We start from the raw sequence: 72,089 nt of genomic DNA, 5'->3' as shown, positions 1-72,089 counted from the left end.
ATTACAGTTTAAATTAGGGCACTTTGGATGTTTGGAAGATACAGAAGTAGAGTGAATGCATACTTCTTTGTAGGAACCTCAGAAAAAAACCTCTGAGTTCTTCTATTCTTCTTGCTTGATTCACTGATTTTTGAAATGGAGACAGTGCTTTTTTGTTTCTTTGTTGTTTGTTTATTATTTATTTGATTTTTGAGACAGGGTTTCTCTGTAGCTTTGGAGCCTGTCCTGGAACTAGCTCTCATAGAACAGGCTGGCCTCAAACTCACAGAGACCACCTGGCTCTGCCTCCTGATTGCTGGGATTAAAGACATGCATCACCACTTCCTGGATGATAGAATCTTACTATGTACTTGCACCTGTCCTGGACCTGATTGCATGGATTTGTCTGACATTTAAATCAGAGAAAAATATACCTGTCTCTGCTTTTGAAGGTCTTAGCTTAAAGGCATGAGTCAATACACCTAGTTTGTCCAACTTATATTTCTGTTTGTAGTTAGTTAATCTTCATAAAAATTTCTCATTTGTACTATGAACTGTTGATCTGTTTCCTCGTTTCTCTCTGTTAATAGATATTTCTCTTGTAAGGTGATATCTCATTCAAAGAGTACAGAAATGACAGAGAAGACTCCCCTATTCAATTACCTTCTAAAATGACTGTCTATGTCTTGAACTATGATTAGGGAACACCAAAATTATGTGACTATACTATCAAAGAAATATACATTTACAATGTTGTCACTATCATGTCACTATCATATATGGCATATTTTAGAAGGCAGTGACCTATGATGATGTGCATATCAACTTCACTGAGGAAGAGTGGAATTTGCTGGATTCTTCCCAGAAGAATCTCTACAAAGATGTGATGCTGGAGACCTACAGGAACCTCACTACTATAGGTAAAAATGAATTTCCTTCATGTTTCAAAATAAAGGGACAACTTTTCCTTGGTTAATGATGTTTTTCAATAATTTGATTTAGAAAGGAAAAGAAGAAAGGTGAATAAAGCAGGCGTGGTTCTAAGGTTTACTTAAAATAGCTACTTAAATGTCACACAATATTCAATATTATAACATACATTTTCTGGTACTACATTTTAGGATACATTTGGGAAGAACATAATAGTAAAGAACATTGTCAACATTCTAGAAGACATGAAAGGTAATTTTCTTGTGCATGCTGAAAACAATGAGCCTCTGATGAAATGATAATGTGTCCTAGAAGATTTAAATAAAAGCAACAATGTGAATAAGCACAGCTTTAAGTGCATTTATAAATATTAACTTCTGAAAAATTCTTATAAAATTTCATGTAGGTGAATTGCATTTTCAGGCATTCTTTTAATTAAAAAGACAAGTGAGAAATAGCTAAACAGACATCACCATTTGAATCATAGCACCATTAGAGCTATGCTGTAGATCTGCCAATAGATTTATTTCTTGCTACCCATAATACAAAATGTGTACACATTGAAGTGATGATAATTATATTTCCAAGACTTTCTACTAAACCGAGAGCACATCGTAAATCTTGTATTACTCATACACTTCTTATTACTGTATTAAGATTGGTGAGAGAAGCAGTTAGAGTTAAGTGGCAGTTGTTGTGAAGAAACTTTAATACCTCTACCACACATCTACAAGGAACAGAAAGTCACACCGTGATAATTCAGTGTGGAAATTTTTTGTTTGTGATTCTTCCTTTACTGTGTATACCACATATTTTTCGATGCAAGCATATGAGCATAGGAATATGCGAAAATGCAGCACACCTCTTTGTAAAAACAATTAGAAGATAAACATTACTCCCCATGTTGAGTACCCTTGCTCAAATTGATTCAACTATATAAATAATTGGTTTTCACACATCACTGTTAATACATAAACAAACTCACAATGCAGAGAAGCCACATGAGTTCTATATTTGTGCAAATACTTCTGATTGTCCTAGTTCAGTTAGCAAATGTAGTATGATTCATAGTATATGACAGTTTATGAGTGTAATAAAGTTTTTCTGAGGTTATCCAGTTCTCTTCAAATAGGAGAAATATGTGAAATAGAAAAATGTTTCTGTAAACATGAAAAGGTAAACCACATAATAAAGGAATTTACCATGACAAGTGTCTTAAAAATGCAAAACAACCCTTAATTAAAGTAGAAAGCATGAGTTTAAACAGTTATAAAACCTTAATATCTGATTTCTATTTACAATTGGACTAAATTATACAAGTAATACATAGAGATATGTAGGTTCAAGAGTATATTGAATGTGGTAAAGCTTTTATATGTTCTAATTATGCTTGCAGGATTGAAAGAAATAATTCTGGAAAGAAACTTTCAGTGATTCCTCAATGTGTTAAAGCCTTGGCATATGACAGTCATCTTCAGAGGAATAAAAGAACACATGATATTGAGAAACCCTATGAATCTAATCAGTGTCATAAAGCCTTTGTTCATCACAATGCTCTTCAAATGCACAAAAGAACACATACTGAAGAGAAACCCTGTGAATGTAATCAGTGTGGTAAAGCCTTTGCACAGCCCTGTAATATTCGATTGCATAAAATAACACATACTGGAGAGAAACACTTTGTATGTAATCAGTGTGGTAAGGCCTTTGCTCACCACAGTGCTCTTCAAATACATGAAAGAACACATACTGGAGAGAAACCCTATGCATGTAATCAGTGTGGTAAGGCCTTTGCTGAAAACAAAATTCTTCGACAGCATAAAAGAATACATACTGGAGAGAAACCCTATGTATGTGGTCAGTGTGGTAAGGCCTTTGCTCAACATGGTACTCTTCAATTGCATAAAAGAACACATACTGGAGAGAAACCCTATGAATGTAATCAGTGTGGTAAGCCCTTTGCTTACCGCAGTGCTCTTCAAGTTCATGAAAGAACACATACTGGAGAGAAACCATATTCATGTGTTCAGTGTTGTAAGGCCTTTGCTCAACACAGTAAACTTCAGTTGCATAAAAGAACACATACTGGAGAGAAACCGTATGCATGTAATCAGTGTGGTAAGGCCTTTGCACGTCATGGGCATCTTCAATTGCATAAAAGAACACATACTGGAGAGAAACCTTATGCATGTAGTCAGTGTGGTAAGGCCTTTGCTGAACACAGTGCTCTTCAAATACATAAAAGAACACATACTGGAGAGAAACCCTATGAATGTAATCAGTGTGGTAAGGCCTTTGCTGAAAACAGTACTCTTCGACAGCATAAAAGAACACATACTGGAGAGAAACCCTATGCATGTAGTCAGTGTGGTAAGGCCTTTGCTCAACACCATAATCTTCAAAGGCATAAAAGATCACATACTGGATAGAAACCCTATGAATGTAATCATTGTGGTAAGGCCTTTGCATGTCATACTCAACTTCAAAGGCATAAAAGGACACATACTGGGGAGAAATCCTATTAATGTAATCAGTGTGGTAAGGTCTTTGCTTATCACAGTACCCTTAAAATACATGAAAAAAATGTACTGGAGTGAAACCCTATGAATGTAATAAGTGTGCTAAGGACTTTGCCTAAAACAGTACTTTTCAAAAGCTTAAAAGAATACATACTGGAGAGAAACCCTATGCATGTAGTCAGTGTGGTAAGGCCTTTGATCAACACAGTACTCTTCAGATACATCAAAGAACACATACTGGAGAGTGAAACCCTTTGAATGTAATAAGTGTGCTAAGGACTTTGCTCAACAATTGCATAAAAGAACACATTCTGGAGCGAAACCCTATGAATGTAATCAGTGTGGTACGGCCTTTGCTTGTCACAGTCATCTGCAGTTGCATAAAAGAACACACATGGCTGTAAAACAGTGTGCATAAAATGAGTTTGGAAAAAGCTTTTCATGTCTTATTTATCTTCAAATGCAGAAAAGAACACAGATTGGAGATAAAATTGTGAATGGAATTTGTTTGGCAATTCCTTTGTCACAATAATCTCCAAATACATGAAACAAACCATCCTGGAGAGAAACTGTAAACTTAAGGAGTATACTCTTCAAAAACATGAGAATAATCATACTGTAGTGAAAAAATAAACTTAGTGTGGTAAATGTTTGTATTTTTTACAGGAGTAAAACTTTTTGTGTGTAATCAATCTGATAGTTTTTAGGTACCTGAAGTCATCACACTTACAGTCTGTTAACCAACAGTATTTATTCTGTAAAAAAATGATAGTGTCAACAATCTGTTCAAGCATTATGATAGCAGCTTTTATTTTATTTGCACCAGGAAACTGATGGACAAAACCTAATTTGTGATTTTATGTAGTCTTATGGGAAGGAGATAGAGCCAGGATAAGAATCGCAACCTGGTACTGAAATGAGATACAAAGGAAAACACTTTACCCCTAAATCCAGAACTAGTGAAAGATACAACATCACCCTGAAAACACAGTCAAAAATCAAAAATGATCAGTGAAAGAAATCTGCTTTGGCTCTCAAACCAGTTCCAACGAAATACAATTTACCCTTGTCTCTCTGAGCTCAAAATCAATCCCAGAGCACAAAATTCAGCCCATCTCTGAGGTTGTTCAAATCCAGGTATTTAAATCTGACCAATTCCCACCTTCTAAATCTCCTTAGAAGTGCTCTGGCTCCAAGAAGCCCTTTATGAGTCATATGCTCCTTCAGTTGGCAGCTGCCCCTTTCCAGCCTTGCAGAAGAAGTCACACTCTGGATTCTTCCCTCCCAAATAAATCTCTTGACTGAGAATTATATGAACACCTTTTTTGACTGGAATGGATCAGGAAATCCCTAGTGGATTTGAACCGAGATGCAATTGACACCACTCTTTGGAAACTCACTTAGCCCAGAAGAGCACAGAAGCAATGGACATCTCTTAAGGGAGACTCCCTTAGGAGAGTGGAGCAGATCAGCAACAGACATTTCTGCTGAGAAGCTTTCATAGAAGAATGGAACAGAGACCAACTGTAATGACTGTCTCTCAGAGGGGAACATAATTGCTACATCTAGTGGGGCAAACTTTTTTTCACAGCTGTTGGTATTGCCTAATTTTTGGTAGTCAGTATATCCTTCCTTTCAGAGTTTGAAGACTAGCAGGATGAATTTGAACAATAATGTAACCCTTAGATATTATACTTCTCTTCAACTGCATGGAATATGTAATTCAGGTGTAAATATTTATGGATGTGTACTGCCTCCTTTTTGGTTGTGATATGATGTCTATTTCACATATAATAGCATCTTATTCAGGCCATGGTTCTAGAGGATAATAGGATCACCATGAAAAAGCCATGACAAAAAGTGTCAGACATGGCACTAAAGCTGGAACTTAAGAATTCACAGCTGTAATCTTCCATATGAAGCAGAGTGTTGGAACTGGAACTGGTTTATGGATGTAAATTCTCATAGCCTAAATCTTCCCAAATGATACCATCAACTTATAAGGCTTAATTTCTCTTACTTCAAGTTTACATTTGCTTTCTCTTTACATGAACCAATTCTTCATGAAGAAAAACTCTGTAAGTGAGCTGTAAGATGCCTTGTCTCCCTTTTTACATTAATAAATGCTTACAGGAGAAAAATTTTCATGAGTGAAAAATTGTTTAAAAATTTGCTTTTATTGTACAGATGTGATGTGTGTTGGTGGGGGGAATGTAAATGTGTATTCTGTATCCTGGAAAAGTTAAACAACTTAGATCTTCTTGTAGCAGAAATTACAGATAGCTGTTAAAAATCTGACCTGAGTCTTTGGAATGGAGATTTCTTAGTCACCTAGCCATGACTCTAGTGCTATAAATATTTTAATGTCTATTTATATCTCATTGAATTTTGGAAATAGGAACAAACTCATAAAGCATAAAGCCCTATTTATGAAAAAAAAATTAATGATTTTAGCCATCAAAGTTGTCTTCAGCTGAAGAAAAATTATTTTTCATCATAGTCTTGGAGGAAGTAAATTATGTAACACGTTCACTTAAGATTGATGCTGGAAATCATTGCATTTTGGTTTCTATTTTGAGACATTTGAGTTAGGTACTAAAGTGTTTTTTCATATTGTGGCAACTCCATTTACTAAAATTTATTTTGTAGTCATTTTATTCCTTTTATGGCTTTGTTCAACTTCTATTGTGCCTTTACCTATTCATAGGTATTTTTCTGATGTAATATATAGAATTGCCTTCCCATCATTGAAGTGTCCCCTTAGTTATTAAAATATTAGAACATGTCTGATCATACTTTTCAAGTAAGGGTGTCAGTGAAAGGGTAGTCAGTTGTTGTTCGTGGTTTTGATTTTCATCTTTTCACAAAATCCCTTGTTGTTGTTTTGTTGTTTGTTATTCATCCTGGCTTGGATGTCAGTAATGATTCAGAGATACATTTGAACTCATGAATCTCATATGTCTACCACCTGAGCACAAGTTCAAGGGTAGATGATGAACTCCCAATGTGTTCTGTTTTCCCAACATTTAACAATGTTAATGTTAAAATGACTGAAAAATGTAATTATAAGAAACATTAAATACCTCATGTGTGTATTCAAAAAATATTTCATTTATGTGATATTAATACAATAAAGTAAGATAATCAGCAATCAGTTGTGTATCTCATACCATAGCTTGATGTTCTACTGGGATTAAGGTTAGGTTTTTTGCCTAGTATACAAAAGTTTCTTCCCACAGAACTATATCAGTGATGATGAAATTTGATTTGAAGAAATAGTACATCAATAAATTATTGTCTTTTTTCAGATTGTAAATGTAAATTCATTCAAAGGTATAAGGACCCAGGACATCTTGAATAATAATAAGTCTTCTTTGCATAGAAAAATATTTACAGCATCATACATATCTAATTTGTTCATTCTCATGGCTAAATATTTATAACACTTTCTTAAAACATAAGAATTTAATTCTTCAGAGAATTACCACAGCATCATACATATCTAATTTGTTCATTCTCATGGCTAAATATTTATAACACTTTCTTAAAACATAAGAATTTAATTCTTCAGAGAATTACCTCATTTAGTAATGTTTATTGCTGCTAATTCTGAGAACCTGAGTTCTATCTCTGGGTTACCGATAAGACTTCTACAGTTGTTTCCCATATTTTCACTTGGGTGGTTCCATGTGCACACTTCTTTTTTTTTTTTTTTGGTTTTTCAAGACAGGGTTTCTCTGTAGCTTTGGAGCCTGTCCTGGAACTCCCTTTGTAGACCAGACTGGCCTCGAACTCACAGAGATCCGCCTGCCTCTGCCTCCCTAGTGCTGGGATTAAAGGCGTGTGCCACCAACGCCCGACTCATGTGCACACTTCTATATGAGCTTATTGGTGAATAATTTTGAAATACAAAGAAGTGCCATTGAGGTCACTTGCATCCAAATGGTTCCCTAGGTATCATCACTAGAACTCACAAAGTGGAAGTAGATCATAGACCCCTGTTAGTGTTCTTGTCAGTGCTACATACACATCATGGCACAGATGTATTCACACAAACACACTTCAACATTTTTAAATAGATGCAAATAACAATGCAAAGGAAAAGGACTGGAGAGATGGCTCAGAGGTTAAGAGCACTGGCTGCTCATCTGGAGGTCCCGAGTTCAATTACCAGCAACAACATGGTTGCTCACAACCATCTGTAATGAAACCTGATGCATTCCTTGCCAGCATTGTATGCTTAATAAATAAATATTTAAATAAATAAATAAATAAATAAATAAATAAATAAATAAACCTTTCTAGCCAGGTGGTGGTGGCACACGCCTTTAATCCCAGCACTTGGGAGGGAGAGGCAGGCAGATCTCTGTGAGTTTGAGTCCAGCCTGGTCTAGAAGAGCTAGTTCCAGGACAGGAACCAAAAAAAGCTATGGAGAAACCCTGTCTCGAAAAGTTAAAAAAAAAAAAAAAACAACGCAAAGAACATAACCCATTATTGCCGGGCAGTGGTGGTGCAGACCTTTAATCCCAGTACTCGGGAGGCAGAGACAGATGGATCTCTGTGAGTTTGAGACCAGCCTGGTCTACAACAGCTAGTTCCAGGACAGGCTCCAAAACCACAGAGAAACCCTGTCTCGAAAAACAAAAAACAAAAAAAAAAAAAAAAAAAAGAAGAAAATAACCCATTATTGAGAAAATATGAAATGATTTGGCTGTTCAAATTATAGAATTTCAAGCAATATTGCTATTCATGAAAACAATGATGCTGAAACTATAACACACATCCAACAGGAATGGTCCCAGCAGATTTTACTCACTTTTTTAAACCTACTATTTGCTAACACTTAGCAAGGAAAAAATTGAAAGAATTTGGAAAGGCATATAGATAGGACAAGAAAGGGGTAAAGTAATGGAACATATTTTACTTAAAATGTATAAGAATAATTTTTTAATAAAACCATGGCTTGAGATAGCTTAGAAATTATGAGCAATAGGTGTTATTTGAAGGAGACAGAGGTTGTAATTGTATACCTTTAGCTACTTTGTCAAAAATTCAGTGTCCATTCTCTTTGGATGGATGCCTTGCTCAGCCTTGATATAGTAGGGATGGCCTTGGACCTTCTACTAAGCAATGTGCCTACTCTCTCTGTGGAATGAATATGGGATTGGGTGGGAACCTAACTGGACAAAAAGAGAGGAGGGGAGGGAGTGGAAACTTGGATTGATATGTATAATGGATAAAGATAGTTTGTTTTCTTTTTAAAAAATAAAAATATGGCTGAAGAGATGGCTCAGTGGTTAAGAGCACTGGCTGTTCTTCCAGAGGTCCTGAGTTCAATTCCCAACAACCACATGGTGGCTCACAACCTCTTGTGGCCTGCAGGTGCACATGCAGACAGAACACTGCTTACATAATAAATTAATAAATAAATTCTTGAAAAAAAAATAAAAAAAATAAAAATAAAGAAATCATTATTCAAATAAAAAAGATGATTGTTTGGAGTGTGAATCTAATTAGCAGTATTAATAAAATCCCAGAGTCAGATTTTGGGGTAAACATGATAGAACAGATAAACAACACAGCAGCCACATTCACTTCTTACCTCCCCAAATCCAAACCAAATGGGGGGGGATTAGATTCTTTTTTCATCTCCCAATTTCTGGGATTTAAGTCATGATCCACTTCCTGCCAGATCCTATGGTCAACTAGTGGTTGTTAGCTCTGCCCTCTAATATCCAGGCAAGATTTATTTGTCTGAACAAGAACAAAATATCATATAAAAAATTGGTAAGCATAGTGAGTGAACATTTGTAGCGTCAACAGACTAGGGACTCAAGAACTGGGAAAAAAGAACTTATTATGGAACCAAAATAGGACTGTGGAGACCATGTTAGAGATATAGCCCTTTGTGTTCATGGGTTTCATGTACATGAACATGATGATGCTATAGAAAAATAGAACCAGAGCAAGGTGCTCCAAGCAGGTGGAAAAGCATTTGCAGGGCCTGCTGGCTGAGGGCACCTTTAGGAAGGTGACCAGGATTGGCATGTTGGAAAGGCAAATGAGGAACTTGAGTAGATGCACAAGAAGGATGGCACCCACAAGGACAAAGTCATTGCTGACTGATGTGTGACCACAGACCAGCTTCAGCACACCCAGGACCTTGCAGGTGAAGTATCTGAATACCTTTTGGCCATAAAATGCAGGTTCATGGCAATGACTGTTTCATGGCAAACTGAAGACGTAGAATATCCAGAAGGCTCTTGGAGGCATGAAGAAAAACCTGTGCCCTATGTGCACAGGTACCTGCATAGCTGACAAATAGCAAGGTAGTGATCACAGGTCATGATGACAAGCAGCAGGTACTCTGTGGAGCCTGTGGAATGTCTCAGATGTATCTGGATGTCACAGCCATTAGAGAAGATGGTCTTCGGGGATGAAAGTAGGTGGAACAGTATTAGAGGCACAAAAGTAGATGTGTAGCAGATTTTCTAAATGGAAATATTACTCACAAATTGTATATAGGTGTGTGTAGGCAGGGATTCAACATGCACACAGCCATGAAGGCAGTGTTCCAAGCAGGGTCGCCAGGTACATAACTGAGCACAGAAGAAAGAGTAGGTGCTCCAGGAATGAGTAGTCAGAAAATTCCTTCAACATAAATGCAGAGACTTTTGTCCTGTTTCTGAGCTACATAACACAGAGTTATGCTTGGATACACAGTAGAGTAAAAGGACAAAGGATGCAGGGTACTGAGAACAGAAAAATTGTTAAGGTCTTTTCCAACATGGAAACATGTTCTGTGACTTGGGGACAGTCTCGCCATCTTCAGTAGGTTACAGCGCATCCATGTGAACGGTTAGGATGATATCCCTAAGAGGGTATTTATGGAAGTATGAATAGGCAGACTGAAGAATCAGAGAGCCAATGCTGAATGACAAATAAAGGTCTTTACTGTAGGATTTCTTGAAACCTTTAAATGGCTAATGTTTATTGGTGGCTCTCCAAAAGAAATGTAGAGTACACACTTGCAAACATATCTGAACTTATGTCCACTTCACCTCTTGTTTTATCCCCAAGAAGAAACCTGTAAACAGCATTTGAGAGTTGATAGCCTGGATCAGAGGTCCTAAAACTTACACACATACTGGAATTATTTGGAAGACTGTCAAAACAGTGTGTTTTTCAGAGTTTCTGGCTTAGGACAGATGTGTGCTCTTGCTGCTCTACTGACACAGGGATGAATGTCTCTAAAGATCCTGCTGACTTTGCTGCAGCCTCTAAGCCATGGCTTGCATTGTTCTCACTATCTAGAATAGTAGCTGATCTGTCTCTTGGTTCTGGCTGTCACACTGCATGCTTTGCATCTCAGGAATGGGGCAGCTACTGACCTGTAAACCTATGAGTAGGCAAACCCCAAGAGACAATCTATTAGGTGCTTTGTATGGGCTACAGCTTTAGAAGATGTCTCCTTTGTGTTTACATCTCTACTTCAGAATCAGAAATGGGCCGGGCGATGATGGCGCACGCCTTTAATGCCAGCACTTGGGAGGCAGAGGCAGGCGGATCTCTGTGAGTTCGAGACCAGCCTGGTCTACAAGAGCTAGTTCCAGGACAGGCTCCAAAACCACAGAGAAACACTGTCTCAAAAAAACAAAAAAAAAATTACAGAATCAGAAATGGTTTTAGATTTAGAGTATGACAATCCTTCTCTAAATCCAAGCATGATGTTAAAAGAAAAATTTAGAATTTCTGTCTCACGTCAACAGCTTTCTGGTATGGGACAGAAAGAAGATAAATTTTAAAGGAATATTTTACTTTCCTTCATGCTCATTTTCTCTATATCTTATCTTTCAATGAATATATGTCTACATGAACAATGTTAACATTTTCAACAAAGAACAGCTTCCAAGAGGAATATATTGGGGTGCCACAATGTCTCTACCTGGTTGATATGACAGCATGATGCTGATAGCTCTGAGACTGATTTATGGGTACAAGCTGCAGATATGGTGCACCTTCTTACAACGTTCTGGCCATAATCCCAAATAAGAACTTCAGAACAACCCCATCGAATACTCAGAAACCATTTGCAATTATTCAAAACAGCAATCTTGAAATTTAACCATCATTTTACTTTTATAAAATCCTATAGAAAGGACATCGCCCCCATGACATCTGGAAGCAATTCTAGTAGATGCCATCCTCTCTCCCAACAAAGTTTGTCTTCACAGTCAGGGACAACATTTAAGAGTTGAGTATTACTCATATAGGGTTGGGGGTTGGGTGAAATTATGTATACCCACCCAGAGATCTCAAAAAAGAGGAAAAATTGAATGGGATAATAGGTAGATTACTTATTCACACTAATAGTAGTGAGTAAAAGAATAATTGTGAGCTATTATTTATGAATAATTTACATTGGTATAGATTTTGTATACTGATACAAATTCAAATTAAAATTATATAGAATATATTCCTATTTTTGTTTAGAATATTTGTAATACCTATGCAAATTTATTTTGTCAGACTTCACTACCCACCTACTCAAGTAATACTATTCTTCTCAGGCCTTTGATGGGGTTGAAGATCAGATAATCATAGTGACCATTCTCTTATGGTCTAATCAAGACATTCCTACTAGAAGTCTTAGACTCCTTAGGATAGAATGTTTATCAAAACATTAGAATGTATTCCTTGTTTAATATGGTTTATGCTGGTTGTCATTCTATCTTTATCCTTGATATCTGTTTCTTGTATACATAGTTTTGTATTGAGTTTGGAATTTCTTATTTAATCAAAAGGGGTAGGTGCTGTGAGAGATCCTTCAGGCAAAAACCTTAAGATACCAATTCATTTGGGCATAGTCTCTTACATTATAAATGAATCTGTAAAGTGTGTGGTCACCTTCTTGATTCCAACTCTTGATTCAGGCTGCTAGATTTATTGTATACATGATCCATTCACTTGTAGGTGTGCATTGGACCTCTAAATGCCCAAGATATTCTTACACTCTAACTTGGTATTTTCAAAAGTTAAAGATTCAATTAATACTCACATAGTTCAGGGTTTGTCACTCTGACTTGTACAGCCTTCAAAATACAACAAAAAAACATTACCTTAGTGTTTAATGCTGAGTTTAGAATGAATGCAGCTATATTAAGTAAAATCCAACACGTGTCTCTCATGTGTTTGTGTGTATGTATGATTATAGATTTAGGAACATGGGGAGATATGGTACAAATCTTTAATTTTCTTTTGGAAAATATGTGTGGATTGCTTTTAATTAAATATCATAAATCAGTTTGGCTTAGGAAGAGGAATTATTTTATTCAGGTACAAAATTAAGCAAAGTTCCAAATTTCAGCTATTCATTTCTTACTATCGCTTTGTTTATTTCACCCAATAACTACTGTGTACCAAGAGTTTAACTGTTTTTTTATTCAACTATACATTTATTCACTACTCTCCCTTTCTCTACCCTCTCCTTCTCCCATGATCCACATGCTCCAAATTTACTAGGAAATTGTCTTTCTCTATGTCCTATATAGAATAGATTTATTTATGTCTCTCTTTGTTTCCTCTTTGTTGTCTATGTTCTCTGGCATTGTGAATTGTAGGCTGGCTGTCCTCTGTTACATCTAAAAGTCACTTAGGAGTGAGTATATATTATATTTTTATTTCTGGGTCTTAGTTAACTCACTCTTTTATGATGTTTTCTAGATCCATATATTTGCACAAGAATTTCACGATGTAATTGTTTTTATCCACTGTGTAGTACTCCATTGTGTAAATATACCACCATTTCTTTGTCCATTCTTCACTGGAGGGGATGTTTTCAGGTCCTGGCTCTGAACAAATAATGTTGCTGTGAACACAGTTGAGCACCTGTCCTTGTGGTATGATTGAGCATCCATTGGGTACATATGCAAAGTGGTATTGCTGGGTTTTAAGATAAGTTGTTTCCTAATTTTCTTTCATTCTTTTTTTTTTTAATTTTTGGTTTTCCAAGACACAGTTTCTCTTTAGCTTTGGAGCCTGTCTTGAAACTAGCTGTTGTAGACCAGGCTGGCCTTGAAGTCACAGAGATCTGTCTCTGCCTCCCAAGCAGGGATTAAAGGCATGCCTCACCACCAGGCAGTTTGCTTTCTAATTTTCTGAGGAATAACCATACTGATATCCAATGTAGCTGACTCAGTTTGTAACCCCACCAACAACTTAGCAGCCATATCCACTCCAGCATAAGTTGTCATCAGTGTTTTGATCTTGCCTATTGTTATGGATGTAAGAGGGAATCTCAGAGTTGTTTTGATTTTCATTTCTCTGATGACTAAGGAGTTTGGAAATTTCCTTAAGTGTCTATCAGCCATTTTAGATTCATATGTTGAAAGTTTTTAATTTATGTCTGTACTCCATTTTTTATTGGATTATTTGTTCTTTGATGACCATTTTTTTAATTCTTTGTTTGTTTTGAAGATCAGTCCTCTGTCCAATGTGGGGTAGGTGAATATCTTTTCCGATACTATAGGCTGCCTGTTTTGTATTGTTGATCATGTCCTTTGGTTTACAGAAGGACCTTTTGCTTCAGGAGATCTCATGTATCATTTTTCTCAGTGTCTGTGCTTCTGCAATTATAATTTGAAAGTGGTCTTCTTTACCAATGTGTTCACATATACTTCCGATATTCTGTTTTATGTGGTTCAGTGTTTTTGTCTTTATGTTATGGTCTTTGATCCATTTGGGCTTGAGTTTTGTTCATGATGATACATGTGAATCTACTTTCATTCTTCCCCACTTTGATATTCAGTTATGCCAGCACCATTTGTTAAATATGCTTTCTTTCTCCATTTTATATTTTTGGTGCTTTGTCAAAAATCAGGTGTAGTAGGTGAGTGGATTGATATCTGGGTCTTAGCATCAGTTCCATTGGTCTTCCTATCTGTTTTTGTGCCAACACCAGGTTCTCGTCAGTACTGGAGCTCTATAGTAGACTGAAGTCAGGGAATGTGATGCCTTCAGAAATCACTTGTTATGTATGATTGTTTTGGCTATCCTGCATTTTTTTTGACTTTTTTATATGAAGTTGAGTGTTTTTTATTTTGAGGTCTGTGAAAAATTTTTCTGATATTTACATGGGGATGTTATTGAGCCTGTAGATGGTTTTTGGATATGTTTTCATTTTTACCATGTTGATTTCTACATAACAAGGGCAAGGGACATCTTCCCATGCTCTGGTGTCTTCTTCAAAGATTTAATGTTCTTTTCCTACAGTCCTTTTACTTCTTTAGTTAGTTATTGCATAATATTTTATATTATTTGTGGCTATTGCTAGGGGTGATGTTTCCATCATATTAATTCTAGCCATCTTTCTTTTTCCAAAAATATTCCTTATAACCACCTTCTATCTACCTTCCTGATGACCACTCCCAATCTCCTGATAACCATAATTATACCCCAACTTCTAAGGGCACTTTTATAAAAAAACATAAAAGTAAACGTATGAGAGATTTGACTCTTCATGCCTCTCATATTTCATTTCATGTTATCCTTGGAGCTTAAAAACATTGTTGAAACTGTTAGTAGTTTATGGTTTTGGTTTGAGAGCCAAACTGTGTTTCTTTCACTGGCCCTTTTTAATGTTTTGGCTGTTTTCAGGGAGATGTTGTTTCTTTATTTAGTTCTAGATTTAGAGACAATTTTCTTTTCCTTTGGCTCTGGTTTGAGAACCAAGGTTGGAATACCATTTGTGTAACCAATAAGGTTTTATCCATTACTTTGCTGGTTCAAACTAAAATAAAAAGAGGTATCCTGATGCTTAAACATCTTGTTGACACTATCAAACTTTTTTCTACACAAAAAAACTGATTTTGGTTAACTGACTGTAAGTGGCTTAACATATTAAAGAACAATTTAAAATAAGCTTCCAGTTTTTTCCTCAGGTCCAAAAGATTATGATAATATGCACAAACTTTCTCAGATGATTACACATAAAGCCTTACTCCTATATGAAGCACAAAACATTGTGACACTGAATTAATTTATAGAGTTTCACTACTGTTGAGGGAGCTGCGGGCTGCATTCCTACTGTCTGGCTCCTGGCCGTCTGACTAGCTTATGCTGCGAAATAACAACACACAAACTGTATTCATGGTTTTTTTTGGGGGGCGGGGTTTTCGAGACAGGGTTTCTCTGTGGCTTTGGAGCCTGTACTGGAACTAGCTCTGTAGACCAGGCTGGTCTCAAACTCACAGAGATCCGCCTGCCTCTGCCTCCCAAGTGCTGGGATTAAAGGCGTGCGCCACCACCGCCCAGCCACAAACTGTATTCATATAAACATTGCCTGGCCCATTATATCTAGCCTCTTCTGGCTAACTCTCAATTCTTGCCTTAACCCATATTTAGTAGTCTGTGTAGCCCCAGTCTTACCAGGAATGATTCAGCGTGTCTGACCTGGTGGTTTGCATCATCGTGTCTGCTGTGGAGAGCAGTGGCATGGCATCTGAGCTCACTTCCCTTCTTCCCAGCATTCTGTTCTGTCTACTCCGCCTACCTAATTTTCTGTCCTATCACGGCCAAGGCAGTTTCTTTATTTAACCAATGACCTTCCTCCATCACACTACAGTATGGTTTTTTTCTCATGTTCTTGAAGAATATACAAATTAACTTCAGAGTTTCTCTACAGGAGTACTCATATTATGTATTTGGAGATGATTGTAAAAAAGGATTTACCACAGATTCCACTCACAGGTATCTCTAAAGTATGTTTCCTTTTAAGCCTTTTAAGAGTACATGTGTCTGCAAAAGCCTTAGGGAACTGATTTCGTTCATATGGTTTCTTTCAAGTACATGTTCTTCTATGTATTTGAAGAGAATCATGTTATGCAAAGGCCTTACCACACCGATATCATTCATAGAGTTTCCTTCTCTCCAGTATGTTGTCTTTTATGCCAGAGAAAACTGTTTTGATATGCAAAGGCCTTACCACATTGATTACATTCATAGAGTTTCTCTACAGTATGTGTTCTTTTATGGCTTTGAAGATTACTGTGTTTTGCAAAGGCCTTACCACACTGATTACATTCATAGGGTTTCTCTCCAGTATGTTTTTTTTTATGGTTTTGAAGAGTACCTTGTAGAGCAAATGCTTTGCCACAATGATTACATTTGTAGGGTTTCTCCCCAGTATGTTTTCTTTTATGATTCTGAAGATTAGCCTTAGCTGCAAAGGCCTTACCACACTGATTACATTCACAGGGTTTCTCTCCATTGTGTGTTCTTTTATGCATTTCAAGATGATTGTGATAAGAAAGGACTTCATCACATTGCTTAATTTCACAACATTTTTCTCTGCTATGTGTTTCTTCATTCCTTTGAAGATGAATGTTATAAAACAAGGCTTTAGCACAATGAGAATATAGTGAAAAATTTTCTGCAGTTTTATTTCTTTCAATCCTGCAAGGATAATTTACACATGTAAAAGCTTTACCACATTCAATACACTGTTGAACTTCATATCTATATGAATTAATTTCAATTTTTTTCCAATTGTAAAAAGGAATCAAATATCAAGGTTTTATAACTTTGTTTAAAATCACGTTTTGTTCTCTCATTAGGAGTCATTTTGCATCAAGAAAAATATTTGTGATATAAATTCCATTGTGCCATGGTTTATCTTTTCATCTATAACTATACCTATATTTCTTCTAGGATATTTTTAACATTTTTGAAGAGAACTGCACACACTGATTTCTTTACCAACTTTACTGCTTCATAATTCTATACTATGAATCATACATATGGTAAGTGAACTAAGACATCTGGAAGTATTTGCACAGACCTAGAATTCATTTTTTTGTAATGTAAGTTTGTATTTATGTATTAGCCTGATGGTAGAAAATAAATTAACTTTGGATTTTTGGGTGAAATTCAATATGTATACTCTACATGAGAACTACAGTTTTTCTTCTTAATTGTTCTTAAGGAGAGGTATGCTAAATCTTTCCATAACCCTATGCTCATGCTCATACACTTGTGTCAGGAGTGACATACGATATGATATATATATATATATATATGTGTGTGTGTGTGTGTGTGTGTGTAAAAGGAAGAATAGTGAATAAAAGATTTCCACAATGAATCCTCAAGGTTTACTTTCACAGACTTGTGGTATAGATATTAAGGTTTCTCCACAACAACTTCCCCTTGACCCTTGACTCACCTGCTCTCATTAAACTTAGCATAGTCACCAAAATTATATGAGTAATAAAAGGCTTACCATGGGCTATTGAATTAGTAGAAAGTTTTGTGGCTATACGCATCATCACTGAAATATGTATACATTTTCTGTCATGAAACAAAAGAACCAGCAGTTCTACAACATAGCTCTCATGGTGCTATGAATCAAATGGTGATATCTGTTTAGGCATTGCTTCCTAGACTTTTTCTTAAATGAAGGCTTTGCAGATGCAATTCACATATATGAAATTGAGGTATATGGATTTGTGAGAATTTAATACCATCACTTCATTTAAAGCTGTGCTTATTTACACTGTTGCTTTTGTTTAAAAGTTCCAGAACACATTACAAACTATTCAAGGGAAATTGTTATGAACTTGCACAAGAAAATTACCTTGCATGTCTTCTAGAACATTGACAATGTTCTTCGGTGTTAAGGTCTTCCCAAATGCATCCTAAAATACAGTATCAGAACATATCTGTTATATTATTTAAAACTGTACAATAATTAGCTTATTATCTTAAGTGCACCTAAGAACTATGACTGTGTTATTCAGTTCATTCTTCTTTATCTAAAACAAATTACAGAACAAAATCATAAACCAAGGAACAGTTGTCTCCATATTTTGAAACATGAAGGAAATTCATTTTAACCTACAGTAGTGAGGTTCCTATAGGTCTCCAGCATCACATCTTTGTAGAGATTTTTCTGGGAAGCATTCAGCAAATCCCATTCTTCCTGAGTGAAGTTGATATGCACATCATCATAGGTCACTGCCTTCAAAAATATACCACACATGTATACAATGTAAGCATGATAGTAAAATGCATACTTCTTTGAAAGTATAGTTTTATGATTGTGGTGTTCCCCATTATTATTCCATAACATAGACAGCCACTATGGAGGGAAATTGAAAAGGAGAATCAATTCTGTTATTTCTTATACCCTTTATATAGGATACTACCTTATAAGAGCAATATCTATTCACAGGGAGAGAAAAAGAGAAAAGATCAACAGTACATTGTATGCATGAGAAACTTGTATAGAAAATTAATGACTACAGAAAAAAAACTAGATGGACAAACATGGTGCATTGATGTATTTTGCCTATAACCACAACACTCAGAAAACAGAGGTGGGTATATTTGTCTCTGAGATGAATGACAGTCAAGTCTACGCAATCAGGTCCAGAAGTGGTAGAAGCATACATTAAGACCCTTTCTCCATTGCAAACCTCAATGAAACAAACAATGCCATAGAAAAAATAAAAGGCTTTTATTGAAGTCCCTACAAACAATTGTTTTGACTCCTGGTCTGTATTCATCTTCCTGACACCTGAATTACCCTAACATAAACTGCAATTCCAATAACATTTTGTAGAAAAAGAACTGCCTGTATAAAACAGTTACAAGTGGACAAATGGAAGCACTAGAAATATAAATGTTGGACATAAATAATCAACACAGAGCTGGAGAGAAGGCAGAGTAATACAGCGCTCTTGCTGATCTTCAATGGAGGTGGACACATTTGTCAGTACTTGTGGGGATTACAACTTTCCATTTTTCCAGGGTCAAGATTTCTGATATCTTTTGATCACTCTCATGACCAGATATCCATATAGTACATATCCATGCAGACATATAAAACAATCATATTGATTTAAAAAAATCAAAGCAAGCATAACAAGCAAGAAGATGTTCATCCAGCTGAAATTTAATGACTCAAAATACTCAGGCAGTATTAATGTTATCAATCTACGGAACGGCATCCTAGCCATCTGAGTGATACTCTCTGTCAAATTTTAAAATTTAAGATAAGCATGAAGCTCAGCACAGCAGCATATACTTGACATAAAAAATACCTGCATTCCAGGGCCATCATCCAATAACATAAAAATAAATAGATCCAGGAATGATGCTTTCCTTTACTTTCAGGAATTTAGAGCCACACAATTACTCAGATAAGCAAACAAAACAATTAAAATAGTAGGTTACCAAACTTCTGAGCACTGAACAACAACTGTTTCTGCTATATCTTGTGTGATTTAGAGATTGAGCCTATAATGATGGTAAAAGCATTTCAGTATAAGTAGAAAGTTGGCTGATTAATGTCAAGCACAACATGGTAGACGTAAATGTCATGAAATTACTTGACGGTATTGAGACTCATAATATACAATTAAGAATTTCATCTAGAAAGTCTTCTCCTACTGAAGATCCACAGAAAATTGAAAGCAACCCACTAAGGAAAGAAATTTGTTCAAATACATGATTATTTCTGGCAGGTTGTTCATTCAGTCAAGAACACTCTGAACCCAGTCACTATTGGCTCATGATCAACAATGGAAAAAATGCATTTAGTCATTGCAATGATTCATATTTAATGATGCTTGAAGAAGGATGTTTAAAAGAAACCCAACACCTGCTCAGAATTGAGAAATAGATGTTTATTTATTTAGGGATAGACTCACAAAGCAGAATCCTACGCTTGAACAGAGATCAAAAGCCAAATCACACAGCCAGAAAAGAGGCCAGACTCATGCTCTACATTGGCATATATAGTCTTGAAGCCATGCACCAATGGGTGGGAAACCACTGATTGTAAGGCTTCCTACAGCACCCCTCCTTTTGTTTAAAGAAGAGTTCTAAGCCAAATACACAGTTATATACAATAAGAACAATATATATAAGAACAACAATATATAAGAACAATAATTATCCTATCCTAACTAGTTTAAGTCTTGTATAATAAATAACTTGGCCAAGTCATGAGAGGAAATTAACTGTAACTATCTAGTCTTCAACCCCATCAAAGATCTAAGAAAGGACATAATATTACTTGAGGAAGCAGAAAGTTCAATCAAGCAACTTTCAATATGTGCAACATGCAACAAATTACAGAGACAACTGGCTACCTGGGCAATCATCCAAATTCTCATTTGCAACATTGAAGCAACCAACTTTGGCTAAGACCTAGAATAACTGACAGACCATTTTCAGAGGTAGGAAAAATTTCAAAACCATCTATCCTGTCTTGTCAAGATTTCACAGATTTACTTATCCATTTTTGGATATCATGTATCTTTTTTTGGATTTTTGAGACAGTGTTTCTCCATAGCTTTTGGTTCCTGTCTTGGAACTAGCTGTTGTAGACCAGGCTGGCCTCAAACTCTCATAGATGCACCTGCCTCTGCCTCCTGAGTGCTGGGATTTAAGGCATGCGCCACCACGGCCCGGCCCTGGATACCATGTATCTTGTCAGTGGCTGAGACATGACCATGTCTTTGCCCAATTGTCAGTTTTGACAACAAGAAAACAAGCTCTGAGTGTCTTTGGTTCTTAACATTCTCGGGGAAATAGATCAATGCTACCAGTAGTAATTGTGTCTTACTTCAATAATACCCTAAGTTATTTAAATTCCATATTTTACAGCTCTTTGAAGTGGTTGAAGATTACCTATCTATGCAAAATATGTTCTTTATGTATCTAAAGGACCTGATTATTCTAATTATGACAAATATACATGACTATTGATCTATAATTCTTAATACCTATATAACTTAAACACTAAGACTTCATATTAGAATATTGTACAATAAACAACTGTGCAACAAATGAGGGCAATGGGCTCAAAATGTAACCAATGAATAAGTACCTTGATCAGTCGTAGAAATGTACATTGCAATTTGATAAATATATTTATCAATATATAAAATGTTTTAAGCAGACGTAGAAGCATGTATGCAACAACATTCAATATAATTTAACAGTCTATCAATGTATAAAAATCTATATCAATGCAATTGCCTATAAATTATAATGCACAAGTATTCACTCTGTTAGTCACTATTATTATTAGTGTATGTAAACTCACAATAATCTATTTTTTTTAGTTGAGCAGAGTGGAGAAGCAAGGGACACCTCTGCTTGGAAATAACATTATAGGTGCGGAGCCGAAGTAGCAGAATTTTTTAAAAATATTTATTCATTATGTATACAATATTCTGCTTGTGTGTCTGCCTGCAGGCCAGAAGAGGGCACCAGACCTCATTACAGATGGTTGTGAGCCACCATTTGGTTGCTGGGAATTGAACTCAGTACCTTTGGAAGAGCAGGCAATGCTCTTAACCACTGAGCCATCTTTTGCCACTCACACTAATCTATTATTCAATCCAATTTTTCCATTTTTTCTCAAAGAGATCCCTCAGCCTCTAAAATTTCACCTCAGACCCAAAACTCTATACTAATTATAATAAACCCCTAAATCATGTCCCTAACCCTGAGAACAAACTTTGTTGGGAGAGAGGATATAGTCTTTTAGAAATACTTTCAGCTGTCATGGGGGGCGATGTTCTTTCTATGGGATCCTGTGAAAATAAAATGATGGTTAATTTCCAAGATTGCTGTCTAGTATAATTGCAAATAGCCTCTGAGAATTTGGTAAGGTTTTTCTGAGCATCCTATTGGAAGGGCTGTCCAGAATGTTGTAAAAAAGTGGACCATTTCAGCTAAGCAAGGCAGAAACATCTTGAGCAGCTGGTAGGCAAAACAGATCTGGTAGTAGCACTATCACCATCATGCCATCATATCAACCAGGTTGAGTTGTTGTTGTGGGGCCCCAATTTCTTCCTGGAAATTTCAAAAATTACTTCAGGAAAATTCATTGTTCATTGTGCAAACCTTCAACATTATGTCTATAGACATACACAGACATATATATTCAATGGCATGTACAAGACAGACAAAAATAGATATGGAAAAATTGAAAATTTTTCTAAATTCTTTTTTCTTTCCATCCCATGCTCCTGACATGAGACAAAAACTCTGAATTTTTATTTTAACAACATGCTTCGATTTATAGAGGGACAGAGCCAATGTCCAACTCCAAAGCAATCTCTATGTATTCATAAATATACATCCACCTACAAAAGGCATCAAATGAAATGATAGGATAAAAGTGTAGATTACTGAATCTGCTCTAAAAAGAATAAAGGGGCATATATATGTATGATGAGATAAAAGGGTAGGTCATTAAAATTAATTTTAAAAAGAAACTACTTATTTATACATTTTACATTGATATAGATATGGACGCTTCTTTTTAATCCAAACTTGACAATATTTTTGGTAAAATACTGTCAATGATTTTCTATTCTTACTCAAGCTATTTTATCTAATGCAACTCACTTAAACATGTAAGGAAAATTTATTGTCCTTGAAACTTATTATTATAAAACAATTAGGATATAAAGTACTGCGTATTAGTAGTTTGTCATTTATTACAATTGAAATTATACTCAAGTTATGTTCTCAACATTATACAGAATTTTATTAGCTGATTCAAATGAACATACGTTAGAGAAAATGTTTGCCTAAGTAAAGCAAACTTTGTCTTCTTGGGGATTACAAATTTCTTGGGAAAATATAAAAAAGGTGATTATATTAATCATTCAGCATATAAAATACTTTTACAAGAATTTGAGCCCATAGCGTAAAAATTGGGAGAGATTATTTGTGGAATCTTAATAATTTTCAGAAATTGTTGCAAGACATTGACCATTTATATCCCACTATTGGAGTGAAAAACTGAAAACAGCAATTTGAACCAAACCATAAAAGGTGACAAAGATTTAAACAGTCAAAGAGAATTATTATCTAAAGCAGAGAAAAAAATTGGTTTAGTGGAAATAAAATTATAGGAGATACATATGGATTGTTTGGATCTGAAGTTTGGTTACGTTTAAGATATTTTTCTTGATACAGGGATTCTCTGTAGCTTTGGAATGTACTGGAAGTAGCTCGTGTAGACAAGGCTGGCCTCAAACTCCACCTGCCTCTGCCTCCCAAGTGCTGGGATTAGAGGCATGAGCCACCACCTCATGGTCTTCATTCTAGACGTTTTACACTCTATGCGTTCTCCATAGGAATTTTACTGCAGAGGAAAGATAGTATCTTAAAACAGATATTTTTACCATATAAACAGACTAAAAAAACTATAAAGTTATGTGAAAAAAATCTGAGTTGATTTTAAAAAGAAAATTGAAACTTTATCTATTAGTAAGAATTGACCACTGTTAAATTGTAGCATGTTTTACTATTGGGAGCTCTCCAAGGCCAGCTGGACTGGGACTGAATAAGCATGGGTTGAAACTGAACTCTCTGAACATGGCGGACAATGAAGGCTGATGAGAAGCCAAGGACAATGGCACTAGGTTTCGATCCTAATACAAGAACTGGCTTTGTGGGAGCTTAGCCTGTTTGGACGCTCACCTTCCTGGGCCTGGATGGAAGTGGGAGGACCTTGGTCTTCCTGTAGGGCAGGGAATTTGGACTGCTCTTCAGTATCGAGAGGGAGGGGGAATGGACTGGGGGGAGGAGAAGAGGAGTGGGGATGGGGGAGGGAGTGGGGGGAGGGGGCAATGTGTGGGAGGAGGGGGAGGGGAATGGGAAACGGGGAGCAGTTGGAAATTTTAATTAAAAAAGAATAAAAATAATTAAATAAAAAAAAAGAATGACCAAGGTTAAATTGTAGCATGTTTTACTAATGTTGAAATCAAATCATTATGGACAGGAAGTAAACATTGGCAAACACCTTGCAGTAATTTCTTGGGAGAGATTAACAACAAATATCCATTTTGCCATAATATTAATGATCATATAGAGAAGTAACTAATTCTAGGGAAAGATTTCATCTAGCTTCCTGTATTTAATTTTGGGTTTGAGTCTCTATCTGATATTTAGGCATACATAACAAATACTCATTCTTTAACCTCTTAGAGATCTGCTGCATATGACATTTAAAATGCTTAAGTTTTCTGCAATGAAATATGACCATCCATTACAGTGACCTTTGAAGTCTCCAAAAGAAGTGTGATTCATGCAAGAAAGATTTCAACCGCACTATGTTATTGCTTTTCCATCTAAACATCGGATTTGGACTACAAACTGCTTGGGACATTATTAAAGTGGTACATTGAGATGATTGAGACTGCTGGGAACATATGTTTTAATTAAGCAAACAGTTCATTTTGGAGGTTTGAGGAAGAGATGATGGGCAAAAACACGGACAGCTTAAATGGCGGAACTGAATCAAAGACCAGGATATTAATCCACACACCTATGAACACCTGATTTTTGACAAAGAAGCTAAAATTATACAATGAAAAAAGAAAGCATCTGCAACAAATGGTTATGGCATAACTGGGTATCGACATGTAAAGAAATGCAAATAGATCCATATCTATCACCATACACAATACTGAAGTCCAAAGGAGATAAAGACCCTAATATAAATATGACCACACTGAAACTGATAGGAGAAAAAGTGAAAAGTAGCCTTCCAAGCATGGAACAGGAGACCACTTAATAAACATGACACCTGTAACACAGAGTCTGAGAGGAACAATAAATAAATGGGACCTTCTGAAACTGAGAGCCTTCTGCAAAGCAAAGAACACAGTCAATAACACAATAAGGTAGGCTACTTATAAGATAGAGGACTAATCTCCAAAATATATGAAGAACAAGAAATTAAACATCAACATTTCAAATAATTAAAAATGGTGTACAGAACTAAACAGAGAATTTTCTATAGAATAATCTCAAATGGGGGCTCGCAGGTGTCCAGGGAGATGTCCACAGTTAGTTCCTTGGGCAACTGAGGAGAGGGAACCTGAAATGGCACTACCCTAGAGCCATACTGATAAATATCTTACATACCACCATAGAACCTTCATCTGGCGATGGATGGAGATAGAGACAGGGACCCACATTGAAGCACCGGACTGAGCTCCCAAGATCCAAATGAGGAGCAGAAGGAGGGATAAGCAAGAAAGTCAGGACCGTGAGGGGTGCACCCACCCACTGGGACAGTGGGGCTGATCTATTGGGAGCTCACCAAGGCCAGCTGGACTGGGACTGAATTAGAATGGAATAAAACCGGACTCTCTGAACAAGGCGGACAATAAGGGCTGATGAGAAGCCAAGGACAATGGCACTAGGTTTTGATTGTACTGCATGAACTGGCTTTGTGGGAGCCTAGCCTGTTTGGGAACTGGAACTGGATGAAGGTGGGAGGACCTTGGACTACCCACAGGCAGGGAATCCAGACTCCTCTTCAGACTGGAGAGGGAGGGGGAATGTAATGGGGGTGAGAGGGAGAGGAGGGCGGTAGGGGGAGGGAAATAGGAGTCAGGGAGGAGGCAGAATTTTTTCAATTAAAAAAAAATAAAATTAAAAAAAAAAGAATAGTCTCAAATGGCCAAAAGACACTTAAGGAAATATTCAACATCTTTAGCTATCAGGGAAATGCAAATCAAAATGGCTCTTCAATTCCACCTTACACCTGTCAGAATGGCTAAGATCAAAAACACCAGTGACTGCTTATGCTGATGAGGATGTGGGAGTAAGGGGAAGACTCCTCCATTGCTGGTGGAAACGCAAATTGTACAACCACTCTGGAAAACAGTATGGCACTTTCTCTGAAAATTAGGATTCAACCTATCTCAAGACCCAGCAATACAAATGGTGTGAACTCCCTTATACATTAATATTGGTTGTAAAGTAAAGGATATTCATGCTACAATCCACAAACACGGAGAGACTTAACCACAAAGGATCAAGGGAGGGATACATCGATCTCCCTGAAAGGGGCACTAGAATAGGTCTTCTAAATTGAATGGGGGTAGTTGGGGATGAGAAGAGGAGAAAGCAGGATCAGGGTACTTGGATGTAGATGGAATGGGGAAAACTACAGGAATTGGGGTACATTTGGAGTTGGTATTGTACCTAGTACAGTAAATATCCATTGGATTGTATGAAAATGTCCCTAGCAAGGACTTTTAGGAAAGGGGGATAAGAAGCCTTTGGAGTCTGCTCTAACCAGGCAAAGTATTCAATGTTGGGACAGAGACACCAGCCCAACAACAGTACCTTCACTCTACATCTAGTCCTGCTTGCAAGATATGTTGAGTCATTTGATCCCCAGAACTTGTAGGAGTAAACAACAAATAACTCATGAAACTTCAGGCCCATTCCATTAGAGGGAGACCATGCCCATCCTAATTGGATGACCAAGTACCTGAAGCTCACTACACTACATGTCTATGATAGAACCAAACAAGATAGAAAAGAAAGTCCATGAAAAGATTTCTCATAACATTCTGCTATTCTCAAAGAATGCTACCTCATCCACTTGTTATCAGACTGGCCTATTCCAGGAACTGAAAGCACTAGGAGCAGACACAGGCAGTCAAACAATAAGAGGAGCTAAGGAGACCCTACTGGCAATGGGGAGGAAGTATCATAGCAACCACCTCCCACCTTGGTTGAGGACACTAGGTTAACACAGCCCACTGAATCAACTAAGCAGGAGTTATTGGCACTCACAGAGACTCATGATCCTCTAGGGGCCTGTGCTAAATGCTTTGCATATATGTTATCAGTTCATACTATGGTGTTTTGTGGGACTCCTAAGACTGGGTGTGTTTATATGTGGGGTGTACTTTAACTCATTTGACAGCTTTTGAGACCCCTTTCCTCATACTGGGTTTCTATATCCAGGCTTTATATGGATTCGGCATAGTCTTAATTTAACTTGTTGTACCATGTATGTGGGCTGGTTTTCCATGTCTGCTTAACAATGACCTAGAGACATCAGAGATTAAGGAGCCTCAGGAAAAAAAAATGCCTCCATGGGATTCAAAAATGAGGCATTCTCTCAATGACCAATCAATGGCAGAGGGCTCAGCCCATTGAGAGTTGTGCCATCCCTGGGCTGGTTCTGGGTTCTATAAGAAGAGAGGATGAGTAAGTCATGTGAGGTAAGAAAGTAAGAAACACGCCCCCATCACATTTCCATCAAATTTTGACTCAAGGATCCTGCCCTCCTTGAGTTCCTTCCCTGGTATGCTTTAATAGTGAAGAACAATTTGGAAGTATAAGCCAACTAAGCCCTTTTCACCCCAGTTTGCTTTTTGGTCATGGTGTTTCATCCCAACAGCAGAATCCCTAATTAAAACAAGACACCATGTTTTGATGATATGTATGAGATTCTAAAGGTAAACAAAGAAGAGAGATTTGGGGGAAATGTGAGACTGAGAAGAATGGAGGAAAGAAGCACTGCAGTCAAGGTAAAAAAAAAAAAGAAGAAACAAAAGACTAATGAAAGAGAGGAATGAGGACAAATGAGGGAAGATTGGGTCAAGAAAAGATGAAAATTCAGCAGAGCGAATGCCAAATCCTGTGGTTCTCTCTCAGGTACATGGGGCTACATATTTTGTTTGTTTGGTTTTTTTGTTTTTGTTTTGTGTTTCTTGAGACAGGGTTTCTCTGTAGCTTTGGAGCCTTTCTTGGAACTAGCTCTTGTAGACCAGACTGGCCTTGAACTCACAGAAATGCACCACCAATGACTGGTGAGGCTTCACTTTCCAAGGCCTTACTTAATTAGCTCTATCCCTACTGAAGCATTAATCTAATTGATATTTAAAATAAAAACTCAGACCAGGCAGTTGTGGCACACACTTTTAATTCCAGCCCTTTAGGGAGGCAGAGGCAGGCAGATCTCTGTGAGTTCAAGGCTAGCATGGGCTAGAAAATGAGTTCGAGGACAGGATCCAAAGCCACCAAGAAACCCTGTCAAAGAAAAACTAAATTAAACTGAAATAAAATAAAATAAAAACTCAGGCATCAGACGGCAGGGTAAGAATTTGAAAGATCAGAAAACCAATTGATCAGCCACTGGTGACTACTATCTCTTCAATTTCTCCATGCAAGAAAAGAGCCCATATCTTCTCTCAAGTCTGCCTTAATAATCCTGACTCCTACCTGACGAAAGTCATTCAAACCTCTAGGGTAATTCTCAGTCAGGTTGTTGTTAGCTCTGTTCTGACTGCAAGCAAGCTTTATTATGAGAACATGATCAAAATGTCATACCTTTTCCCCTTTCTTACTAAATAAAAAGTGAAAAATTTAACTAACACAGTAAAGCTATATACAAAACATACAACAACTATATACAAATATATATAGGAAACAATGAACAATCCATTTGTATTTGGTAAATTTAGAGAAAATAGTTTATTATCTATCCTATCTAGGTAAGTCCAAAGTGTTGTACCTAAATCATTTTTTATCCCAACCTAAAGTAAACTTTTTATATCTCTTAACCTTACATATTTCATGCTAGTTTCTGAGCTGTTTCAATTTGGTAACAATAAAGAGAACCACAATTATCTAGTATTTAACTCCATTAGAGACCTGAGGAGAATATAATTTCTGAGTAAACAAAAAGTATAGTGTTTATCTATCTCCATGCAGAAATCTCAAGTCCAAATAGATCAAAACATGAAACCAACCACATCGAACTTCATAGAAAAGAAAGTGGAACGTACACTTGAACACATTGGTACAGAAGACCACTTTGTAAATATAACCCCAGCAACACGAACACTAATAGCAATATTTAATAGATGGGACCACCTAAAACTGAGAACTTTCTGAGAAGCAGAAGAAATGTTTAATAAAATGGCAGCCTACAGGATAGAAAAAGGTCTTCTTCAACCCCACTCAAACAGACGGCTGATATCCAAAATATATAAAGAGCTCAAGGAACTGGTCATGAGAAGAACAAATAAGACATTGGGAAAAATATTGTACAGACTTAAACAGAGAACTCTCAACAGATGACTATAAAATGACTGAAAGACACTTAAGGAAATGCTCAACATCCTTAGCCATTAGAGAAATGTAAAAACAACTCTGAGATACCACCTTATACCTGTAAGAATAGCCAAGATCAAAAACACTGAGGACAGTTTATGCTGGAGGGGATGTAGAGAGAAGAGAAAACTTCTCCATTGCTGGTGGGCATGCAAACTGGTACAATCACTTTTGAAATCAGAAAGGTGATTTCTCTGAAAATTAGGACACAACCTACCTCAAGACCAAGCAATACCACTTTGAGTATAACATAAATGATTCTCAATCTTACCACAAGGGCATGTGTGCAGCTATATTCATAGCAGCACTATTTGTATTAGCCTGGTAACAACCTAGCACTCCCTGACCAAAGAATGGATGACGAAAATGTGCTGCGTTTACACAATTGAGTACCATACAGCAGAAAAAAATAATGACATTTGGAAATTGCATGCAAATTTATGGATCAAGAACACATCATATTGAGTGAGGTAACCCAGACCCAGAAAGACAAATATACAATGTCCTCACTCATAAGTGGCTTTAAGACCTAAAGCAAAGAAAACCAGCCAACAATTCTCAACCCCAGAGAACCTAGATAACAAAGAGGAATCTAAGACAGATATACATGGATATAATCTACATGGAAAGTAGAAAAAGACAGAATCTTCTGAACTGATTGTGACCATATAGATCATGGGAGAAGGTAAAAGAGGGGAGGAATACAGGAGAGCAGAGGAAAATATATACGTCAATGAAAACAATTTTAAAAAAACTAAGAAATGACAAAAACTACTGACTGCCTGAACAGTCACCCAAGATTCCACTATACTGTTGGACTTTTAACTTTAGCCTATAAACCTAGAAGATCTGACCAAGTTTCTGTGAAGCAGGAATTTTGAAGGATTGTCCTGCTTTGCCATGGCAATGCTCAGCTGTCACTTTCTTTCGTGTCCTGCCTATCTAACTTAAGACAGTATACTGTCAGTAATTAACTCAAAGAGCAGTTTCTTGCCAGTGCCAAACTCTTGCCCACAAGAAAGTTAACTACATTTAGTCATTTCTATGATAGCCATCATTTCTCTGAAGTAGATTGGTGTTGTCAGGAACAGACATGTCTTGCCATAAAAGCCTTATATAATCATAACATCTTAAATGCCATATTTTGAAAAGGAAATGTTTGATGACTTATTTAAAATGTATTTTTGGCCAGGGATTGATGGTCATGTCTTTAATTCCAGTACTTGTGTGGCAGAAGAACATTGATCTCGGTGTGCTTCAGGGCAGGCTGGTCTACAAAGTGATTTCCAGGAAAACCTATCATGAAAAAAATGGAAATGAAATGTTTTTTTGTTTCACCTTGAAAGACTCCCTAACATGACCATAACTATGATTATAATATGTAACTATTAATCTGTAATTTTATTAATTTTAAAAGCTTATAATAGTAATTTTAAAGACTAGAGATTTGTTTTAAATCGTAAAGTGACTTTTTGGGTACACAACAATACATAAGAGTAGAAATATATTTACAGAATATTTTATCAAAAATAATTTTGAATTTGCATGAATATACACAAATATGTTAAATAAGATTAGAAATATCTATAATATAACAAAAATAATCTCAAATATGTATTAATATACAAAACCATACTAATGTAAAACATTTAATAAAAATAATTGTTTTTATTTAAAGTCAATTGAGTAATCTATCATTTATCCTATAATTTATACGTCTTCCCTTTTTCTTTTCAGAACAAGTTAACTGAATATAATCTCCTTTGTTTATATGTTTCGCCATTACCCATAGTAACTTGTTACCACCTCACCTCAATGATGACATAAATCATGAGCTAATGCCTGACCAAACTGCTTCCCCCAACTCTTGGAAATATGGGAACCATGTTTTAAAAATTATTTTTTGATGTCTATGGGCAATGGCATCTATAGGGGTCCCTGAAATAAACTTAGGATAATTTCAATTCATGGGAGAATTGCCTGTATTATCTCTTGTCTAGTCTTTGTGTAATGGGAAAGTGGAGGAATTATCACAAGTTCTGGCTAGTGTGGTGCATGAGGACCATCTTAGATAGTAATCTTGGAATTGTCCTGAATAATACTTAGTCCAAAGCTGACTTTTGGAAGGGTAGTCAGTTTAGTTGCATTACCACACTCTAGGAGGAATCAATGGTGTGGGGCCCTAAGCTCCTATTTAAGATTTTAACGGTCACTGCTAAGAATGATCATGGTTTACTAGAAAACCTTTTAAATGCTATATGTAGTAAAGCTCAAAGAGGTTAAAGGAGCACAGTTTTTTATTTACATACAGAATTCAAAAACTAAATTTTATGTTACTTGATAGAGATTTAGACCCAAAATCATGAACAGGAATTAAGAAGAAGCCTTTTTTAAAATTAGATTTTAGATGTAGTGCAAATTGATCTTATTCATAAAATCTGTAGTCACACCGGGCGGTGGTGGTGCACACCTTTAATCCCAGCACTTGGGAGGCAGAGGCAGGCGGATCTCTGTGAGTTTGAAACCAGCCTGGTCTACAAGAGCTAGTTCCAGGACAGGCTCCAAAACCACAGAGAAACCCTGTCTCGAAAAATCCAAAAAAAAAAAAATCTGTAGTCAGATAGTAGGGCTGAAAGCTGAAAGATTAGAGAAGCATAGCATCTAGCCACTAGTTCTTAACTTTATGAAATTCACATCCAATGTGGGAGCCCACGTGTGACTCAGTTTCCATCTGGAGTCCTTTCAGACTTAAAGATTCCATTTGTGTTCAAGCATGCCTGCTGTTCTTCGAGAAACCTTGTGGGCTGTGAGTAACATTTGTGTTTCTCAACAGAAAAAGCATTTTGCTCAGCTGAAAAGGACTATTTTTTCTATTAAGATTTGGGATAGTGTAGGCCAACCAGGGGCACTCCTTGTTAGTGATTAGAAGCTGCTTAGCTGAACCAGTTAATTCACAGGTTTGAGCTGCCTCCAAGCACAGTGTACTGAGGTTGGGGGCTGACTGTACTGCTTTTTGATCTGCCTTTTGACTGTGTTTAGTATATATGCCGGCTGAGAAATAAACTTGGGCTGTTTTCTATTGACCTTTCATCCTCTCAGTCTAACCTAGGATTCTGTCTTCATTTCTCTTAATCTAACTTTTCCTTAGCATCAGCATTCCCTCCATGGGAAGCCCTAGATAAATGTTGTTCGACTCACCAAATGGGGTATTCTGTCTCTATAAGTCCTCAGACTGAATGCTGTTTCTTCAAAACACTCAATCCTCAGCTCCTCTCTCGTACCAACTTATATTCCTCTCTCTGCCCAGGCATGCCACTTCCTATCTGCAACTCCTTGGTGGAAGCATGTAAAAGAATGCAAGCTGAAGGAATTCTGGAGATAAAAAACTAAATAAATGAAAAGGAAAAACTGGCAAATTAAGGTGAAGTCTATCCTCTCTGTTGCTTCTATTCTGGACTGAGGTAGGAACCACTCTCCACATGCAAATCCTTTTTCTTTACCTGCAATGGATATTCAGTTTATAACTCAAATTTATAACTTTGAAACTGGTGGTAGAATCATTTAAGATTTTAAAGGTGTAATGTAGGACAAGTCCTACAGAGAAACACTGTTTCTAAAAATTTTAATAAAAGGAGTAAAAAAAGAATAGCGTCTTGGATACTTCCAGAGGGGAAATGGGAGAATTTTAAGAAGTCAATAAACAATATCATATGAATTTGGGAGGAGGTTAGTCAGACAATTCTACTCAATTGGAGCACAGATTATCTCAAGAACTTTACTAAGAGCACAGTGGTCTGGGGACTGATAACCATAGCTCCATGTGGTGAAAGGGTTGGGTTCTTAGGACCTAAAGGAACCCCTCCACAAAGGCCTTGGCACCAGATCATTACCAGCTCTCCAAAGCATATTCCTGGTTTTAGAGAAGGAGCTCTGTTGTATCATCAATACATCAGGTCCTTAGGGAAACTTTCAAGGCTTAGCCCACAGGCTGTTACTAGATCTCCTAGGAATGTCCCTGATCCCTGCCTGAGGGAATAAATAAAACCCTTGATTGATCAGGTAACTCCTCAGCACAACAATGTTTTGCATTTCAAATATATGTCACCTGGTGTCCTATTGCCCATCTGGAAGAACTTTGCTTTTCTTAAGAAGAAAACTGGAGCCGGGCGGTGGTGGCGCACGCCTTTAATCCCAGCACTCGGGAGGCAGAGGCAGGTGGATCTCTGTGAGTTCGAGACCAGCCTGGTCTACAAGAGCTAGTTCCAGGACAGGCTCCAAAACCACAGAGAAACCCTGTCTCGAAAAACCAAAAAAAAGAAAAAAGAAAAAAAAAAAAAGAAGAAGAAAACTGGAACTTTGAGCCACATCAGGCCTTAAGGTTGTTTAGGAACCTATAATGCCTCCTTGAAAAGCTTGCTAGAGGGTTGTTTTTATATAGGGATGTGCCTGGTGTCTGGCTTTAAATCAGTGGTGGCTTCTCTGTAGTAGTTTGGAGCTAAATATCTGGACAATTCAGTTGAACAGAGTGTGCCCTAGCATCCTAATCTCTAACAGCCCTGATTAAAATACATTTATCTTCTGGGTGATTTAGAGACAGTCCTCCCTCAGCTAATTCTACTTTGTGATACTGAACTATTTCCAAGGCATTGGAAAATCCTTTATATCAGCAATTCAACTCTTCTACATGGCAGCTTAGAAGTGCAGAGCTACCCAACAGTTGAGATGCCTTGTTACCATCCACAAGTTAAACACAAATGGAGATTGTATGTAAGGTTAAATGCAAAGTGCTCAATTTTGAGAAGATACTGGAGAAACTAGGCCTCTCTGAGTATGGCATATTGTAGTTGAGAAGAAAGATGTTTGTACACACAGCACCCTGCTCCAAATTCTCTAAGAAGATTAAGCCTACAGCACAAGGTCTAGGAATTAAAAGGACCACATGGGACTTTGAGAGGCAGGGAATATGGCGGCAAGTTCCCACATGGATCCCTGGCGGAGCACCGTGCTGTCTCCCGCACCTCACACTCTGCTTCTCCCCATCTGGAGACAGCATTCCCTTGCTCACCATGTTGTGGTTCCTCAGATCACCAAAGCTCTCAGTTCATCATCTCCCTGCAGCAGCAACTTCACCACAGCACAGGAAACAACTGGCACAAGCTCCTTCACAAAGCCGAATCTGAAGGCTAGTGCCCTGAAGAGCCCTGCACTGTTTCTGACTGGCAGGTCACCTGGAGGGCCTGATTGGCTGGTGCAATCTGAGTGGTAAGAACACTGTCCACAGGGCTACAGTGTGCTTAAAGACACAGTACAGTAGTTCCTGGCCATTCCTTCCACCCCAGTGAAAGATCTTTTCTAGATTGGCCAAGCTTTGCATTTCAATAGCACGTGCCCCTTGCTCCAAAAGGAGACACTTTCACGATCTTGCACTGCATAAGAACGTTCCTCTTTTCCTCCATGACACAATGTGGTTAGCTAGCTTGTACTGTGCACTGTGCTGTGCTAGGTGGATGCAGTGATTTTTTGTCCTACAGGGGATATGGTGCACAGAATATTAACAGCTAAAGATAACTTTAAGGTCACAAATGATGATTGTTCTCTGGCTTCCTGCTGAGGTCACATGAACTGAAGGTACTTTTAACATGGTTTTCACAGGGATTCCACACAACAGAAAAGAGAAAAGGAGGAACCAGATCTTAAACAAGATGATTGGTCTTAAACCAAATGATGGTTGGATGATGGCTCCATTGCTGTATGGGTTCTATTTTTGGAAAATGTAAGGTAAGTGGACAATTTGCCGAATAAGTACCACATACCAAAATCAAATCAAGACCTGGTGAACAATTCAAAATCACCTATAACCTTCAAGTAAATAGAAGCAGACATCAAAAACCATCTTTAACCTAAAAAAAAAAGCCAAGGACTGGATGGATTCAGTGAAGAATTCTACCAGAACTTCAAAGAAGAGGTAACAACTATACTCCTCAAATGGTTGCACAAAATAAAAACAGAAGAAACATTTCCATACAAACATTTCCATTATGATGTTACAGTTAACCTGATACTAATTCCACACAAAGAATCAAAAAAGAGAATTATATGCCAATCACCCTCATGATCATTAATGCAAAAATACTCAATAAAATACTGACAAACTGAATCAAAGAACACACCAAAAAATTATTCACCATGATGAAATTAGCTTCGTCCCAGGGATGCAGAATGGCTTAGCATATGAAGCATATGATCTGTCTATGTAATCCATCATAAAAATAAATTGAAAGAAAAAATATAATCATCTCATTAGATGCTGAAAAAGCATATGACAAAATCCAGCACCCCTTCATGAGAAAGATCTTGGAGAGATCAGGGATACAAGGAAGATATCTTAACATAATAAAAGAAATATACAGAAAACATAGAGTAAATTAAATGGAGAGAAACTCAAAATGATCCCACTAAAATTAGGAACAATTCAAGGCTGTCCTCTCTCACCATACCTAGTAAACATAGTTCTTGAAATTCTAGGTAGAGAAAATGAAAACAAAAAAAGATAATGGGGATCCAAACTGGAAAGGAAGAAGTTAAGCTTCTGCTATTTACAGATGATATGGTAGTATACATAAGTGACCCCACAAACTCTATCAGGGAACTCTTACAGCCCATAAATACCTTCAGTAATTTGTCAGGACACAAGATCAGCTCAAAAAAATCAGTAGCCTTCCTATATACAAATAAAATGGAAGCTAAGAAAGAAATCAGAGGAGCATCACCATTTACAATAGCCACAAATAATTTAAAATATCTTCAGGTAACAGTAACCAAAGAAATGAAAGACCTGTTATTTCAAAACTTAAGACTTTAAAGAAAAAAATTGAAGAAAATACAAGAAAATGGAAAGATGCTCTTGGATAGGTAGAATCAACATAATAAAAATGGCAACCCTACCAAAAGAAATTAATATATTTAATGCAATCTTCAAAAACATCCCAAAACTCTTCTTCCCAGACCTTGAAAGCACACTACTCAAATTCATAGCAGAAAACAAAACACACACAATAGCCAGTCTCGTGGAATGAACAACTACTGAATTCTTCACTTGAAAAGAAAGAAATCTGCTTTGGCTCTCAAACCAGAGCCAAAGAAATGCAATCTCCCATTGTCTCGCTGAGCTCAAAACCAACCATTCCCAAGCACAAAATCCAGCCCATCTCTGAACTTGTTCAAATCCAGGCATTTAAATCACACCAATTCCCGCCTTCTAAATCTCTTTAGAAGCTCTCTGGCTCCAAAAAGCCATATATGAGTCATATGCTCCTTCAGTTGGCAGCTGCCCCTTTTCAGCCTTGCAGAAGAAGTTACACTCTGGATTCTTCCCTCCCAAATAAATCTCTTGACTTAGATTTATATGAACCCCTTCTTTCACTGGAATGGATCCCTAGTGGAATTGAACTGAGATGTAGTTGACACCACTGTTTGGAAACTCACTTAGCCCAGAAGAGCACAGACGCAATGGACACCTCTTATGGGAGACTCCCTTAGGAGAGTGGAGCAGATCAGCAACAGACATTTTTGCTGGGAAGCTTTCATAGAAGAATGGAGCAGAGCCCAGCTGTAATGACTGTCTCTCAGAGAGGAAAAGAATTGCTACATCTAGTGGGGCAAACTTCTTTTCACAGCTGTTGGTATTGCCTAACTTTTGGTAGTCAGCGTATCCTTCCTTCCAGAATTTTAACTCTTGCAAAATAAATTTGAATAATGTAACCCTTTTAGATTTTATACTTCTCTTCAACTGCATGGAATATGTAATTCAGGTGTAAATATTTATGGATGTGTACTGCCTCCTTTTTGGTTGTGATATGATGTCTATTTCACAATATAAAAGCATCTTATTCAGGCCGTGGTTCTAGAGGATAATAGGATCACCATGAAAGAGTCATGACAAAAAGTGTCAGACATGACACTAAAGCTGGAACTTAAGAGCTCACAGCTGTAATCAGCCACATGAAGCAGAGTGTTGGAACTGGAACTGGTGTATGGATGTAAATTCTCAAAGCCTAAATCTTCCCAAATGATACCTTCAACTTACAAGGATTATTTTCTCTTACTTCAAGTTTAAATTTGCTTTCTCTTTACATGAACCAATTCTTCATGAAGAAAAACTCTGTAAGTGAGCTGTAAGATGTCTGGTCTCCTATTTTACATTAATAAATGCTTACAGGAGAAAATTTTTCATGAGTGAAAAATTGTTTAAAAATTTGCTTTTATTGTAATGATGTGATATGTGTGTGGTGGGGGGAATGTAAATGTGCATTCTGTATCCTGGAAAAGTTAAACACCTTATATCTTCTTGTAGCAGAAATTACAGATAGCTGTTAAAAATCTGACCTGAGTCCTTGGAATGAAGATTTCTTAGTCACCTAGCCATAACACTAGTGCTATAAATATTTTAATGTCTATTTATATTTCATTGAATTTTGGAAATAGGAACAAACTCATAAAGCAGAAAGTCCTATTCATGAAAACAATTTTTAGTGACTTTAGCCATCAAAGTTGTCTTCAGCTTGAAGAACAATTATTTTTCATCATAGCCTTGAAGGAAATAAATTATGTAATACGTTCACTCAAGACTGATGCTGGAAATCATTGCATTTTGGTTTCTATTTTGAAACATTTGAGGTAGGTACTAAAGTATTGTATATTGTGGCAACTCCATTTACTAAAATTTATTTTGTAGTCATTTTATTCCTTCTATGGCTTTTGTTCAGCTTCTATTGTGCCTTTTCTATTTATAGGTATTTTTCTGATGTTATATATAGAATGGCCTTGGGGGCTGGAGAGACGGCTTAGTGAATAAAAAAAGCATTGCCTGCTCTTCCCAAGGTCCTGAGTTCAATTCCCAGCAACCACATAGAATGGCCTTCCCATCATTGAAGTGTCCCATTGGTTATTAAAATATTTGAACATGTCTGATCATACTTTTCAAGTAAGGGTGTCAGTGGAAGGGTGACCAGAAGATAGTGTCTAATCCCCTCTGACGGGAAGTACACACAGTTGTGGGTGCTGGGTATCAATGTTAGTCCCTGTGGATGATTTACCAATGTTCTAAGTGCTGAGTCTCATGAACATGTCATTAGTAACAGTGTGGTATAAATGGCTGTTCTATAAATCCTTCTTTATCACAGCCTTGATGACCCAGGAGAAATAAAAGAATGATAGCATGGGAAACTAACTTAGTCTTGCTTCTTAAACAATTTCTGATCCCAAGTCTTCCCAAAATGAGGGAAAAGTATAAAAAGTAATCAGGATGCAAACTGACAGTAAAAGTCTTTAAAAGGTGATTAACTATTTAATCAAAGCAATTGGACACAATTGGAGCCTTGAAGCTTACACACCAGGTGTAACCATGCTTGAGTTCAATCCTCTTGTAAAGAGAAAATAATAACTTGCAGCCATGAAGGCTGACTTGTAGAAATGGTTCCATATTCTGTATCCCAGGTGCTTGAAAAACATTCAGTTAGTAGCTCTAAGTAGTGATGACTCAAGATAACATCCAGGTTGTGAGGGCTTCCAGAGACATGAAACTGAAGTCACTATTAGGTTAAGGTGATCAGGCATCCACAAAGAGCTGTGGAATTTGAGTGAAGCGATAGGAATGGAGGTTTTTGAAAACCCAAGGATCAAATGTCAGAGAGCAGTGTTTAAGGTGCACCTGAGGACAAGCTGGCATGAACTCTTTTCTTCCTCCACTCAGTTGTGCTGAGTCTTCCCCCTCTGTGGATGGCCTGGAACTCACTGTATAAACTTGCATTTCTACAAGATCAGAGAGATTTGCCCACCTTGTCCCCAGTGTACCTGAAATATAGGTGGGTGCATAACAGAAAACTAATTTGTAATTTTTTTTTTAGTTTTTCATGACAGATTATTTTTTAGCCTTGACATTTCTGAAACTAGTTATCTAGACCAGGATTGCCTTAGGTTTTACAGAGATCCACCTGTCTGTGCCTCCCAAGTGTTACGATCAAAGGCATACACCACCCCCATGCAGTGTAGGTTTGTTCTTTTAGTTGACTTAATAAATACAAACTGCTAAGCCTGCTGGTTATGGTATCCAGGAAACAGGATGTGTCCTCACTTCAGTAACAGAAGAAGGCTCCCATCAAATGCTGCCCTCTTGCCACAAAGTCCCTTGACTTTCAAGTCTGAGCAATATTGAGTTTGGAATTTCTTATTTAAGCTAAAGGGGTAGGTGCTGTGAGAGCTCCTTCAGGCAAAAGCCTTTAAGATACCAATTCTCTTGGACATGGTCTCTTACATTATAAATGAATCTGTAAAGTGTGTGGTCACTTTTTAAATTCCAGCTCTTGATTCTGGCTGCTAGATTTATTGTAAAAGCCCAAGATATTCTTACACTCTAACTTGGTATTTTCAAATGTCAAAGATTCAATTATTACACATCTAGCTTCAGGGTCTGTCACTCTAACATGTATAGCCTTCAAAATTCATAATAAAAGCATGAACTTAGTGTTGAATGATGAATTTAGAATGAGTGCAGCTATATTAAGTAAAACCAAACACTTCTCTCTCTCATTTGTGTGTGTGTGTGTGTGAGTACAGGTTTAGGAACATGCGGAGATATAGTATGAACCTTCAATTTTCTTTTGGAAAATATGTGTGGATTGTTATTACATAAATGTCATAAATCAGTTTGCCTTAGGAAGAGGAATTATTTTATTCAACTACAAAATTAAGCAAAGTTTCAAATTTCAGCTATTCGTTTCTTACTATCGCTTTGTATAATTTACCCATGAATTGTTGTTTACCAAGGATTTTTTAACTGTCTTTTATTCAACTGTATATTTTTCTACTACTGTCCCTTCCTGTCCCCTCCCCTTTTCCCATGATCCACATGCTCCCAATTTACTAAGATCTTGTCTTTGTCTAGGTCCTATATAGAATAGATTTATGTATATCTCTTTGTTTCCACTTTGTTGTCTATGTTCTCTGGCACTGTGAATGGTAGACTGGTTGTCCCCCATTTTATATCTAAAAGCCACTTAGGAGTGAGTACATTAGCCGGGTGGTGGTGGCGCACACCTTTAATTCCAGCACTCGGGAGGCAGAGGCAGGTGGATCTCTGTGAGTTTGAGACCAGCCTGGTCTACAAGAGCTAGTTCCAGGACAGGCTCCAAAACCACAGAGAAACCCTATCTCAAAAAACCAAAAAAAAAAAAAAAAAAAAAAAAAAAAAAAAAAAAAAAAAGAAAGAAAGAAAGAAAGAAAAAAAGGAGTGAGTACATTTATATTTTTCTTTCTGGGTCTGGCTTAACTCACTCTTTTATGATGTTTTCTAGATCCAGAAATTTGCCCATAAATTTGAAGACATAATTGTTTTTATCCATGTGAATTTCTTTGTCCATTCTTCAGTGGAAGGGATGTTTTCAGGTTCTGGCTATGAACAAATAATGTTGCTGTGAATACAGTTGAGCACTTGTCCTTGTGGTATGATTGAGCATCCACTGGGTACATATCCAAAGTGGTATTGCTGGGTTTTAAGATAGGTTATTTCCTAATCTTCTTTCATACTTAAAGGCGAGCACCACTACCACCCGGCCCTCATACTTTCTTTTTTTTTTTTTTTTATAATTTTTGGTTTTCCAAGACACGGTTTCTCTTTAGCTTTGGAGTCTGTCCTGGAACTAGCTCTTGTAGACCAGGCTGGCCTAGAAGTCACAGAGATCTGTCTCTGCCTCACAAGTGCAGAGACTAAAGGCATGCCTCAAACCCAGGCAGGTGGCTTTCTAATTTTCTGAGAAATAACCATACTGATATCCAATGTAGCAGACTGAGTTTGTAACCCCATCAGAAATGGAGGAGTGTAGGGCCCGGGTCTACCCTTGTTCTTGGGGTGCATCTTGAGGACAGTTTCTGGTCAGCCAGCTAACTAAAGCATTTTGTTTGTTCCTGTGCTCCCCCTGCCCCACCTGGTGATTAGCTGTAGGGCATTGTTGACTCCATCTTTGGCATAGTAATTTTCCACTTGCCTGGGAGGAAATCCTTGTGCAGCAGTTAGGTATATAAGGATTTCCCCAAGGTTGAAAAAATAGCATTCAGCTGATCTCCTTTCGAATGACCCAGGTCTCTTTGTGAGTTCTTTCAATCTCCAGGCCCTTGCCTGACACGTGTACTGTACAGTGGCGCCTGAACTGTACCAAGGGGGTAACACATAATCGGGTGTTACAGCGGAGTGTTCCCTTAACCTCATATCCTCTCCAGCTTAAGTTGTCATCAATGTTTTTGTTTTGATCAGAGTTGTTCTGATTTTTATTTCTCTAATGGCTAAGGAGTTTGGAAATTTCACTGTCTCTCAGTAATTTTAGATTCATATGTTGAAAGTTCTTTGTTTATGTCTTACTCCATTTTTATTGGATTATTTGTTCTTTTTATGGCTAATTTTTTTATTTCTTTGTATGTTTTCAAGATCAGTCCTCTGTCCAATGTGGAGTAGGTGAAGATCATTTCCCATACTACAGGCTAGCCTTTTTTGTATTTCTGATCATGTCCTTTGGTTCACAGAAACTTTTGTTTAAGAAGGTCACATTTCTTAATTATTTCTCTCAGTGTCTGTGCTGCTGGGGTTATAATTTGAAAGTGGTCTCTTTTGCCAGTGTGTTCACGTATACTTCCTATGTCTTTTATGTGGTTTAGTGTATTTGGCTTTTTGTTATGGTCTTTGATCCATTTGGAGTTGAGTTTTGTTCATGATGATAGATGTAGATCTACTTTCATTCTTCCCCACCTTGATACTCAGTTATGCCAGCAAAATTTGTTGAATATACTTTCTTTTTTCATCTTATATATATACATATATTTTTTTATGAATGAGGCAATTTATTAACCCAGCATCCTTTGTTCTAATGCTTCTTGTTGGCAGGTCACCTGTCCGGCAATCCTGTCCAGATCTCTCTGTCCCTGAGGTGTTAGCTTGTGGCTCCCATCTTGGTCCTTTTCCACCATTTTCAGTTCCTCCAGGGCTTGGATAACATGGCAGGTCACACTCTTGGAGCCTCTGCTGAAGAAGCTGGTCCTGACACCGTTTCTCTGCCTTCCTCCATAGATCTTGGTCATGGAGCCAACCCCGGCACCACCATGCAGGTACAGGTGTGGTGCTGTAGAGGCAGCTCCTGTGTAGAACCAGTTCTCATCATAGGGGGCAAGCTCTTTATGTTTGGCCAGCTTGACTGTGTCCACCCATTCGGAGAGTTTCAGCTTCCCGGACTTTTTGAGGAAGGCTGCCCGAGCTCTGAGGAACTCCTGCTGGTTAACGTCTTTTACAGTAACTCCAGGCATCGTGCAGCCTCCGTGCTACTAGCCAGGGAAAAGGGAAAGGGCCCATCTTATATTTTTTTGATTCTTCAACAAAATTCACATGTAGTAGGTGAGTGGATTGATATCAATTCTTAGAATCAGTTTCATTGGTCCTCCTATCTGTTTTTGTGTCAATACCAGGCTCTTTTCAGTACTGTAGCTCTGTAGTAGACTGAAGTCAGGGAATGCGATGACTCCAGAAATTATTTTTTGTATACGGTTGTTTTGGTTATCCTGCATTTTTTTTTTGCTTTTTTTATATGAAGTTGAGTATTTTTATTTTGAGGTCTGTGAAGAATTTTTCTGATATTTACAAGGGAATGGTATTGAACCTGTAGATAGCTTTTGGAAAGGTTTTCATTTTTACTATCTTGATTTCTACATAACAAGGGCAAGGGACATCTTCCCATTCTCTGGTGTCTTCTTCAGTTGTTTTCTTCAAAAATTTAATGTTCATTTCCTACAGTCCTTTCACTTCTTTAGTAAGTGTAGGGACATAGCCCCACCCATTGGGGGCGTGTTCGCCTCGGGCTAATGTTTACGGATAAATCTGCCGGGCGGGAGCCCAGCAGCCCTTTTTTTGTCTTTTGCTCCGCCGCGGGAACCTGTGGTCCTGTAAGTCTATTTCCTTATTAAAGCTGTATATATCTATATAATCTGTCTACATTCATTTGCTCTGCCACAAGACGTCCCCTCTCCCAACAGAGTTTGCCCTCAGGGTTGGGGACATCTTTTAGTGGTTGGTTTAGGGTTGAGGGGATAGGGTGATAATTTTTTGGAAAAAAAAAAAAAAAAAAGAGAGAGAAGAGGAAGAAGAAGGGGGATTAACTGGTTTTTTGGGATGATTGGTATTTGTGAATTACTGTTTATAGAAAATTGTACTGGTACTGTTTCTTGTATACTGATATGTTAAATATTGAATGTGAGTGTTCCTACCTCTATTTTTGTATGAGTATGCTTATAACTTTGTCTATATTGTATTGATACTTCTACCATATTACATTGTACATTTCTACCTCTGATACTATGACATTGTTTACAGTTGAAGATCATTGTCTTCATATATTGCACAGTTGTTTATTCTTTTAGTCTTCAAAGTTAGATAGGTATTGAGAATTATATGTTTGTCATATTTATTTTTAAGTTTATCAGGTCTTTTAGTTACATAGAGATTATATTTAGTATAGATAGTATGATCTTCAACCTCTTCGAAGAGCTGTAGAAAATGGCCTTTAATCTAACCTAAAATTTCTATGCCAAAGAGACACAATTACTCCTGGCAACACCACTCTACTCCCGAGAAAACGTTGAGCACCAAAGACACTCCACTGGGAGTTTGTCTTCTTGACAGAACTGGCCTTTGGGTTAAGAAAAGCCCATACCTCAACTTCTAACAAAGATACAAAATATCCCTAAGTGGATAAAACAGGATTGTCTTATCTTGCCAAGACAGGGTAGGATAGTCCTAAGAAAGTTCCTTGCCTTTAGTAATGGTATGCCAGTTATGTTAGGCCTTAGCCAAATTTGGTTAACTCAACATTGCAAACGAGACTTTGGGTGATTGCCCAGGTAGTCAGTTGTCTCTGTCAATTGTTACACATTTTGGATATCTCTCGATTGTTAAGTAATCTTTATTCCCTTCTCAGATCTTTGACGGAGTTAAAGATTATATAATTGTAGTTACTCTCTATGTTATTTAGACTCCTTGAGATAAAATGTTTAACAAAAGTTTTGTTCTCAATATTGTTTGTTATATTTATTATTTGTTATTATTGTATATAGTTGTATTTGGTTTGGTTCTATCTTATTTAGACAAAAGGGGGAGATGTAGGGACATAGCCCCACCCATTGGGGGCGTGTTCGCCTCGGGCTAATGTTTACGGATAAATCTGCCGGGCGGGAGCCCAGCAGCCCTTTTTTTGTCTTTTGCTCCGCCGCGGGAACCTGTGGTCCTGTAAGTCTATTTCCTTATTAAAGCTGTATATATCTATATAATCTGTCTACATTCATTTGCTCCGCCACAAGTAAGTTATTTCATAATATTTTATATTATTTCTGGCTATTGGTAATGGTGATGTTTCCGTAATATATTAATTCTACCCATCTTTTTTCAAAAAATATTCCTTGTAACCACCTTCTATCTACCTTCCTGATGACCACTCGCAATCTTCTGGTAACCATAATTATACCCCAACTTCTAAGGGAACCTTTAAACAAAACATACAAGTAAAAGTGTGAGAGATTTGACTCTTCATGCCTCTCGTATTTCACTTAATGGTATCCTTGAGAGATGGCTCAGTGGTTAAGAGCATTGCCTGCCCTTTCGAAGGTCCTGAGTTCAATTCCCAGCAACCACATGGTGGCTCACAACCATCTGGAATGTGGTCTGATTCCCTCTTGTGGCCTGTAGGCTACACACAGACAGAACATTGTATACATAATAAATAAATATTTTTTAAAAAAAAACATTGTTGAATTTTATGATTTTATGGTTCTGGTTTGAGAACCAAATTGTGTTTCTTTCACTGGCCCTTTTTTTTAATGTTTTGGCTTTTTTCAGGGAGATGTTGCTTTTTTACCTAGTTCTAGATTCAGAAACAAAGGGCTTTTCTTTGGCTCTGGCTTCAGGCCCAATGTTGGAATACCCTTGCTGTAACCCATAATACTTCATAAAAGGTTTTATCAAATACAATCCTGGCTCAAACCAAAATAAAAAGAGGTATCATGATGCTTAAAGAAATTGTGGACACTATCAAATTTTTCTCTACACAATAGCTACTTTTGGTTAACTGACTGTAAGTGGCTTAAGTTCTTAAAGAATAATTTAAAATAAGTCCCTAATCTTTTCCTCAGGTCCAAAAGATTATGATAATATGCACAAGCTTTATCAGATTGATTACACACAAAGTCTTACTCTTATATGAAGCACGAAACAATATGACACTGAATTAATTTATAGAGTTTCACTACAGTATGATGTTTTCTCATGTTTTTGAAGAATAAACACATTAACTTCAGATTTTCTCTACATGTAGGCTTATATTATTTATTTGGAGATGATTGAAGGAGCTGCGAGCCACTTCCTGCCACCCAGCTCCTGGCTGCCAGGCTAGCTTATGCCCCGAAATAACAACACACAAATTGTATTCATTTAAACACTGCTTGCCCCATTATAGCTAGCCTCTTCTAGGCTAATTCTCACGTATTAATTTAGCCCATTTCTAATAATCTGTGTAGCACCACGAGGTGTGCTTACCAGAGAAGATTCAGCATGTCTGACCTGGTGGCTGGCTGGATCGCGTCTGCCCTAAACAGGAGAGGAAATGGCGTCTGCCTCACTTCCCTCTTCATGCCAGCATTCTGTTCTGTCTATTCCACCCACCTAAGGGCTGGCCTATCAAATGGGCCAAGACAGTTTCTTTATTAACCAATGACCTTCCTGTATCATTTCCCCTTTTTCTGTTTAAACAAAAAGGAAAGGCTTTCACTTTAGCATAGTAAAATTACATATAACAAAACAGTTAAAATTAAGAATTACAATATTTACATTTATTTTATCTTTATCATAACTAAGGAAAACTATAACTATCTATTTTTCAACTCCATCAAAGACTCCAGAAAGATATAATATTACCTAAGTAAATGAGAAGTAAGCAACTTACAAAACTCTAGAAATCACAGAGACATGTCACTTCCTAGACAGTCATCCAAAGTTCCTCTGTACAGTTGGGGCATCCATCTTCGGCCTACAGGCCCATAGTTTCCAGCAGACATTTCAATGAAGCAGGAAATTTCAAAGGCAGCTCAGTCACTATCTGTTGTGCCCTGCAGAATGTCTCGCAGACTCTTTCATGAATCAGGAACCCCGAAAGATCATTTCACTTTTAGGCAAGTTTAGCAGTCCTCTCTCTGAGGGTTTTCTGTGTCCAGTTTATGCAATAGTCCAGGCAAGAGCAGATTCTTGCCCAAATGGCTATCAAACTCCATAAGGAGCCTCTACGATGCCCATCTTCCTCTTGAAGTAGCTGGTGTTGCCAGGATCAGATGTCTCTCATTGCCATGCAAACCCCTAAGTTATTAAAATATTTTAAATGCCATATTCTGCAGTCTTTGAAAGATATGAAGAATGCCTATCTAAAATATATCTATGCACATCTAAAATATCTAACTAACATAACTACAAACTTGACTATTATAGATGATTATCTATTAACAACATATATACAATTACATTTTGAAATGAACTACACAATCACAATACCTTAATCAATATCAGAAATATATACACACAACAAAATTGACCTTAAATTAATATCAGTTAACCAAGATTCAATCAATCCAAATTATTTATATCTATATAATATCCCCCTTTAAATGTAAAAGAACATTTATAAACAATATTTGGGAATATGGACGTAGTTATTTCACTCCAAACTGCTTCCTGCTATATAGAGGCGCTGTTAATCAGGTCTTTGAGGGTATAACCTGTGTGCTAGATTCATCTCAGTCAGCAGTTAAGTAATTTTCTGAAGGTGTTCACAGCAACCTTTCAGGAGGGCGTGGTCTATCATACCATATTAGAATAGAAGCAATCCATAGGGTCTTTTTCTTTCTTTTTTTTTTTTTTGAGACAGGGTTTCTCTGTGGTTTTGGAGCCTGTCCTGGAACTAGTTCTTGTAGACCAGGCTGGTCTCGAACTCACAGAGATCCGCCTGCCTCTGCCTCCCCCAGTGCTGGGATTAAAGGCGTGCGCTACCACCACCTGGCTAATCCATAGGGTCTTATCCGCTGTGAAAACAAAAGAAGAATCTCTTTTCCAAAGTATCATATCCTTAGATCCAAATTCTGAAGTCAAGGTATTTTCAAAATATCTATCTTGGATTAGTTCAGCAGCATTTACAAACACATATCTTTTAGCAGATGTTGCTCTTTCCTCACCATTAAAACAATTCAAAGAGAGCATAATAGCATACAGTATCAAGATTCTCTGTGTATTTTCCATCTTTGTGCGGCTTTACTTTAACCTCTACTTCGTTTATTTTTACTTTTATTTTATATTCTCTGTATATCTTTGTCCTGGAATAACTCTCTAGACCAGGCTGTCCTTGAACTCTCAGAGATCTGCCTGTCTCTACCTCCCATGCATTGGGATTAGAGGCTTGTCCTACCACACCTTGAAGTCACAGAGGTCAATCTCCCTCTGCCTCCCAAGATTTGGGATTAAAGGTGTCTACTACCATACCCAACTACTCTCTTTCTTCCCCCCTTTTTTTAAGAACTTTAAATTTAGCCTGCATATATTTTAAACACACTGTAAATCATTTAAAAGTTTTCTTTATTTTGAATCTCTCTTTATTATATATCTCTCTCTTTTTTTCTGACCACATGAGCTTTTCAATTACTGAAATATGGGTAGGATTAAAGCCGTGGCTTTGCCGGTTAGATCCAGCCCATTCTTTAGCTTTCAGCCTCATGGCAGAGGTACCTGATGTAGCCATGTTTATTGCCACAAGTCTATGGCATTTCAAGGTGCCTGCCAGCAAGCAAGCTGCAGCATTCTGCTCCCAGACCACAATCAGTGAACTGCCTGCCTGAAAGATTCAGAGTTTGACCTACAGGACAGCACAGAAAGGGGCATTTTAAAATGGCACAACTTTTTTCCTGCTACTGGTGAAAACAAACAAGTATTCACGGCTTTTATCAACACCATTTAAGTGTTTTGTGGCAGGACCTCTTAAGAGCTGCAGGGTTTTGCAGCTAAAGCTAAGTCAGGAAACCTTTCACTCATAAGATTTCTTTCTAGTGTGCATTCTTTTATGAATGTGAAGACTAGTTTGATATTCAAAGGTCTTAACACACTGATTGCATTCATAGGGTTTCTATCCAGTATGTGTTCTTTTATGCAATTGAAGATGACTGTGACGTGAAAAGGCCTTACCACACTCAATTACATTCATAGGGTTTCTCTCCAGTATGTGATCTTTTATGCCTTTGAAGAGCACTGTGTTGAGCAAAGGACTTACCACACTGATTACATTCATAGGGTTTCTCTCCAGTATGTGTTTTTTTCTGCCTTTGAAGTTGACTATGACATGCAAAGGCCTTACCACACTGATTGCATTCATAGGGTTTCTCTCCAGTGTGTGTTCTTTTATGTATTTGAAGACCACCAAGCTGGGCAAATGCCTTACCACACTGATTACATTCATAGGGTTTCTCTCCATTATGTGTTCTTTTATGCAATTGAAGATGATAATGACGTGCAAAGGCCTTACCACACTGATTACATTCATAGGGTTTCTCTCCAGTATGTGCTCTTTTATGTGTTTGAAGATTACCGCGTTGAGCAAAGACCTTACCACACTGATTGCATTCATAAAGTTTCTCTCCAGAATGTGTTCTTTTATGCAATTGAAGTTCACAGTGATATGCAAAGGCCTTACCACACTGATTACATTCATAGGGTTTCTCTCCAGTATGTGTTCTTTTATGCTTTTGAAGAGTACTGTTTTCAGTAAAGGCCTTACTACACTGATTACATTCATAGGGTTTTTCCCCAGTATGTGTTCTTTTATGTATTTGAAGAGCACTGGGTCGAGCAAAGGCCTTACCACACTGAATACATTCATAGGGTTTTTTCCAGTTTGTGTTCCTTTATGAGTTTGAAGAACACTGTATTGAGTAAAGGCTTTACCACAATGATTATATTCACAGGGTTTCTCTCTAGTATGTGTTCTTTTATGCATTTGAAGATGATTGTGATAAGCAAAGGTTTTATCACATTGCTTAATTTTAGAGCATTTTTCTCCGGTATGTGTTTTTTCATTCCTTAGAAGATGAGTGTTATAAGACAAGACTTTAGCACAGTGAGAATATTTGGAAAACTTCGCTCCAGTTTGATTTCTTTCAATCCTGCAAGGACAATTAAAACATGTAAAAGCTTCACCACATTCAATGCACTGTTAAACCTCATATCTTTATGAATTAATTTCATATTTTTTTCCAATTGCAAAAAGAAATCAAACATTATGGTTTTATAACTTTGTTTAAAATCATGTTTTGTTCACCCATTAGGGGTCATTTTGCATCTCAAAAAATATTTGTGATGATAAATTCCTTTGTGATATGGTTTACCTTTTCATCTATACCTATATTTTTCTATTATATTTTTTACATTTTTGAAGAGAACTGCATACACTGAGTGCTTTACCAACTTTACTGCATTTATAAATTTTACTATATTGTGAATCATTATACATTTGATAAGTGAACTAAGACACCTAAAAGTATTTGCACAGACCTAGAACTCATTGTGGTTTTTTTGTAATGTGAGTTTATGTATTAACAATGATGATAGAAAATAAATTAACTTTGTATTCTTGGATCAAATTCAACAAGTATACTCTACCTAGGAACTATATTTTATCTTCTTAATTGTTCTTAAGGAGAGATATGCTAAATCTTTCCATATCCCTATGCTCATACTCTTGTGTCAAGAGTAACATATGATATATATAGGAAAGGAAGAATAGTCAATAAAAGATTTCCACATTGAATCCTGACGGTTTGACTTTCTGTTCCTCATAGACTTGTGGTATAGATATTAAGGTTTCTCCACAACATGTGCCCCTTGATCCTTGACTCCAACAGCTGCTTTCATTAAACTTAACACAGTCACAAAAAGTATATGAGTAATACAAGGCTTACCATGGGCTCTTGATTTAGTAGAAAGTTTTGCAGCTATATTCATCATCACTGAAATGTGTATACATTTTCTGTCATGAGTAACAAGAAGCAAATGGACTGGCAGATGTATAATATAGCGCTCATGGTTAATGGTAAAATCTGTTTAGTCATTGCTTCCTTGACTTTTTCTTAAATGAATGCCTTGCAAATGCAATTCACATACAGAAAATTGAACTATATGTATTTGTGAGAATTTAATAACCATCAATGCATTTAAAATTGTGCTTATTTACACTGTTGTTTTGTTTAAAAGTGTCATAACACATTACAAACTCATCAGAGGCACATTGTTATAAACCTGCACAAAAAAATTACCTTGCATGCCTTCTACAACATTGACAATGTTCTTCAGTGTTATGGTCTTCCCAAATGTATCCTAAAATACAGTACCAGAATATGTATGTTATATTATTTAACAATGTGCAATAATTAGCATATTATCCTAAGAACTATGACTGTATTATTCACCTCATTTTCTTTCTTTCTAAATCAAATTACAGAACAACAACATAAACCAAGGAAAAGTTGTCTCCATATTTTGAAACAAGAAAGAAATTTTACCTATAGTAGTGAGGTTCCTGTAGGTCTCCAGCATCACATCTTTGTAGAGAATCTTCTGGGAAGCATCCAGCAAATCCCACTCTTCCTCAGTGAAGTTGATATGCACATCATCATAGGTCATTGCCTTCAAAAATATACCACACATGTATACAATGTAAGCATGATAGTGAAATGCATACTTCTTTGAAAGTATAGTTTTATGATTGTGGTGTTCCCCATTATTATTCCATAACATAGACAGCCACTTTGGAGGGAAATTGAAAAGGAGAATCAATTCTGTTATATCTTATACCCTTTGTATAGGATACTACCTTATAAGAGCAATATCTATTCACAGGGAGAGAAAAAGAGAAAAGATCAACAGTACATTGTATGCGTGAAAAAAATTATATAAAAAATTACTGACTACAGAAAAGAAAAAAAGATGGACAAACTGGGTGTATTGAAGTATTGTGCCTTTAACCACAACACTCAGAACACAGAGGTGGGAATATTTGTCTCTGAATTGAATGCCAGTCAAGTCAATGCAATCATGTCCAGGAGAGGTGGAAATACACATTAAGTCCCTGTTTCTATTGCAAACTGGAATGAAACAAACAGTGGGATAGAAAGAACTGAAAGACTTTTATTGAACTTCCCACAAAGAATTGTTTTCACTCAGTTAATGACTCAGAATACTCAGGCAGTATTAATGTTATGAAAACATGGCATCTTGGCAATCAGAATGATGCCCTCTGTCAATTTCTAAAATTCAAGACATTATGAAGCTCAGCACAGCAGCATATACTTGACATAAAAAATACCTACATTCTAGCACCATCATCCAATATCATAAAAACAAATAGAGCCAGGAATGATGCCTTCCCTTAGTTAGAGGAATTGAGAGCCACACAGTTACTCAGATAAGCAAACACAACAATGAAAACAGCAGGTTACCAAACTCCTGAGGACTGAATAACAAATGTTTCTGTTATATTTTATGTGATTTAGAGATCGAGCCTATAATGATGTTAAAAGCATTTCAGTAGGGCTGAAGAGATGGCTCAGTGGTTAAGAGCACTGACTGCTCTTCCAGAGGTCCTGAGTTCAATTCCCAGCAACCACATGGTGGCTCACAACCATCTGTAATGAGACCTGGTGCCCTCTTCTGGCACACATGGAAAAAATGCTGTACACATAATAAATAAATAAATCTTTTAAAAAAAAGGCATTATCATCCTGACATAATAATATCGACCAGGTTGAGTTGTTGTTGTGGGCCCCCATCTTCTTCCTGGAAATTTAAAAATTACTGCAGGAAAATTCACTGTTCATTGTGGAAAACTTAAACACTATATAGACATATACAGACATACATATTCAATGGTATGTAAAATAGAGACAAAAATGGGTATGAAGAAAAGTGAAAAAATTTCTAAATTCTTTTTTTTTTTGACCCCATGCTCCTCACATGAGACAAAAACTCTAAAATTTTATTTTAACAACATGCTTGGATTTATAGAGGAACAAAGCCAGTTTCCACCACTGTACAGTCATAAATATACATCCACCTAAAAAAAGGCACCCAATGAAATAATAGGATAAAAGTGTAGATTACTGAATCTGCTCTAAAAAGAATAAAGTGGCATATGTATGTATGATGAGATAAAAGGTAGACCATTAAAATTAATTTTAAAATTAACTACTTATTTATACATTTTACATTGATATAGATACGGATGCTTCCTTTTGATACAAACTTGACATAATTTTTGTTAAAACATACTGTCTATGATGTTATATTCTTACTCAAGGTATTTTACCTAATACAACTCACTTAAACATGCAATGAAAATTTGTAGTCCCCGAAAGTTTTAACATAAACAAATGAGGACATAAAGTACTGCAGGTTAGTAGTTTGTTACTTATTATAATTGAAATTATACTCAAGTTAGGTAAGTTTTTCAACATTATACAGAATTTTATTAGATGATTCAAATGAACATACTTTAGAGAAAATGTTTGCTGAAGTAAAGAAAACTTTGTCTCCTTGGGGATTAAAAATTACCTCTGAAAATATACAAAAAGGAAATTCTATTTATTATTCAGTATGTAAAATACTTTTATGTCGGGCGGTGGTGGTGCATGCCTTTAATCCCAGCACTTGGGAAGCAGAGGCAGGCGGATCTCTGTGAGTTCGAGACCAGCCTGGTCTACAAGAGCTAGTTCCAGGACAGGCTCCAAAACGACAGAGAAACCCTGTCTCGAAAAAAAAATTAAAAAAAATTAAAAATAATAAAAATAAAAAACTAAAATACTTTTACAAAAATTTGAGCCCTAAATTTAAAAATTAGGAGAGATTATTTGTGGAATCTTAATAATTTTCAGAAATTGCTGCAAGGCACTGATCATCTATATCCAACTATTTGGGTAAAAAATTCAGAACAGTAATTAGAACCAAACTATAAAAGGTGACAAGGATTTAAATAATCAAAGAGAATTATCATCTAAAGCAGAGAAAAAACTGGTTTAGTGGAAATAAAATTATAGGATGCACATACGGATTGTTTGGATCTGAAGTTTGGTTACATTCAAGACATTTTTTTTGATACAGGCTTTTTCTTTAGCTTTGGAACATGTACTACTCCTTGCTCTTGTAGACCAGGCTGGTCACAAACTCCAACTGCCTCTGCCTCCCAAGTGCTAAATTAAAGGCTGAGCCACCACCTCATGGTCTTCATTCTAGACATTTTAACCTCTATGCATTCCCCTATAGGAATTTTACTGGAGAGGAAAGATATTATTTTAAAATCAATATATTTACCATATAAACAGACTAAAAGCTATAAAGTTATGGGGAAAAAATCGGAGTTGATATTAAAAAGAAAACTGAAACTTCATCTATTAGCAAGAATTAACTCATGTTAAATTATGGACTGTTTTACTAATGTTAAAATTGAATCATAATGGACAGCAAGTAAACAGTGGCAAAGTGCTTGCAGTAATTTCTTGGGAGAGATTATCAACAAATATCCCTTTTACCATAATTTTAATAATCATAATGATCATCTGGAGTCATTTCAGACTTAAGGAAGCCCTTTGAGCTCAATCATGCCTGCTGTGCTTCTTCCAGTAACTTTGAGGGCTTTGAATAACATCTGTGTTAGCCAACAGAAAAAGGATTTTGCCCAGCTGAAAGAGTCCATTTTTTCTACTAAGATTTGGGCTAAGCTGGGCGATGTTGGCACACACCTTTAATCCCATCACTCAGGAGGCAGAGGCAGGTGGATCTCTGTGAGGTCGAGACCAGCCTGATTTACAGAGCTAGTTCCAGGACAGGCTCCAAAGCCACAAGGAAACCCTGTCTCAAAAAACCAAAAAAAAAAAAAAAAAAAAAAAAAAGCAAAAAAGCAAGCAAGAAAGATTTGGGCTAGTGTAGGCCAGCCAGGGGCACTCCTTGTTAGTGATTAGAAGCTGCTTAGCTGAATCAAATAATGCACAGGTTTGAGCTGCCTCCAAACACAGTGCAGGGAGGTGCGAAGCTGACTGTACTGCTTTTTGATCTGCATTTTGGCTGTGTTTAGTATATATGCTGGCTGAGAAATAAACTCAGGCTGTTTTCTATTGACCGTTCATCCTCTCAGTCTAACTTATAATTCTGTCTTCATTTTGTTAATCTAACTTTTCCTTAGCCTCAGCATCCCCTCCAAGGGAACCCCTAGGTGAATTTTGTTAGACTGACCAAATGGGGTATCCTGTCTTTATAAGTTCTAAGACTGAATGCTGTTTCTACAAAAAGCACAATCCTCAGCTCCTCTCTCATATGACCCTATATTCCTCTCTCTGCCCAGGCATGCCACTTCCTATCTGCAACTCCCTAGTGATAGGATTAAAGATATGAGACACCAGCATTGACTCTACAACAAACTGGTGTGACTACTGGGATTAAAGGTGTGTGTCAGTATTGCCTGTGGTGTAAGGCTGGCCATGGCATCTGTTTTACCTTATGATCTTCAGGCAAGCTTTATTATTAAAATATTATTTTATTATTATAATAAAAATAAAATAAAATAATTAGAAGCAAGCATCTGAGATCAAGAAGAGAAATGTAAAACTGTTTATCACCAAAGAGTATAAGAAATATTCTGAGTACAAATTGGAGAAGGTCCATCATTTTCAAAGACAATGAATGATATAATTAAATTGTGGTTCACAAAATCAACAATATAGATGACACCATTGACAAAACAAGACACAAACACACACACACACACACACACATATATATGTTTCTTAAAGAAGAACTGTAAAATTCTAATCAAAATTAATTCCCAAGAAATCACTGGCCATCACACTTCCTGTATACTCCTGTTCTGTCCTTTACCAATAATAGAAAATGGGTTTGGTGAAAGGGGCTGTTTCACCAAAATTTACAATATTCTCTTGAAGTCTTCTGGTGTTTTTACTTTACAGAAAGTAGGGTTTTTTTTTGTTGTTGTTGTTTTTGGTTTTGAGACAGGGTTTCTCTGTAGCTTTTGGTCAGAAAGTAGTTTTGATTACTCAAATCATCTCATTCTCTTATGATAAGGAAAATGATGTCTGTTAGGATCACTTACCATGTTGTTTCCTACAATTGGTGATTGAATCCAAGTCTGCATCACAGTGAGGAAATGAAATCTTTTCAAATGGAATTTCAAGAGAAGAGATTTTTAAAGAATCAGTGTACATGTAAATCAACTTGATTTACTCCAACTGCTCTATAAGTTCCAAGGACTTATGAAAATAAGGTTACTGCTATTTTTGTGTGTTTGTGCATGAGAGAGAATATCATACACACAAACACACACACACAAAGGTGACATACAGAAAGGAAGGTTGCTGAATTGGGAATATTAGAGATTTGTTAGCTGTAGGCCCATATTTCTGAATGATGTAGCAGCCAAGCATAAAAGCCATAGGCCCAGTCTGAGTTGATCACATGGCTCAGCAGACAAGCTGTCTCTGCGTAACTATAGCAAGGATGTATAGGTCCTTTCTTCTTTGTTAGAAATGTAGATCTCCTGAGGAGAGATGTTGGCTGAAACTGGTCAGAATGTTTGGTGCTTATTTCTTGGTAATTTGGAGGAAGTCTTATAGAGACACTAATTCATGGCCTACGAGAAAGCTAGCTTACAGGTAGATGTGGACGTGACTAAAAGCCCATTCACCTGGTTGCCTAGGACACAGCCTAATGTGTTTTCCCGCTCAATTTATGTGATGATATATAAGGTGTTTGGATAATAAACAAGAAGAGATCTTTGAGAGATCTTGCCCTACAAGGATGACCATGTAGGTTGCCTCTGATCATTCCTCATGACTTCATTCCAGTCCAGTTAGGTAAAATAATTATCTGTGTTGGACCTACACGGGCTTCAACAATTAACCTATCAACTAGCATGTAGGTATCTGAATTCAGGTCATCCACAAAAAGAATATGTGCTGATCCGCCTCCCCAGACACATAAAAGCTTTTATCCAGTAAGTCAAGTCTTTCTCAGATTAATAAAAACAAGAAAAACAAAACATAAAAAAGAAAAAGATGATCCTTATGAAGATGATCTACAAAAATTATGATTTTGTGTATGATAAGTTTCCACCATTAAATGAATACAAATAGCTATGCCCAACAATTTATAACTGGACAGCTGATAACAAACCAATATTCACAGTAGAAACATTCAGAAATCTCAAGGGATTATGTATTGATTATACCAACACTTAAGTAACAAAGATTCAAATATGAAGATAGCAACAACTGGAAAACATAGAAATGCCAGGAAATGGAAAGAGGCAGGCATCTAAGATGAATAAAAGCAGACTTTTAACATAAACTTTCCAAAAGACAATAATGACCTGATAAAATTAGAAATTTTCTGAAGAAAACTGATGAAGGTCCATTATTTTAAAGATAACCAATAATATATTTATATTACAGTTAGATTACAGAAAAATTAGTATAAAAATTCATGTATAATGACTTCTATACTTTCCACAATTATACATAAATAAAAAATGTGCACAATTTTTGTGAAAGAATTAAGGGGAAGGATATAAAAAGGCAAAAGCAGATGCAGAAATATACAATCAACTTTAATCAAAAGACGAAAGAAAACTTAGGCAAGGAAAAGTGTGATCTTGACCAATGTTACCCAGCTACCTCTGATTGTATGTGATTAAATAAACACAAACTGCACAATTTTCACAAAATTATCTCAAAGTAACCCTTAAACTGTTGTTTCTGACCTCCAGTTACTAATATGTCTTTCAAAGACAGAAGCCTCATGACATAGATGTTCTCTTTGCAAACAGAGGAGATCTCTTGTGATGGCTCCTCATCCCCTTGTGCTTTCTTCTGATTTCATATAAATGCTGCTCCACTGATACCCAAGCCCAAACAACCTAGAAAAATGATTTAAGGAGTAGTGGGGGAAGCAGGTGGTTGGAGATTCCTGCCTGAGCAGTGGGCCCAGGGCCTTTAGAGAGCCTGAGAGGGAGAGCCAGAGGTACAGGGGACCATGGAAACAGCCTGCCCAAAGAGCACTGGTACTGTGCCCCCCTCAACAGGTTCTGGGCACACCTGGGGAGTCCCTGGCAGCCAGGAGCAGGAGGAAGAGCCAGTACTACTTAAGGTGAACCCCAGGGATAGCATCATTGAGGGCCCAGAGCTATAAGTGATCAAAGCTTCAGGGAGTCAGGGAGATAGAGGAAGAGGATGAGAAGTTAAAGGAGCTACAAAATGAGGTAGAGAAGTAGATGAATAAGAGTACAACCCCAGGCAATGCTGGCTCAGTGATCACGTCTCTAGGAGAAGATGGAGGCTGATTCCAGTTCCATCTATATTGGCAATGTGGACCATGGTGCAACAGCAGAAGAGCTGGAAGCTCACTTTCATGGCTATGGTTCAGTCAACCATGTTACTACAGTCTGTGACAAATTCAGTGGCATTGCCAAAGGGTTTGCATATGTAGAATTCTTAGAAAAAGAGTCAGTGAGGACTTCCCTGGCTTTAGATGAGTCCCTGTTTAGAGGGAGACAGATCAAGGTGATTCCCATCAGCACACAGATGGGTTACCCATGTGCCCATTACTGTGCCCGAACTGCCAATTACAACATCTCCCAGTCTTGATTCTGGGATCAAAAAAAAAAAAAAAAAAAAAAAAAGAATTAAAAGAAAAGAAAGAAAAATAGAAGATGGAAAAATATTTTTAAAAAAGATATACTGTGGAAGGGGGAGAATCCCATAACTAACTGAGGAGGGACCTGCTCTGTGTAGTAGTGCAGGCCCAGGGACTGGGGCAGGGGTGCCATGATCCCTCTTGAGATTCAATATAGACACTTCTCAAATGTGCAAGCTGCTCCCTGTTTGCCTGCTCCACTTCACTGTCTTTGGGCCTGGTCAATGGTAGGTGGGCATGGGTGGTAGGAGGGCCTTTTTCACCCAGAGTTCTGGAAGGGCACCAATCTGTTCGGCTTGTTTCCTTCCCTCATCTTCTCCCTGCCTTTTGCAGACACTGCCTGCCTTCTCCTGTCCTTTCAGGTCTAGGCAAACTCTGCCTTTCTTTCCTAGGGCCTCCTGCTCCTCAAATTTGTCTGAAGAACTATTGTTTGCTTTTTTGTTTATTATTCTTTCTCGAGTATCTTTCTTTGCAGGTTTTTGTAGTGGAAAGAACTCACTCCCAGTGGATTCAGTGTAAATTCCACTTTCCCTTGGGGAAATACACTACTTTGTTTCGGGAAGTTTTGCAGTGTATTGTTGTTGTTGTTGTTGTTTCAGGAGGTAGGAGCTGGATTTTGTTTATTTTTTTAAACTCATTTAAAAGGGATGGTTTTTTTTAAAATAATATGTCATGAATAAAGTTGTTTATGTAAAAAAAGAAAAATGATTTAAAATTCATTTTCTCCTACATGAATTATGGTCAAAGATATGAATTATGCTCTATCTACCTGCCCAACACAATGCACTCCTGAGAAATGTCTGCAGATCAGAAACTCCTTTGTCCCTTGGAACTAAGTTTCACTGGATCACACCTTTGTAGCTAGTGGCAGGATCACATTAAAAGCATTTTAATCACGCATTACTAGAAGATCAATATCATCATTTCCTACCAGTTCCTAAGCTATTTGTAATCTTTATAACACAAATCTGACATTGGAATGCAATATTGAGAACTTCTGGAATCTAGACCTTCAGTTTCCTAATCTCTCTTCCCACTGCACACCAACAGCAGTGTCCATGTGTGTACTCTGGACAATCACCATCATATTTTCAATGTCCAGAGACTCCCCTGCCCCAATAAATTCATATACAGGGAGGCTCAGAGGACAAGGGACACTGCCAACTTGAGCCACATGAACCAACATAACTACAGTCTTGATCATGATCAGTCCAAGATACAGCAGAAATGACAGTTCAACAGACCTGAACACCCAACACTTACCATGGTATTGCTTGTGATCTTCCTTACTACTCCTATTGCAGAGGCAGAATAGAATCATGGAAAGAACCCACAAACTGCCACTAGTAATCCCCATTTCTAATACTTCCCAGAATTCCTCACTGGCTAGGGCCACCTAGCTGGGCCTCACAGTATTAGCAGCTCCTCTATACGAGGATCAGAGATCAAATGACTCAGACAGCACAGTCCTTCCAGTTCTGCCCTCCCAGCCCAGCAGAGAGGGGCCTAGATTAGAAAGATTGTAATTAGTACACATTCTTCCACTCCCCTTTAGCACATCCTGTTTCTCACCCAAAGTACAGTGTCCTTTGTGTGCACATTCCATTGCACACTCACTTCCCAGTGCAGCCATTCCATTGCCTAGAGATGGAAAATCCTGCAAACAGGTCACATTCATAAAGTAACAAATGTTACTGTTTAACTGTGGTTACTTTGTAACTGTTGTTAAAGAAAAACAGACCATGAATTAGAAAACAATCAGGATCATGTTAGGTCTTGGAGGGAGGAAAGACAATGTGAATATGATGTCGTTTTAATCTCAAAAATTATTTTGAAAACTTGAAATAGGCTAAAGGCCATGTGCTCCAGAGACTAGGGATTTGTATTAGAGCACAATAAATATTTGTCATGTATTTTCCCCTAAGATGAAGGTCTTACTCCAGAAAAGTACCAGTCCTGTTAAGCAGGGCCACAACATTTTACCCAAATCATCTGTTTTGGATGAACTATTGTAATATCGCAATTAGGTTTCAAGATAAGGTCAGTCCCATACCCAGATTGCCTTTGTCTATGGACTGCAAACAATGGTCAATCAGGACAATCATACAGCATCACAATTGACTACCTGATTCCACATAAGTAATCTCAGTTGAAGGAGGAAAGGTCTTACCCTCAGGCCAACCTCTCACTTCCTGCACTGTGTCTCCACCAGCTTCAAAGGTGGTCAATGAGTTCAACTCTTATACCAATCCCTCTTCATTTCTAAGTCCCTAATAAAAGCCAGAATGAATAGCAGACACTCATTAACTGCTCTATTTTTCTTTCTCACTGACTAGTGGAGGACAAACCTGGAAGGAGTTGCAGGTTTGTCTTCCCAGAACTGGGCAACAGAGGCAGGATTAGGTGTTCACAATAATTCTCAATTACAGAGCATGAGGCCAGCCTAAAGTATAGGAGACATTGCTCTACACAGAAATCAACATAACTTGAAAGAAATGACATGAAACTATTAATGACTTATTGGAGAACAGAAAAAAATAGAGATAAGAGCAGCAATACACTTAAAGAAAGTATTTAAAATTGGTACCAAAAAGTGATTTTTTTAAAAAAAATATTTATTTATTATGTATACAATATTCTGTCTGTATATATGCCTGCAGGCCAGAAGAGGGCAACAGACCTCATTACAGTTGGTTGTGAGCCACCATGTGGTTGCTGGGAACTGAAAACATGACCTTTGGAAGAGCACGCAATGCTCTTAACCTCTAGCCACCTCTCCAGCCCCCCAAAAAAGTGATTTTTAAAGGCATGATAATAATGCACTTTTAGCTGGGCAGTGGTGGTGCGTGCCTTTAATCCAAGCACTCAGGAGGCAGAAGCAGGCAGACCTTTGTGAGTTTGAGGCCAGCCTCGTCTACAAGAGCTAGTTTCATGACAGGCTCCAAAGCTACAGAGAAATCCTGTCTCAAAAAACCAAAAAAGTGCACTTTTAAGATTAAATAAAATTTTCTATATTGACTTTAAAAAAAGAGTAGGCACTTCCCTAGGAGAGGGGATATCATTAACAAGAGATAGATTGATGGTGCCCTTACATATGTTGACTTCTGAGATCTGTAACCTGACACATAGAGTTAGGCAATGGCCTGTTTTTCAAATCTCCAAGCCTACATAACTCTGTCAAGCAAGATCAATCATATTTCTTACCAAAAGCAATGTACAGATCGAATACAATGCCCAGCAAAATTCCAGCAAAATTCTTCAAAGGTTTCAAAAGAACAGTACTCAAATTCATATGAAAAAAAACAAAAAAACAGGAAAGCCAAAACAATCTTATACAATAAAAGATCTTCTGGAAGCATCACAATCCCTGACTTCAATCTTTACTACAGAGGTAGAGTACTGAAAACAGCCTGGTATTGATATAAGAACAGACGGGAGGACCAAAGGACCTGAATAGAAGATGTGGATATCAATCCACATATTTTCAAACTCCTGATATTTGACAAGGAAGCAAAAAATATTAAATGGAAAAAGAAATCATATTTAACAAGTGGTGCTGGCATACCTAGATATCAACATGTAGAAAAATGAAAATAGACCCATATCTATTACCAGGCACAAATCTCAAGTCGAAATGGATCAAAGACCTCAACATAAAGCTAGCCACATTGAAACTTATAGAAGAAAAAGTGGAAAGTACACTTGAAGGCATTGGCACAGGGAACTACTTCTGAAATATAACCGCAGGAGTACAGACACTGTGAGAAACAATTAATGAATGGGACCTCCTGAAACTAAAAAGATTCTGTGTTGAAATATGAGCGGAAGGGCTGCTTCCCACCGCCACCTGGCTAGCTTTACCCGAAATAATTACACGGAAACTGTATTCTTTTAAACACTGCTTGGCCCATTAGCTCCAGCCTCTTACTGGCTAGCTCTCATATCTAGATTAACCCATTTCTAATATTCTGTGTAGCACCATGATCTGGTGGCTTACCAGAGAGATATTAACCTGCGTCTGTCTGGAGTGGGAGAATCATGACAACTCCTGACTCGGCTTCTTTCTCCCAGCATTCTATCTGTTTAGTCCACCCACCTAAGGGCTGGCCTATAAATGGGCCAAGGCAGTTTCTTTATTAAATGAAAGTAACTCCTCCATCACTTTTGTAAAGCAAAGGACATGATCAACAAGGCAAAATGACAGCCTACAAAATGGGAAAAGATCATCACTAACCCCACATCAGACAGAGGTCTGATTTCCAAAATATACAAAGAACTCAAGATATTGGACACCAGAAGATCACACAATTCAATAAAAAAATGGAGTAAGGACCCAAACAGATAACTCTCAACAGAGGAATCTAAAATAGCTGTAAGACACCTAAGGAAATGTTCAATATCGTTATTCAGAGAAATGCAAATCAAAACAACTCTGAGATTCCATCTAACACCTGAAAGAATGGCCAGGATTAAAAACACCAATGACAACATATGCTGGAGAGGTTGTGGGGAAATGGAAACACTTCTGCATTGCTGGTGGGAATGGAAGCTGATACCATCCCTTTGGATGTCAGTGTGGCAATTTCTCAGAAAATTAGGAAACAAGCTTTCTCAAGACCCAGTAATAGCACTTTTGGGAATATAATCAAAAGATGCTTAATTGTGCCACAAGAACATGTGCTCAACTATGTTCATAGCAGCTTTGGGTGTCATAACCAGAATGTGGAAACAACCTAAATGCCCCTCCATAGAAGAATGGAAAAGGAAAATGTGGTAATTTACACAATGGAGTGCTATACAGCAGAAAAATAATGACATCTTGAATTTTGCAGGAAAATGGGTAGAGCTAGAAAACATTATTTTGAGTGCAGTAATCCAGACACAGAAAGATAATTATCAGATGTACTCACTCATAGGTTGTTTTTTAAGCATAAAGCAAAGAAAGCCAGCCTACAAATCACAATCCCAGATCTTAGACAAAAATAAGGATGCTAAAAGAGACTTACATACATCGAATCTACATGGCAAGTATAAAGTACAAAAAGACAAGATCTCCTGAGTAAATTGGGTGCATGGGGACCTTGGGAGAGGGTTGAAGGGGGGAGTGGAGAGGCAGGGAGTGAAGCAAAGAAAATTGTAGAGCTCAGTAAATATCAATAAAAAAAGATCAATCATATCTGTAGAGGATAGTTGCCTAATTGCAAATCAATGTTCCTTGACTCAAGATAACCTTCCTAATCTGGACACCGACACAATCTAGTCTGTGTTCATTCACATGACATTAATTTACACATGCTGGGCAATTACAAACCTCTCCTGCTACCTTAATCAGGCCCTTTTCTATAGTGATGGCTCCAATAGCTGATTGCCTACACTGTGCCCCCTGTAGTTCACACAATAATCTATTCTTCCTATTGTGGTCTGAGGACAGAAGAAAAGCTCCACATGCAAATCCTTTTCCTTCAACTGCATTGGGCAGTCAGCTACGTGGCTCAAATGCTTTATTTTATTTTATTTTATTTTATTTTATTTTATTGATTTTGTTTGAGACAGGGTATCCCTGTAGCTTTGATGCCTGTCCTGGAACTAGCTCTTGTAGACCAGGCTGGCTTCAACTCACAGAGATCTGCATGCCTCAGCCTCCTGAGTGTTTGGATTAAAGGTGTGCACCACCACTGCCCAGCAAATACATAATTTTAAAACTGTGAATTGGTACAGTCACTTAAGAACTTTGCGGGTGTAATATAGAGGACACTCAAGGTTGCCCGGGAAAGCAACACACGGGGACCAAGGCCACCTGAGTCAACATAATAGAAGTTGTCTCAGAAACAATATTTCTAGTCAGATGGAAATGCAGCTGTTCTAGAATTAATATGCCTTTCCACTGAGAAATCACATCACACACTTAGAAGATTAATAAAGAGAAGTCTCTTTAATGATGTTATGCATTTATCTCTGTCTAATGCTCAAGGGGAGCTAGGTTAGACAGATTTTGCATTCAATATATGCTGTTATCCATAAGTATCCCTTAGGATAATGGTCCAGATTATACTCTGAAGAACTGAAATAGAAACAGTCATCTTGCCAGTCTAAATATTTAGGCAAAAGTATTCTCAGAATATTCTCTTAAGTACGCCAGTGACAAGTTACAGCAGGTCATTCTTCACTGACAGGGTTTTAAGGTGAGATCACAAGGGAAAAGAAAGACTGGACTAGACAAGTAAAAGATAAAAAAGATAGGGTGGGGAGGTGTTGCAGAAGATTCGTGCCATGCCTAGTAAGCTTCTGAAGAAAAATAACATCTTAGGCGGGCAGTGGTGGGACACACCTTTAATCCCCGCACTCAGGGATTTTTCGAGATGGGGGTTTCTCAGTAGCTTAGGAGCCTGTCCTGGAACTCTTGTAGATCAGGCTGGCCTTGAACCCTAAGAAATCCAACTGCCTCTGCCTCAAGAGTGCTGGAATGAAAGGTTTGCAACACCACCACCTTTAAATCGGTGACGGTTTTTTTGGAAATTGTTTGGAGTCAAATAACTGGACCATGAGGGACTTCATAATACAGGGAATATGACAGCAGGTTCCCACCCAGACCCATGGAGGTAACACCATAGTGTCTTCCGCACCTTGCCTTCTGCTCCTCCACATAAGGAGACAGCATTCCCTAACTCACCATGTTGTACTTCTCCATTTTGCCAAAGTTCTCAGCTTATCATCTCTCTGCAACAGCAACTGCACCTGAGAACATGAATCCACTGGCGCCACCTCTTCTTCAAAGCCAAGACTGAAGGCGGCTGCCCGGAAGAGACCTGCATTGCTTCTGACTGGCAGGTCACCTGGAGTGCATGATTGGCTAGGGAGTGCTGAGTGACAAGAGCACTTCACATAAGGCTATAGTGTGCTTAAAGAGACCAAATACTGGTTCCTGTCCAATCCATTCACCCTAATAGAGAACTTCTCCACACCGGAGAATATATGCATTTCAATAGCACTTGCACCGGGCTTTGGTAGCGCGCGCCTTTAATCCCAGCACTCGGGAGGCAGAGGCAGGCGGATCTCTGTGAGTTCGAGACCAGCCTGGTCTACAGAGCTACTTCCAGGATAGGCTCCAAAACCATAGAGAATCTCTGTCTCAAAAAAAAATAGCACTTGCCCCTGGCTACAAAAGCAATCAATGTCATCCTCTTGCACTCCATAGGAACTTTCTCTTTTTCTTCCAGCACACTACATGACTTGTAAGGTGCACTTGGCTAGGTCGGTGGAGGAATTCCCTGTCCCACAGATGTAAGGATGCCTAGAATACTAACAATTAAAGAGAGTTTTAATGTTACAAAATGAAATATTTTTTCTGTGGCTTCATTCTGACGTCATATGAACTGAAAATACTTTTTACATGGTTTTCACAGGGATTTTATACAACAGGAAAGAGAAAAGCAGGAACCAGATCTCAATCAAGATGACTGGTCTTTCCCCCATTGGAAAGCTGGATGATGACTCCATTGTTTATGGGTTTTATTCCTGAAATTAGAAGCAAACTCCAGGAGAATGAATAATAATAAAAAGAGTAGTGTTCATGGAAATTTGAATACATAGAGAATAATGGAGCTAGAAAGAATGTCTTCATGAGCACTATTGTTAGCCAGCACATCTCCCTCCATAGTCAGGTGAATAAAATATACAACTGCATTATTTAAGATTCTCTATATCAACAGGACTGGTAGAATAAATATTACCATGTATGTAAAAAGTGGGCTTATTAGAATGGCTCACAAGCTGTGGTCCAGGTAACTTAAGAATAGCTGCCGACCAGTGGCAATTGAAGAATCCAATAGCTTGCTTTTCAGCCTTTTGTCTAAGATCAAGCGAAGAAACCAGTAGTTGTTCTGCCCACAAGGCTCTGTGACTCAGCTGGTTTTAAGTATTCACAAAAATTAAAATGAAGTAGGCTCTAATGCTAGTAAAGGAATGAGCTTGGTAGCCAGAGCCAGAGCATAGAGGCAAAAAAAGCATTTTCTTCTTCAAAATACTTTGTATGTGACTGCTGCTCCAACAGAATGGGAGATGCTGATTAAAGATGGGTCCTGGTGGGGGCTGGAGAAATGGCTCAGAGGTTAAGAGCATTGACTGTTCTTCCAAAGGTCCTGAGTTCAATTCCCAGCAACCACATGGTGGCTCACAACCATCTGTAATGGGGTCTGGTGCCCTCTTCTGGCCTGCAGGCATACACACAGACAGAATATTGTGTACATAATAAATAAATAAATAAATATATAAAAAAAGATGGGTCATGGTCCTTATTTGATTCATTTTTTTTGTGTGTGTGATTTCAAGACAGGATTTTTCTGTGTATTTGTAGAACTCATTCTGTAGGCCAGACTGGTCTCAAACCAGAAAATTCCACTACCTCTGCTCATGCGTGATGGTGTTAAAACTGTGCACACACGGGCTGGAGAGATGGCTCACCGGTTAAGTGTGCACAAACACCAAGCAGCTTAAGGTGGGTCCTATCATCTCAAACTATACACATTAATGGAGGATTGTCCCATTTCAAAACCTTTAAGTAAAATCTCTCTCAGGTATAATCAATTCTTTGTGTAGTCAATTTTAACTACCAAAAATAGCCAGACATTTCAACAGATGAAATGAGAAAAAATTCTTGCCTGCAGGAGGCATAAAGAGTTGTTTTCAAACTGCTTTTCCTCAACAATTGAAGCATGGAGATTTTACGTAGGGAATCTGAACATGCCCTATCCTTCAGCATGCTCAGTTAACAAATCCACTTCTAACCATAATCACAATGTAAAAGCAGAGATATTTAGGGACATTCTTACCTCAAAATCATGTAGGAACAAATGTAAATTAGACAAATGATGGAAAGAAATGCGTCTGGCATGCTCATACTGTACCATAAGGTTTTAGTTGAAATTCAAGTGGATGACACTGTGGAAAGCCGACTATTAATCTTGATGCTTATTTTAAAAGATAACTTTACCAACACCAGAAAAAAAAGTACCTTCAGTTCATCTGATCTCAGCATGAAGCCACAGCACAAACATCTCCGTTTATGACCTTAAAATTCTCTTTAGCTGTTAATAATATTCTGGGCATTCTTTCCCCTGTGGGACAGGAAATCACTGCACCTACCTAATATAGTGCAGTGTAGAAGCTAGCTAGCCAAGTTGTGTCCTGGAAAAAAAAGGAAAAGATCCTATAGAGTGCAAGATTATGACACTGTCTACTTTTGGAGGCAAGGACAAGTGCTGTTGAACTACATACCTTGGCCCTTCTAGAAAATTTTGACTGGGGTGGGAGGAATGGCCAGGAACCACAGTGCTGTGTCTTTAAGCACACTATATCCCTGTGGACAGTGTTCTTGTCACTCAGATCGAACAAGCCAATCAGGCCCTCCAGATGACTTGCCAGTCAGAAGTAGTGCAGGCCTCTTCTGGGCAGCGACATTCAGACTCAGGTTTGCCGAGGAGCTGTTTTCAGTGGTTTTTTTTTTTTTGTGCTGCAGTGAAGTTGCTGCTGCTGGAAGTTGAAGAACTGAGAACTTTGGCAAGCTGGGAAACAGCAACATGGTGAATGAGGGAATGCTGTCTCCAGATGAGGAGGAGCAGAGGGTGAGGTGAGGGAGACAGCATGGTGCGTCCTCCTGGGGAACCTGCTGCCGTATTCCCTGTGCTGTGAAGTCCCATGTGGTCTTTGTTAATTCATAGACCTAGGGTCAGGCCTCTGAATAACTTTGCACTGTGGCCTAAATCTGCTTAGAAAATTGGGAGCAGGGTGCTGTGTGTACAAACATTTTTCTTGTCAACTTCAATATGCCATACTCAGAGAAGCCTAGTTTCTCCAGTGTCTTCTCAAAATTGAGCACTTTGCATTTAACCTTACATACAATCTCCATTTGTGTTTAACTATGTGGTCGGTGTCAAGGCATCTCACCTGTTGGGTAGCACTGCACTTCTAAGCTGCAATGTAGAAGAGGAAAATTGCTGATATAAAGAATTTGCCAATGCCTTGGAAATGGTTGTCTCACAAAGTAGAATTAGCTGAGGGAGGACTGCCTCTAAATCACCCAGAGGATAAATGTGTTTTAATCAGGGCTGTTAGAGATAAGGATAATAGGGTACATGCTGTTCAACTGGATTGTCCAGATGTTTGGCTCCAAACCATTACAAAGAAGCCACCATTGATTTAAAACCAGACACCAGGCACATCCCCATAGCAAATAACAACCTCTAGCTGGGCAGTGGTGATGCACGCCTTTAATCCCAACACTCGGAAAGCAGAGGCAGGCAGATTTCTGTGAGTTTGAGGCCAGTCTGGTCTACAAGAGCTAGTTCCAGGACAGGAACCAAAAGCTACGGAGAAACTCCGTCTTGAAAATTCAAAAAAAAAAAAAAAAAAACAAAACCTAACCTCTAACAAGCTTTAAGATTTCATGGAGGCATTATAACCTCCATATAATGCCTGATGTGGTATAAAGTTCCAGTTTTCTATTTGAGAAAAGCACAGTTCTTCCAGATTGGCAATAGGATTCAAGGTGACATATAATTGAAATGCAAAACATTGTTGTGTGGAGGAGTAACCTGATCAATCAAAGCTTTTGTATTATGCCCTCTTCAGGAAGGAGGAACAATCTTGGGAGACCTAGTAACAGTTCCGGGGCCTAAGCCTTGTGAACTTCCCTAAGGACCTGATGTATTGATAATAAAACAGAGCTCCTTCTCTAAAACCAGGAATATGCTTTGAAGAGCTGGTAATGGTCTGGTGCCAAGGCCTTTGTGGAGGGGTTGCTTAGATTCTAAGAACCAAACTCTTCCCACCATATGGACATGTAGTTTTCAGTCCCATGGCCACTCTGCTCTTAGTAAAGGATACCCTGTGTTACCCTTGTATAGAATTGTTTGAGTAGCCTTCTCCTAAATTCATGTGATAGTTTGTACTGACTTCTTATAATTTTCCCATTTCTCTCCATTTCTCCCCTGGTAGTATACAAGATGCTGTTCTTCTTCTTTGGTTTTTTCTTTTCCTTTTTGGTTTTTCGAGGCAGGGTTTCTCTGTAGCTTTGGTGCCTGTCCCAGAATTAGCTCTTGTAGACCAGGCTGGCTTCAAACTCACAGAGATCCACCTGCCTCTGACTCCCCAGTGCTGGGATTAAAGGTGTGTGCCACCACTGCCCAGCTCTTCTTTGGTTTTTTGAGACAGGGTTTCACTTCTGCTTTGGAGACAGTCCTGCAGCTAGCTCTTGTAAACCAGGCTGGTCTCAAACTCACAGAGATCTGTCTGCTACTGCCTTCCAAGTGCTGGAATTAAAGGCGTGTTCCAACACTGCCTGGTGCTATTTTTTCTCCTTTTTTTAAACTTTCTGAGACAAGGTTTCTCTGTAGGAGTGTCCTGTCTATTCTGGAACTCACTGGTTAGACCAGGCTGTCCTTGAACTCACAGAGATTTCTTGGCTCAGCAAGGGTGTTTGTCACCAATGCCCAGCAAGATGCTATTTTTCTTAGGAAGCTTACTGAGCATCTGCAAGACCTCCGCACCCTAGCTTTTTATCTTTTTTACATTTTAGTTTTCCTATCTTTCTCATCCCCTGTCACCCTCACCTCAGGACCCTGTCACTGAAGCATGACCTGCTGATTCCTGTTACCAGTGCCATGAAGAAATTATCCTGAGGATATCTTTGCTCTGTAACTCTCCTATCTGCCTAAATGTCTAGCCTGGCAAGTTGTCTGTTTCTCTTTCAATTGTTCAAAGTGTAACCTGGAGCCAAAATCTAAAGGACACTTAAGGACAACAGCAAATGTGGAATCTATCTAGCTGGCTCCTCTTTGAGTGTTAGCTAGAGATTGATGTCTACCATCATTAAAGCGGTTTTTCTTTATTAATCTCCTAGGTGTGTGAAGTGATTTCTCAATGGAAAGACATATCAATTCTAGAACAGCTGCATTTCCATCCTGTTAGAAAAATAGTTTCTGACACAAGTTGTCTGATGTTGACTCAGGTGGCCTTGGTCTGCTGCTGTCCCGGGCAATGACCTTGCTGTCCTGTACATTAGATTTTCAAAATTCCTAAAAAAAAATAATGGTACCACCTCACAGTTTTAAAATTATGCATTTGAGGGCTGGAGAGATGGCTCAGTGGTTAACAGCATTGCCTGCTCTTCCAAAGGTCATGTTTTCAATTCCCAGCAACCACATGGTGGCTCACAACCATCTGTAATGAGGTTTGGTGCCCTCTTCTGGCCTGCAGACACACACACAGACAGAATATTGTATACAAAACAAATAAATAAATATTTAAAATTATGCATTTGAGTCATGTAGTTGACTATGCACTGTAGTTGCAGGAAAAGGATTTACATATGGAGAGTTCCTTCTGTCTTCAGACCACAATAGGAGGAATAGTTTATTGTGTACACTGCAGGGGACACAGTGGAGGCAATCAACTATTGGAGCCACCATTATGAAAAAGTTCCTGGCTGGGCAGAGGTGGCACAGGCCTTTAATCCCAGCATTAGGGAGGCAAAGGCTGGCTGTGAGTTCAAGGCCAGCCTGGTCTACAAGAGTTAGTTCTAGGAAAGGCAATTAGGTTATGCAAATATGGTTGCTCTTGCTTGACCCAGTCATGTCTCAAATGCTTAGAAATTTGAGAAACAGGCCATTGACTACCTCTATGTGTCAGGTTACAGATCTCAGTAGCCAACATATGTATATGGAAACCATTAATCTATCTCTTATTAATGGCATCCACTCTCCTACAGAAGGGCCTACTCTTTCAAAGTCAATATAGAAAGTTTTATTTAATCTCAAGAGTGCAGTATTTTTATCATTTTAAAATATCTCTTTGGTGTTGTTTTCAGATATTTTCTTTGAGTGTATTGCTGCTCTTGTCTCTGCTTTTGTTCTCCAACATTTCAAAATCATTAATAGTTGCATTTTATTTTTCTCAAGTGATGTTGATTATTGATATCTGTGTAGAGCAATGTCTTCTATAGTTTAGGCTTGCCTCATGCTGTATAATTGAATCATTTTGAACACATAATCCTGTCTCTGCTGCCCAGTGCTAGTAAAAGAGTTCTGCAACTTCTTACAGGTTTGGCCTTGACTTGTCAATGAAGAAATAATGTAGAGGAGTTAATGAGTGTCTGCTAATCTTTTTAGCTTTTATTGGGGACTTAGAAGTAGAGGGACCTGTGCAAAAGTTGAGCTCATTGACCAAGTTGAAGCTGTTGGAGACAGTTCAGAAGTGGAGAGGTTGTACTGAGAGTGAAAGCTTTCTTCCTTTAACAGTAGTTAAGGTTAGCTATGTGGAATCAAGTAGTCAATTGTAGATGTTTCAGGAAGAGCAGCCTGAAATTATAAAATACTTAACTGAGCTTTAGTTATTACTATTGACTGCTTGAATGTGAATTAAGTTTTCAAATTAGCACATCAAATAACAGAAACAGGCATAAAACAGGCTGAAAGTATTAAACATTTTATATATGAGTTTTAAATAATTTAATTTCTATAGAACAATTTTATTCACAATATAATATTAAAGAAATTGACACAGGAATGTTATACTGACTGCACAATGATTGCATGCAGCAGCAGGTTTGCATTTTTATAACAATTTTTTGTTTATAAAAATTAGGCCTCTCCAGTCATGCTTACCACATTTTTAGGTTTGCAATGTAAGTTAGCAGGGAATACCACATAGTTCAAAGAGAAAATGTCCCATCATTTTGAATGTGGATTAGCTGTATGAAACATGAAAATTACTACTAAACCCTGAACCATGCATGCCTAGATTTGCTTTTGTCCAATTTCAGGCCATTTGCAATCATATTCTGTTTATA

General features: G+C 37.7%; 1 protein-coding gene and 3 pseudogenes across 1 annotated transcript in view; 2 read left to right on the top strand and 2 right to left on the bottom strand.

Annotated features, from left to right (window-relative positions):
- The window catches only part of LOC130866955 (zinc finger protein 431-like), a 4,683-nt gene extending 1,345 nt beyond the window's left edge, over positions 1-3,338 (top strand). The window contains exons 2-4 of the mRNA XM_057758620.1: positions 780-899; positions 1,101-1,161; positions 2,483-3,338. Coding sequence (XP_057614603.1) covers positions 780-899; positions 1,101-1,161; positions 2,483-3,338 — 1,037 coding nt within the window. The remainder of the gene's footprint in view (positions 1-779; positions 900-1,100; positions 1,162-2,482) is intronic.
- Positions 3,339-42,293: 38,955 nt separating this feature from the next.
- LOC130866956 (40S ribosomal protein S19-like) lies at positions 42,294-42,729 on the bottom strand (annotated as a pseudogene).
- A 5,961-nt stretch (positions 42,730-48,690) lies between these two features.
- On the bottom strand, positions 48,691-55,691 carry LOC130866848 (zinc finger protein 431-like; annotated as a pseudogene).
- Positions 55,692-57,586: 1,895 nt separating this feature from the next.
- On the top strand, positions 57,587-67,828 carry LOC130866847 (polyadenylate-binding protein 2-like; annotated as a pseudogene).
- The last annotated feature ends 4,261 nt before the right edge of the window (positions 67,829-72,089 follow it).

The sequence above is a fragment of the Chionomys nivalis genome, chromosome 26 (genome assembly GCF_950005125.1).
Source record: "Chionomys nivalis chromosome 26, mChiNiv1.1, whole genome shotgun sequence".
In the NCBI taxonomy this organism is placed as follows: Eukaryota; Metazoa; Chordata; class Mammalia; order Rodentia; family Cricetidae; genus Chionomys; species Chionomys nivalis.
Note: the sequence above shows the minus strand (reverse complement) of the source record. Positions and strands in the feature narration are given on the sequence as shown.